The sequence below is a fragment of the Pseudonaja textilis genome, chromosome 1 (assembly GCF_049901715.1).
Source record: "Pseudonaja textilis isolate UNSWEBS1 chromosome 1, rPseTex1.2, whole genome shotgun sequence".
Classification (NCBI taxonomy): Eukaryota; Metazoa; Chordata; class Lepidosauria; order Squamata; family Elapidae; genus Pseudonaja; species Pseudonaja textilis.
The window spans coordinates 322,097,282-322,168,783 of NC_141990.1; the positions used below are offsets into that span (position 1 = coordinate 322,097,282).

General features: G+C 45.9%; 2 protein-coding genes across 5 annotated transcripts in view; one reads left to right on the forward strand and one right to left on the reverse strand.

The window, feature by feature from the left end:
* Window positions 1-5,485: 5,485 nt before the first annotated feature.
* GNA11 (G protein subunit alpha 11) lies at window positions 5,486-33,067 on the reverse strand. Its single transcript, XM_087922668.1, has 7 exons — window positions 32,510-33,067; window positions 23,842-24,026; window positions 22,163-22,317; window positions 20,404-20,532; window positions 16,448-16,577; window positions 11,816-11,969; window positions 5,486-9,821 (listed from the first exon to the last, which is right to left on the reverse strand). Exons 1-7 carry the CDS (start codon window positions 32,643-32,645, stop codon window positions 9,631-9,633), a joined length of 1,080 nt encoding a protein of 359 aa, XP_087778794.1. The 5' UTR covers window positions 32,646-33,067; the 3' UTR covers window positions 5,486-9,630.
* A 29,003-nt stretch (window positions 33,068-62,070) lies between these two features.
* TLE5 (TLE family member 5, transcriptional modulator) overlaps window positions 62,071-71,502 on the forward strand; it is an 18,005-nt gene continuing 8,573 nt past the window's right edge. For 2 of the 4 annotated variants that reach the window (XM_087922669.1, XM_087922670.1), the window contains exons 1-3: window positions 62,071-62,673; window positions 66,700-66,797; window positions 67,698-67,761. In XM_087922669.1, coding sequence (XP_087778795.1) covers window positions 62,647-62,673; window positions 66,700-66,797; window positions 67,698-67,761 — 189 coding nt within the window. In that variant the 5' untranslated portion in view covers window positions 62,071-62,646. The remainder of the gene's footprint in view (window positions 62,674-66,699; window positions 66,798-67,697; window positions 67,762-71,502) is intronic. The other 2 variants (XM_087922672.1, XM_087922671.1) reach the window with 2 other exon arrangements.

Sequence of the window (71,502 nt, forward strand, 5' to 3'; positions counted from 1 at the left end):
GGACAGAGATGGAGGAGAAAGGGAGAGGGGGAGAGGAAGAGGAGGGAGGAGAGAGGGAGGGAGAAGGCAGGAGAGAGAGGGAGAAGGGAGAGAGCGAGGGGAGGGGAGGGAGAGAGAAAAAGTGAGAGGGGCAGGAGGGAAAGAGAGAGGGAGGGGAGAGGGAGACAGAGGACAAAGGGAGAGGGGGACAGAGAAGGAGGAGAAAGGGAGAGGGGGAGAGGAAGAGGAGGGAGGAGAGAGGGAGGGAGAAGGCAGGAGAGAGAGGGAGAAGGGAGAGAGGGGAAGAGAAGGAGGGAGAGGGGGAGGGAGGGGGAGGGAGAGAGTGGGTGGGAGTGGGGGAAGGAAAGGGGGGGAGGGAGAGAGAGAGGGAGGGAGGGAGAAGTTAAAGGAAAAGGCAACGCCTACAAAGAGCCACTTGTGGACATGGTGGAAACACGGAAGGGAAGGAAAAGCGGACAATGTCAGTGGAGCCGAAGTCCAGTTCGTTTCCTTTTCCTCCTCGCTCCAGGTTTTCTTATGGCTCCTGCTTATCTCAAAGGAGAAGGGTGGGATGTGCGGGTAGGTAGGCGCGAATGCAGGCCCAGGCAGTCCTCCACTTACAACCGTTCATTTAGTGACCGAAGTTACAACGGCACTGAACGAAGGGACTTATGGCCACCTTTCACACTTAGGACCACTGCGGCATCATAGTCAGTCACGTAATTTGGACGCTTGGCAACTGACTCACATTTATGACCGTTGCAGTGTCCTGGGGGTCACGTAATCCCCTTTTGGGACCTTCTGACAAGAAAAGTCCAGGGGGGAGGGGGAGGAGCCAGGTTCACTTAACAACCGTGTGACTTACTTAATGACTGCTGTGATTCACTTAAGGACTGTACAAGGAAGGTCGTCAAATGGGGCAGAACTGACTCAAAAAATGTCTCGCTTAGCAACGAGAAACATTGGGCTCAATTGCGGTCGCTTAGTTGAGGACTACCTCCATAAAGACAAGTCCTCGACTTACGACCACAACGGAGCCCCAAAACTTGCATTGCTAAGTTGTTAATGGGAGTTGTTGTTAATGGGAGTTGCGCTCCATTTTACGACCTTTTCTGCCAGGGTGGGTAAGCGAATCACTACGGTCGTTATGGGATAGAAAAATATTTTTACTACCGGTTCAGTGGGTGTGGCTTGGTGGGAGTGGCAGGGGAAGGACACTGCAAAATCCCCATTCCTTCCCCACCCCACTAACCTGCTTTCCAGCTCCATTCTCCTGTGCAGGGCAACCAAAGGAGACCCAGCCAATCAGCTGGGACTCGGGAGGCGGAGAAGAGATGGGGGCGGGGCCAGTCAGAGGTGAGATTGGCCGGGTCTCCAGAACTACTCAAAATTTCCGCTACTGGTTCTCCAGAACTGGTCAGAACTGGCTGAATACCACCTCTGCAACCCTCCTGAGTACAAGCCAGTTGCCAAGCCTCTGAATTTGGACCATGTAACCACGACGCCGCAACCGTCGCTCAATGCAAAATATGATCTGAAGCCATTTTACGGTGCTGTTGGAATTTCGGTCACTCAACGGATGGTTGTAACTCGAGGACTGCCTGGACACCCTGACTCCCGTATTAGCAAAGCATTCGATGATGTGTTTGAGGCCATATATTTGGGGAGATTTGTTTTAATTGTGGGCTGGACAGGATTAGGGTAATTAAAAAGACACACACAGCCGAGCCCAGAATAAAAAAAAATTAAGATTATCGGTCTATAAATCCTTCCATTTCCCCACCAACCAGTCAGAGTTGAAGAAGCTTCTTGGATGAGAAGAGAAACATCTTCCAAAGGGGAAATAAAAACCCCAGAAGGTCCAGTTGCCTCCTGAAAAAAGGCACCTTTGGAGCAACTACGACCTGGATGACGGAGAATCTCTACGGACTTTGAGCTATACAATTTGGGATGAACACCCTTCGAATGGGGTGGGTGTAGGAATGGGTTTCCAGAGGAGAAAATGGAGGACTGCAGGAATCATTTGCATCACTCAGGTGACCCTGAGGACACAGAGAAACCTCCAAGTGGCCTCAACGACCCTCTAAAAAGGATGCAAAGGACCAGCTGTGTCATTATACAAGGAGTATAAATCCCTTCATTCCCCACCATCCAGTCAGAGCGGAAGAAGCTTCCTGGAGGAGAAGCGAAACGCCTTCAAAAGAAAACCAAAAAGTCCAGTTGTCTCCTGAAAAAAAAAAAAAAAAAGCCCACCTTTGGAGCAACCATGGCCTGGATGGCTGAGAATCTCTCTACAAATTGGAAAAAGGCACCAAATATCAGACTTTCGTTTTTTTTTAAAAAATAAAGAGTTTAAGTGCTGCAAGGAAAGTTTGCAAATTGTCAAAGGAAAAAAAGAAAAAAAAGGAGGGGTTGGGGAGGGAAAGTAGTTTATTATACTCAAAAGAGGCCAAATTAAAATCCAGAATTAACTGTGCTTTGGGCAAGGCTGCAAAAAGCGAAAGGCAATTTTGGCTATCACCGCAAAGTTTAATGGCTCCCTTTTGAGTCTGGCTTGCTCAGACCCCAATTAGAAGAGTGGGTCCATTTCTAAGGCATCGTCCTTGAAGGATTTGGAGAAACGGTGCGGTGGCCTAGAACGGGAGCTCTCGCCTCACAATCAGGCTGTGAGTTCGATCCTAGGTAAAGGCAGATATTTCTCTCTCTCTCCCTCCCTCCCTCCCTCTCTCTCTCTCTCTCTCTCTCTCTCTCTCTGTCTCTTTGTGCACACTGAGAATATATCTACTGAACAAAACTCCGCATTGGCAACAGGAGGGGCATCCGGCCATTAAAACACTCAGCTAGCTCCATTCAGTTGCTCAGGCTCCACTCCCCAAGGGATTATGGGGTCGCGTGGGATTATGGGGTTATGTTCTGACCCAACCTGGTTCCAAGAGAGCAAACACCAGACAAAGGCAGCAGCCCCCACTTTTTAAAGTTTAATCTACAAATACGGTTTCTTCACAGATAAAAGGCTGCTTCCAACTAATTTAGCTCCGACAAGAAAGAAACTTGCCAAAGGCTGCCAAAAACCCACAGATAAGAAATAGTTTACAAGAGTTTTCAAATACTAACTATAATGCCCACGAGGTTGAGTTTCAGAGCGTCTTTGCCTTCTGCAAGGAACGCTTCTTCAAACCTGGCTTTTATCCTCTTGAAGAAGGGGCCATTACCTTGCAGCCTTACTCCCGAGTCGCCCGTGCTGCTGTAACTGTTCTCTATGAGCAATCCCGCGCACACGTGCACCGGGCACAGGCTCCTCGGGAACCTCCTCATCGCTGCTGCCAGCCCCCACAATCTCCCTCATGGTCCTGGCCCTTCATCTGAGTCCTCAGTCTCCTCCACCATCCGCACCTGCTGCCGGCTAACCTCAGCAGGTTAAAAGATGATCCTTGAAGGATTCAGAGGCTGAGGTTGATCCGGGGACTATAAGCCAAGTTCTGTGATGACTGAAGTTGGAGGTTTAGGCCCGAGGAAAAAAATGACTGCACGGGACCTGTAGCTGTTCCAGAGGGGAGGACATAAAAGAACAGTTCAGGAAGGCGAGTTCCTAATAAGTTGTTTAAAAACAACACCACAAAAAATCCATTCAACAGCGGAATCAGTGACTCTGAGTAATTGTGGGCTCCCCAGTGGCTGGAGATCCCTCCACGTCAGGAGCGTTCAACCTCGGCACCTTTTGGAAGACTTGCGGACTTCAATTCCCAGAATTCCCCAACCAGCATGCTCCATTCAGATTTCTAAGAAGCTCCGGATAAGTTTGAAATTTCAGCTCTGTGGAAAAATAGACGTCTCCAGGTTGATGGTAGTAGGCGGGTGTGGATTCACGCGTGACAGAAGCTGACGAGCTGTTTTAACCAAGGTGGCACGGTTGGCTGAGGGATTCTGGGAGTTGAAGTCCACAAGTCTGCCAAAGGTCAGAAGCTCCCGGTCTAAATGCTCTAATTGGGGTCCTGGCACTGAATGGGGCTTCACTGGATGCTTCAACTCCATGGTGGCTTTTACAACATCCTTGAAGTTTCTTATCTAGCTTCATACAGAATAACAAGAGTTGGACGGGACCTTGGAGGTCTTCTAGTCCAACCCTCTGCTCAAGCCATTCCAGCTAGGTTCTTCAACTATGTTGCCTTCATCTCGCTCAGAATGGTGACTTATTAATGAGGAAATTTCCATTCCAATTTCCTGTCCAAATCAATGTTTCCCTTTGGCCTGGAGAGAATGGAGGGCCAATGTGAATTGAAGCCCCATGTTATCTATACCCCCGTCATGGAAATCTCCAGGCCACGACACGGTTTCACAAAAACCAAAACTTCGTTCCGGTTCTATGCTCATTTTTAACTCCACCATTGACCCACCACACATTATTCTTCAAAGCATCTGCCTACAGAATAGTAGGCCTCAACAAAACGACAACTGAGCCCCAATTTTTTGCGTGGCTAAGTGAAAGATTTGTTAGCCAAATTTTGTTCCATTTTAGGACCTCTTGTGCCACGGTTGTTAAGCGAATCCCCGCAGCAGTTGAGTTCCTAGCACGGCTGTTAAGTGGATCTAACTTCCCCCATTGGCTTTGCTTGTAAGGTGGTCGCAAAAGGGGATCACATCACCCTGGGACCCCGCAACCGTCATGAACAGGAATCAGTAGTTTCCAAGCATCCAAATTTTGATCACATTATGAGAGACAACCACAGTTGTCTGAAAAATGGTCACTAGACTTTTTTTTCCACAGTGCCGTTGTAAACTTTGAATGGTCACTAAATGAACTGTTGTAAGTCGAGGACGATCTGCAGTGGATTCATCTTGCTCTATAGTTTAATAAGCCTATCTTCCTCAAAATAATATGAGGAAAACCAAGCCCCCCAATGGTATCTGGCCTCCTGAGGTAAAAGCCAACCGGATATTCTGTGTTTGAATAGCCACGGAGCCGCTTCTCTCGCCTTCAGCCAATACCTCAACCTGTCTCTCAATCATACACATTTATTTATTAAATCTGCAACTCTAGATTGGGGTAAATAGGGAAGCTATTTTCCAATTTAATTTACATCCAGTCTTCCACTTGCGACCACAATGGAGTCCAACTTTTACGTTGCCAAGTGAGACGGTTGTTGTTGGGCCTCATTTCATGTTTTTTTGCCACGGCAGTTAAGTGAGACGTTGCAGCGGTTAAATTAGTCACACGGTTGTTAAGTGTGTCTGGCTTCCCCATTGATTTTGCTTGTCAGGCAGTCGCTAAAGGGGATCATGTGGCCCTGGGACACCGCAACCGTCGTAACTATGAGTCAGTTGCCAAGCCCTCGAATTTTGTCCGCATGACCCTGGGGATGCTGCAACCGCTGCAGGTGCGAAAAATGGTTCCAAGTCACTTTTACCAGAGTCACTAAGCGAAGTTTGTAAGTTAAGGACTCCTTTGTCATTCTTCAAATTTTTTTTTTTAAAAAAAAGCACATAAGAGAACAAGGACGACAGAGGATGGTTTTTGTAAGGAATGAATTTTATTCCAATTTCAAACAATTTATTCAGGAGAAAGCTATGAAAATCAATTTCCCATCAGGTACTTCTAAAATAAGGAGGGTCAGCACCCAGCAGATGAACGAATTCAAGTGTTCCGAGAAACCCAGCCTCTGCCTCCTCCTCCTCCTCCTCCTCCTCCTCGCCGTCGGGAGTGCGAGACAGGAACACAAAGGGGGGGGGGAATACCAACCCCGGGCCACGCAATTCCAAATCCCCTCCTTTGCCCACCCTGCCCCCACGTGTTAACACCACATGCAAGTTCAAAATGACAAAAAAAAAAAGGTTTTTAAAAACAGCATTTTTATATTCTTTTTAAATAGGACGTTTAAATGTTATTCTTTTTTTTAAATCAGGTTCTCTGTTTATAATATACTAGTATAACCAAATAATTTTTCACCACACTGGTACTTGTAAAAGTGTCTCTGGTACTAAAGAAAAGAATGGGCATTGGCACAAAACCATGTAATAATGCTTCTCTTTTTCTTCTTCTTCTTGAAAATTAAAAAGAAAAAGTATACAACGTACGCACACGCACACAGAGAGTACTGAATTACAGACTTGAAACGTCGGATGGTGAACTCGGCCTTCCGTTCCGGTCAAGCACGATCCTACACTTCCCCCCACCGCCCCCCAAAAGTAGCTATAAAATGTGTCTGGAGGGAGGGGCGCACGATAAAAAGGCAAAAAGCAGGTGGAGAATTCAATCCCAAGGGGAGGCTGTTGGAAGGGGGGGGGCAGCTGCCGGTTGGGTAGGCCAAACGCCGCAAAGTCCCCGTTTCTCCCCCCCCCACACCCGAAGGAAATGGAATGGTGCGTTTTTGGCGATCCTCTTTCCGCCTGCAGCCTGACAGAAGTGTGTGTGAGCAGGCTAGTGCTTTCTTCAGTAGGACTCTTCCTTTCTTTTCTCCTTCTTTAGTTTTCTTCATATAAAGTGCACCGTGAACAAGAACATGGTCAGACTGCTCCCGTCTTTAACTTTGGCTGCCTCCGCCACACACAGGCCCGATTCCAAGGGCCCCCGCCGGCCTTTTCTTTCGTGGGGGGGGGGGGTCATCTGGAACCTCGACCAGTTCCCATCGGCCCAGCCAGCGGAAGAGGAAGGGAGGAACGTAGCTGCGATGGGAGAGGAAGGTTGGCACAACTCCGGAGCAGAAACACCCCGCAAGGGGGTGGGAACTTCCATCCCGACGACGGCTGGTCCACGTAGTGCGGCTTTGCGAGAAAAGAAGAGCACCCCTCCACACACACACACACACGCACACATACCCCGCACACCATCTCCACGCGGCTCCCCAGCGGCTTACGGAGGAAGGGCCCGCTCGGGCAGGCACGGCGGTCCGGGATGGAGGCCCATTTCCTGGAAAGGCGATGCCGAGAGTGACGGGCCAGGCGCTCCCGATCCGAGTCTCCCGGGGTCCAAGGCCTGCAGTGAAAGCCCGCCGCAGAGGGCAGGGTCTCGTCACGCCATCCAAGAAAAAACACTTCCAGGGAGGGGGCTTCCCGAGAGTTTAAAGTCATGGCACCTTTGCGAGGACAGTGTTTCCCCTTACGGAAAGTCAAGTCTGGTGGGTCTTTGGGCGAGAAGACAAAATTCGACATTCCTCTGCCTATCGGGGGGAATCCATTCGTTTCCCCTGCCCCAAATCCCTAAAACACAGTCCCCCCCCCACAAGACATTTTAGATCAACACAATTAAGAAAAAGTCAGGAATGTTGGTGACATTGGAAAATAGCTCCGTTTCTTCCCGCCCGCCCCCCCCATCAACCCAACGAGCCCTTTTGTGTAGTTACTCTGTAGTAACTGAAGGTTACTTTCTCCCAATTTTAGTAACTTCTCATTCACCGTGTGTTGTTGATACAATGCAAGGGTAAGCGGGAGGGACTCACCCCACCTCCCCAAAAAATGCAGCTCTCCCTGCCCCGGCTTCTTTCTGTAGTGTTCCACAAAAAAAAGGGGGGGCGATCCCAGAAAGCCAAAGGCAGCACCCCCGCTCCCACCCACTCCCACACGCCCCCCCCCCCCGCTGGAATGCTGCAAACGTCCATGCGAAATTAGTGTTGTCGTTGTCGAAGCAAAACACGCCCCCTCAAACCCTTCATTAACATCTCATGCGCGGAAGTCCACTCGTGTTGCCCGTTGCAACGTGACAAAAAAACATTTAAAAAAAGGGGGGGGGAAGCACATCGGAGGCTCCCATCCTTTTCCGGGGATCGGCCCGTTTGTCCCATTGGTGAAAAAAAAAGGCTGTTTCTCGCGGCATCTGTAAATGTTGACGGTTGGCAGTTGCGAGATGCTTATATTGTGTTGCTGCTTAGCTACCCGGGGGATCTCCGGAAGAAGAGAGGGAGACCGGCTAATTTCTCTCGATTCCCCTAGTTGGGTCCTGCGGCCATCTGCTTTCCGAAAAGACTGGCAAAAGTTTGGCACTGGTTTGGCACTGGCTCGGAGCAGGGCACACATTTGGCACTCAGCCTCTCCAAAAAGGGGACCCCTCTGACCTGGTCCACTTCAAAGCTACACCTATAAAACCGCCTCTATTCCACAGGTCCCTTTGGCTGGGCTCCTTTTCACGCACGTTCCTGGCCACCCCCAGAGTGAGCCGGCTTCCAAGAGAGAGAGAAAGAGAGAGAGAGAGAGAGAGAGAGAGAGAGAGAACGGGGTCAAGAAGATGGGAGGAGGGATGGCAGCAGCTGCCAATCACACCAGCCTTGGCACTGTCATTCAAAGGCCTCCCCTGATGTGGCTGCAATCACGCCAAGAGCTGACAAGACCTTTCCAATACTTTTTAGGACCAACAAGGCGAAAAAATAAAAAATAAAAAATAAAAGGTTGCTTCAGTTTGACTCAGAATGCAGACACCATCTTAACCCTACCCCGACCAAACACTGGGTCAAGATTTTTCCCAATCCCAAAGGGTTAATTTGCAAAACACACACACATACATATATACACACACACACACGCGCGCACACAAACGATCCAAGAGAATGAGTCAAAACCTCAAATCTTCCTTCCGGCCCAAAACCTGGCGCAGATTTTCGGATTCCCACCGAAGGGATTTTTTCTCACGTTGGGTGAGAAGCAAATTTTTAACTTTCTTCTTCTTCTTTTCTTTTTCTTTTTTTTCCTTAAACACTAAATTAGAAAACAGGAAGAAAAAAAAAAGGATAACAAAACAAAACAAAAAAAAAAAAATGCAATCAGGCACTTCCCTCAGGCTTGATAGCTATTGCTTGGTTGGTAGTCAACAAACGAAAGTATAGCACATGTAGCAAACTACGTGTAGAACAATAATTTAAAAAAAAATAATAAATCACAGTCTCAAACAGAACTTTCAGAGGGAAGGAAACTAAGAGAATAAAAAAAAGCAACGAAAGAACGCGGGAACCAAAAGACGGCTTGTTTTTGCGCTGTCGCAAACTGGGTTTCCCTCTGACGATGTCATCTAGGGTAAACCCTTTCGGCACATATTCTTGCAGTCAAGATGTACGGGGAGGAAGGGGAGGCAGGACTCACCCCAGAGACATTATTATATGGCACAGAAGCTGAAGGTCCTAGCTACAATTTTATACTCCCGCAGCCGAATAAAGCTCATTATTTTGGCTCGATGGTCTGGGATACGTTTTATCGCCAGATCAGACAGGAAAAAAAAAAAGAAAAAAGAAGAACTTACTAATGCAACGTACAAAGTCTGAGAGGAAACCGCCTTGACTGCCGGCAACGAAGCAGGAAATTAACAAGGTGCCAGAGAGAGAAAAAAAAGTGAAGCATGTCCCCCACTGTTTTTAAACTGTGAAATAAAAGCAATTTCTTTCTTTAAAAAAAAAAAATCAGCTATTCTGTGGGGCAGACACGAGACCGAAGGTAACGGTGTGCTTAAAAAAAAAAAAAAAAAGAAAACAAAAAAAAAAACCTTTTTGCCACTCCACAGATCAGACAATTTGCAATCATTACATCATTAAAAAAAATCAAGATCGTTTTCCTGTTGGGTTTAAATTCATGGGATTCGTTTGTCTTACTTTTCTTCACGACAAAAGGTCTCCCAAAGAGATTTAGGGAGGGGCGGATCGGGAGGGCGGGAGAAGAGGGCAGATTCATTCAAGGTCAGACTAGGTTATATTCCTTCAAGTTGAGCTGCAGGATGGTGTCCTTGACGGCAGCAAAGACAAACCGGATATTTTCCGTATCTGTGGCACAGGTGAAGTGAGAGTAGATAATTTTATCGCTGTCGGGGTTGAGATCCACAAACATTTTGAGGATAAATTCCCGGGCTGCTTGAGCGTCTCTCTGCGGGCCTGGAGGAAAAAATGGGAGAGAACCAGGATTAGAATGAGGAGGGGATTCTCGGCAGCAGCTGGAAGGAGAAACCCCCCTGGTCAAGAGCAAGCTGCAGGTAGTCCTCAACTTACAACAGTTCATTTAGTGACCAAAGTTAACAATGGTACTGAAAAAAAGTCGCTTATGCCCGTTTTTTTGTAATTACGACGACTGCAGCATCCCCACGGTCACATGATTTTCATCACGTTTAGGACAGTTGCAACCTTCTGACCAGCAAAGTCAACGGGGTGGAATCCAATTTGCTTAACAACCGTGTCGCTAACTGAAGAGCTGCAGTGAGCCACTTAACAAATGTGGCAAGGGAGTCGTAAAAATGGAGCAAACAAAGTTAAGGGAAACAAATGTCTCACTTGAAGCATATAAATTTGGGGCTCAATGGTGGTCATAAGTTGAGGACCACCTGTATTCTTCCATGCGTGACCTCATAAGGGTGGAGCTCATTCTCGCTCTCCCGAAATATCATTGTCCCCTCTAGGAGACACCTGGGCATCTTACTGGCCTGTGTCAGGTCAATCGAAAATTAGAAATCAAAGGTAAGTAAGAGTAGGCCATGCAGGCAGTCCGGGTGGTCCTCAACTTACGACCACAATTGAGCCCAACATTTCTGTTCCTAAGAGAGACATTTGTTAAGTTTTGCCCCGTTTTGCAACCTTTCTTGCTACAGTGAAGTAAATCACTGCAGTTGTGAAGTGAGTAATAAGGTTGTTAAGTGAATCTGGCTTCCCTGTAGACTTTGCTTGTCAAAAAGTGGGGAAAGACAATCCCATGACTGGGACGCTGCAACCGTCATAAAGATGAGTCGGCAGCCAAGCGTCTGAATTTTGAACATGTGATCATGGAGATGCCCCAACCGGGGAAAAAAAAAATGCTCTTAACTCACTTTTTTCAATGCTGTTGTAACTTTGAATGGCCACTAAATGAACAGTTGTAAGTCAAGGACAACTGCATTGCTTTTATTTTGAAGGCAACTGTTTTTTTTTTTTAAAAAAAGTTACGTATGTGGTTGCCTGTGTGCCTACGCACCTTCACAGCTACACCGGTTCAGCCTTCCACAACAGTCCCAGTTTCTCATGGGGCCTTTTCAGGAAATTAATTGCCCAGTCCTGCTCCAGAGACACAAGCCAATCACCTCTCCCTCGCTAGAAATGGACGGGGGCACTCTCAAAAAGTCAGCTCTGACAAATAGGCTACTTTGAAATTTATTACAAAATTTTAGCCTCTCGATTAGAGGTCACGTTGCTTCCTGCCTGTCCATCCTCAATGCCACCTTCCAGAGTTGGGAGGAAAGCTTCAAAAATAGCCATAGCAACAGCACTTAGACCAGGGGGGGGGGGAAGGTCAACCTTAAGGCCCGCAGGCCTCTCAGTGTGGTCAGATCCGGTCCGCGGGGCCGGCCTGCATCGCGCTTCAACCCAGCTTACCCAATGCGAAGAGGAAACAGGCCAGCCGTTTAGGGAGTGGTGTCAAGTTGGCCACACCCTCCCAGTTGGCCACGACCCATCCCCGGGCCCGCTGAGGTCAACCCCAGCCCTGATGCGGCCCTCAGTGAAATTGAGTTTGACACCCCTGACGTAGACTTAGATACCGCTTCACGGTGCTTTACAGCCCTCTCTTAGTCGTTTACAGTGTCAGCTTATGGCCCTCAACAATCTGGATCCTCATTTTACCCACCATGGAAGGCTGAGTCAAAATATATATATATAGATAGATATCAACCATATTTCCTGGGACTCTGCCTCCTTCCTTGGGGGGGCTCTAGAAAGAGGGAGCACTCAGGAAAAGTAGCTTTCTACTGCATCCACCTCTAGGATCCACTTCTTCAAACTAGCAGGCCAAGTTTGAAGCAGAGGCGCCTCCCGCATTTTTCTGAAGCTGCCCTTAAACAGAAGGGGGGGGGGAGCTACTACTGGGCTGATCCCCTATTTTAATTACTGAAAACTTAACTTCTTACCATCAAACTCTGGGAAATAGTCCACAAGGTGAGAGTACATGATCTTGTCTTCCAAGAGATCTTTCTTGTTGAGAAAGAGGATGACAGAGGAATTCTGGAACCAGGGATAGGTGATGATGGTCCGGAAAAGGGCTTTGCTCTCCTCCATGCGGTTCTATAAGGAAAAGCAGGGGTTGTGTTTTGGTTTTTTTTTAGATCCAGGGATGAAACAACAAACAAACAGGTAAATAAGGATTACATCATTTTGGAGGAGCCTTGTTCAGGTCGTCCTCGACTTGCAATCACAACTGAGCCCAACGTTTCTGCTGCTAAGCAAAACAGTGGTTAAGTGAGTTTTGCCCCATTTTACGAGCTTCCTTGCCACAGTTGTTAGGTGAACCACTGAAGTTGTTAAGGTAGTGAGGGGAGAAGGCGGAGCCACGTCGCTGCGATACAGCTGCAATCTCGGGGCTCCGAGATCGCAGCTGATATCTTCGCCCCTGGTCGGTCCTAACGGACCTAAACCGTCCCGTAGAGACGGTGATAGTAAGGGGGTGCGTTCTGCTGATCCCAGGGACACCGCAAAGTCCCTGGTTGATCCAGAAGCAGCTCCTTTACCATCGGCGGAGAGGCAGCCATCAAGCTGCTGAAGCTGTGACAGCTCCGGAAGGAAGAGACAGAAAGGAAAAGTGTATCGGCTGGTGAGAATTTTCTTTTTTTTTACTCGGGACTTAAGGACACTCTAAAATGAGAAGTTGTTAAGGTAGTGAGCCCAGCTGTTAAGTGAATCTGGCTTCCCCTTTGACTTTGCTTGTTTGAAGGTCATAAAAGGTGATCACCTAACATACACACACACACACCCCGGGGATAGGCAACCATCATATACATGAGTCAGTTGCCAAGCATCTGAATTTTGATCACATGACTATGGGGATGCTGTGACCATCATAAGTACGAAAAACAGTCATTAGTCCCTTTTTGCAGTACTGCTGTTACTTCAGTCACTAAGTGAACTATTGTAAATCGAGGACCACCTGTACATCTGTTCCCCGTTGTCTCACAAAAATGTTTGCCGCAACCGTTTTCAACCATACCTTCATTCACTGTTTCTCAACCTGAGAAACCATCCCTGCAATCAAATGATCGTGATTTGGGTGCATGGAAACTAACGTGCATTTTTTACGATAGTTGCAGTCACATGATCATCATTTGCGACCTTCCCAGTTGGCTTCCGATAAGCGAATTCAATAAAGAAACTGGCAAGGAGCGTTATCAAGTCCCAGTCATGTGTTTCGCTTAACGACCACAGCAAAAAAAAAAAATCATAAAATTGGCCAGAGTCCCTTGACGCCTGAATTAAGGACTGCACTGCTCACTGATAAACTTTCCTTCCCTATTGGGAGTCGTAACTCGAGAACTGCTTGTACAGCTAGTCTTTGGCGGTTCATTTAATGGCCGTTCAAAGTGACAACCCCACTGAAAAAAGTTAACTTATGACCAGGTCTCACACTTACGACCGTTGCAGCATTCCCACATTCATTTGAACACTTTGACTGCTTTGCAACTGGCAGGTATTTAGCCTGATAAGCAAAGTCAAAGAGAGAAGGCCAGATTCACACAACTTGTATAATTCACTTCCCAAGGGTGAAGTGATTCGCTTAACAACCATGGCAAAAACAAGATTGCAAAATGGGGCATGACTCACTTCACCTTGCTCAGCAACCAAGATTTGGGGCTCAGTAGTGGTCGTGAGTTGAGGATTACTAGAGACTCTCTCTCCCCGATAAACAGCTTTTAGCTGTCTCTACGTGGTCATTCTGTTCGAGCAAAAAACCCAGAGATCTATTTCGTTCCCGAGGGCAAAAGAAGAAGAAGGGGACGACAGAGAGTGAGGTGGCTGGGAGGGAGTCACTGAAGCAGTCGGCGTGAGCTTAAATGGACTCGGGAGGATGGTGGAGGACCGGAAGGCCTGGAGGAACGTTGTCCATGGGGTCACGATGGGTCGGACACAACATGGTTCCATCTATAGCAGGAAGTTACCAAAAAAAAAAAAAAAACCTAGAAAGCAAATTGGATGCCCTAAAAATCTCCACAGGTTTTTTGGCACTAAGCTTTACTTGATTCTTAAATGTAGCCGCACACACGTAGTCTTCGACTTACAACAGTTCATTAAGTGACCGTTCGAAGCTACGACGGCAAAAAGTGACTTGTGACCATTTGTCACACTTATGAAGGTTGCAGCATCCCTCAGGTTGCCCAATTGACATTCAGATGCTTGACAACTGGTTCACATTTATGACGGCTGCAGTGTCCTGGGGGGTCTCGTGATCCCCTTTGGCGACCTTCCGACAAGTCAAGTCAACGGGGAAGCCAGATTCACGTAACAACCCGGTTACTAATTTAAGAACTGCAAGGATTCACTTAAAAAAACGTGTCAAGAACTTTGTTATTTGACATCATATCTAGAAAGTGTTTTCAGGATAGATTTGGTATGATTATATGATTTGTTATAGAATAAACTACTTAAATTATAGTTATCTCATATCATTAAGTATGAATGAATAAAATTATAGTCAAATGATTTTTTAATAGTGATACTAGGATATATAAGTTTGGATTGATGATATGAGTTATTATGTAATGTAACTGTAATTGAGACTACGAAATGAATGCACAAAACTGATGAACCAACCAACACACTGTTTGTATATATGTATGGAGGAGAGCTGATGCTTTTATGTTTTGTTTGTTTTTAAAAAATCAATAAAATTGTTTTTTTAAAAAAATGTGTCAAGAACTTTCTAGCTTAACAACGTAAGTGTTGGGCTTGATTGTGGTCGCAAGTTGAGGACTACCTGTATACCTTGCATTATCTTTTCCCCCCGAAGTTTTGTTTCCTCCGGATTTTACAGCACGCCTTTCAAAAAAGGAATCCTGAAAGGAGGTTAAAATCAGCAAACAAAGGAACAACTTCAAGTCTGCCTGCTCAAAAAGAATAAAATAACAGAGCTGGGAGGGGCCTTGGAGGTCTTCTAGTCCAACCCCCTGCTTAGGCAGGACTATATTATACGTGGGTATCCAAGCCCGTCTCCTGGTTGTTTTCATGTGAAGGGAGAATGGATTGCAAGGTTTGATAAGAAGTGGGGGGGTTGGAGTCAAATGCTTGTTGATTTTCTATATATTCGGGGGGGGGGTGGGGGTGTGTGAATAGAAATGGCCACAAATGATCACTTTGGAAGCCAAGTAGCAATCTTGGATCGCCACCCGTATTTTGTGGGTCATTCTCAGCAAAGGGAACTGAAGGGAACATCTAAGTCCTTCCTCTAAGGCGGCCCTTCTATGAGACCCCGCCTTAAAATAAAAATAAAAAAATAAAAAATCTTGAGCCAAGGCTTGGGAAGGACAGGGGCTTCCCTTTCTTACAGAATTTTGTTGCTGGCATGATAGGAGCACAAGGGACAGGGCTGTCCATAGAAAGCTCCTCTGCCCAAGTGTTATTCCGCCCTGCAGATGAATTTAGACAAACCTATATAGCAATAGCAAGAGCACTTAGACTTCTATACTGCTTCAAAGTGGTTTTTTACAGCCTTCCCTAAGCGGTTTATACAAAGTCAGCATCATGGCCCCCAACAATCTGGGCCCTCATCTTACCCACCTCGGAAGGATGGAAGGCTGAGTCAACCTTCAGCCTGGAGAGATTCGATCTGCCAAATTGCAGGCAGCCGGACGCAGTAGAAGTAGCTTGTAGTACTGCACTCTAACCACTGCGCCACCGAGGCTCTTATATGTATAAATAAATATACATAATAAATGTTCAGAGGAGAGTGGCTGCAGGCTCAGCAACTGACTGAGTAAACCAGAGTTCCCCAATATTTCCAACTCCGTGGACGAGGAAAATATTTCCATGCAATTCCATGTGTCACACCAAGGGAGCGTGTGTGCAGGCCCTCTCCGGCCGCTCGCACAAGTGGCGGGGGATGCACATGTACACGCTCGCCTGCCATTTCCGCAACCTAGTTGCATACATGGGCACCCTTGGAGTAAACTATAAACAGTCCTTGATTTATGACCACAACGGAGTCCAACATTTCTGTTGCTAAGCGAAGCAACTGTTAAGTGAGTTTCCCCCTCCATTTTACGACTTTTCCTTTTCCTGCCTAAAACTTAACCGCTGCATTTAAGTTATTGCAGTAGTTGAGTTAGTAACAGAGTTGCAAAATAAATCTGGCGCCCCTGCTGACTTTGCTTGCCAGAAGGCCGTTAACAGGAGACCACCTGACCCGAGTGGGATGCGGCAACCATCATAAATTCATGCCTGTTGCCAAGCGGCTGAATTTTGATCACGTGACCGTGGAGATGCTATAACAGTCCTAAGTGTCCAAAACCGTCGTAAGTCGCTTTTTGGGGGGTGGCGTTGCGACTTTTGAATGGTCCCTAAATGAATAGCTTGTAAGCCGAGGATTTCTAAAGTCACTTTGCTCACTCTCGCACTCCAGGGATGAAAGGTGACAAATGGCTGGAAAAGGCACCCTCGCTAGCGTGTCCCAAATCGTCTCTTTAAAAGTAGGTGACAAGGTAGCTTCCCAGCTGCTTGGCCATCAACAGCAGAGCAAACCCGCCACGCCAAGGCCGGCCGCTAGTCCTTTTGCTTACCTCGTTATCCGATTCCACCAGGACTTGGTCGTATTCACTAAGAGCTACTAAGAACATGATGGAAGTGACATTTTCAAAGCAGTGTATCCACTTCCTCCTTTCTGACCTTTGCCCGCCAACGTCCACCATTCTGAAGAGACAGACCAGGGGCGGGGGGGGGGGGAAACAACAGTGAATGCTCATTGATCTGTCGACGCTCCCCATCCCCAAGTCGCCTCCCCTCCCCAAACAAGGGTATCCTATACGTTGGCAACAGCAGAATTGTTAGGGACCAGCAAGGCTGGTGTCCAAAAGGTAGTCTGTGTAGCGATGCTTATTTCCTTTAGATTCCCTGCTATAATAATTTATCTTTTCCCCAAAGGCTTCTAGTCTTAATGCTAATATGCTATTACACTGCCACTGGGTGAACGAAGGGGCAACTGAGCCCTCTGTCCAGCTTTCCTGCAAAGGCTCTTCCCGATTATCATTGTACTGAAGAGCCAGGAAGCACCCCACTCTGCAGGAATGGGATCAGGCTTGAGGGGCTGCTGCGTATCGGGGATTTCCAACCTTTGCAACTTGTGCACTTCAACAGGGTTGGCTGAGGAATTCTGGGAGTTGATGTCCACAAGTCATAAGGTTGCCAAGGTTGGACACCTCCATTGTAGGTGACTCTAGTCTGAGGTCATTAAAATAGAGTAACAGAGTTGGAAGGGGCCTTGTAGGTCATCTAGTCCAACCCCCCTGCCAAAGCAGGAGACCCTACACCATTTCTGACAGATGGCAGTCCAGTCTCTTCTTTAAAGCCTCCAGGGATGAAGCTCCCACAACTTCCGAGGGCAACTTCTGTTCCATGGGTTGATTGTTCTCCCTGTCAGAAAGTTTCTCCTTATTTCCAGGTTGAATCTCTCCTTGATCAGTTTCCATCCATTAATTCCTTGTCTGGCCTTCGGATGCTATGGAAAATAGCTTGACCCCTTCCTCCTCTCTATGGCAGCCCCTCAAATATTGGAAGACTGCTATCATGGGATCCCTGGTCCTTCTCTTCTCTAGACTATCCAGGCCCAGAAGGCCGCTGACAGGTTGGAAGAGGTCCGTAGGAGAACAGCGAGGATGATACGGGGGCTTGAGAATCTGCCCTATGAAGACAGGCTGAAGGAACGTGAGTTTCTGCCTCTTCCACCCTTTTTTTCCTAATCTATACCTTGCTCGTGTAACATGTCTAAAGCATGTGAATTTTGGGTTTATTTATCTATTTACATATATCCCACCCGTATCATTTTCAAAAATAATTCAAGCGGGGAACATACACAATCTCTCTTCCTCCTCCTATTTTGTCCACAACAATCGCCCTGTGAACTGAGTTGGGTTCAGAGACCGCAACTAGCCCAAGGTTACTGAGCTGGCTTTATTGCCTAAGGTGGGACTAGAACTCACAGCTGCCTGGGGATTGTCCCAAGGTCACCCAACCGTTTTTACATGCCTAAAACGGGATTAGGCGTTACCATCTCCCAGTGATTGTCGGCTTTCGTGCCTAAGCTGCGACTAGAACTCACAGTCTCCTGGTGATTGGCCCAGCTGGCTTTCGTGCCTAAAGTCTGACCAGGCGTCCCTGTCTCCTGGTTTTTAGCCTGATGCCTTCACCGCCATTATTGCCATAATTAATGCCATTCATTCAGTCTGAGCACGCAACTGCAACTAGCCTCTCATCCTTGCAAGGATCACGGAACTTGGATAAGGCAACAATCCTCGTGTTGTTGAATACTTTATCCTTAGAGGCTCAAAGAACACAACAGTTTGGGTTAAAAACACTGAGCTAGAAATCAGGAATCTAGGAATTGTAATTTATCCCCTCCCTGCAATGCATAGAGTCAGCTGGATAACGTTGACCCAGATGATCTCTCTTCGCATCAGGAAGAAGGTATTGGCTGAACCTTGCCAAAACTGGGGATTCGTCCAAACAATCACCAGGAATTCACTGATTTGAAGGCATCTCCCAAAAAGAGGTTCAAAAGGCACCTTCGTTTCTCTTTAGGAAGATTATGAAAACTTGCTTTTTTTAATGAGGTTTTTTTTAGCCCTGGCATAAGACACTTCCCTCTATACCTGTATATATTTGTTTTTATCTTTAACTATTTTATGGGTTACAAAGATTTGGTCTGTTATTACTCTGTAATCCATTGCCCAGGGTTTTATGACTGAGTGGATTAACAAATATAAGAGACAGACAGACACAAGGCAGGCCCAGGACTGAATGACGAATCCTTGCTATTCAAAATAAGAGCCTTACTGAACCTGGTAACCATCTCAAAATCCGTAATTTAAAAGCGCCTTTTTGCTTCCTCTTGCTCTTTTTAAAGCTCCAGGTTTAATAGCCATATATTACCATTGGGAAAACTGCTGCTTTGTTGTTATGATTCTTGTTGTCATAGAAATCCTTCCTAATCTTATCTCTGTTTGTCATTGCTTTCCTTCCTAAGATTGATCTCCTCTTTATGTCTCCAGCAAGCACTACCATGTTTATCTATTCCTCAGCCCAAGAAAACAAATACAGCCCCCATCTTCCTTCATTTCTACAGCAGCGAATTCACGTCGGTTTTATCTCTTTAATATTTAACATGAACTCGGATTAGTCACTTCCCATTGTTAGTGTTTATAATTAGGTTTTCTAGCTCTTCTTTACTTTCTGCGAGTGTAACCTGCGTGTCTTAAGCAACGCTGCCACAATAATTGTTGATTCCCACTTTTCTAATCCTGCCATTCTTACATCACACTTGAATTTACAGAGATGGCAATAACATGAATCTTTCCTGTTCTGAACTACTCAAAATTCAGCAGCTTCTAGTTCCCCTAAAACAGGGGTGTCCAATCTTGGCAACTTCAAGATCGATGGACGTCAACTCCTGGAATTCCCAGCTAGTTGGGAATTCTGGAAGTTGAAATCCACAGGTCCTAAAGTTGCCAAGGTTTGATATCCTGTCCCAATGGTAAAACCACCACCAAGTGTTCTGATTCATAATTAGCCTTAATATCTTCTACATTCTGGCATAAACTAAGCAATCATATAATCAATAAACAAAAGCAAGCCTTCCTGTATTGTCTGTCTTTTGTTTGCAAGCTGGTCTTGGCTCATTTGACATTTCTCCCTCCTTCTGTTATTCTACTATCCTCTTGCAAGAGCTCAATACCATTTTTCTCATGTTAGTACTGATTCAAAAAAAAAATGCTTTCTCTCTCAACTCCCTTCTTCAATCATTCATATATATGTGTGTGTGTGTCTCAATCCTTTCCAAACCTATGGTCACACTATTTTGTTCCATATTCTTGGATAACATATTTGACAGCATATTTGCTTGTCCTTCCTCTAACTCTTTAACTGTTCTCCTAACATTTAAATTGGCATTACAGCTGCTCTTGTATTGACTTCCTGTACTGTCTGTCGTATCTCACTTTCCGGTGATGTCAAATTTAATTTCTCTATAAAAGTTTCTCTGGTTCTATCATTCTGTTTCCCACTAAAGGTTTCTGTATAGTTTCTCCATCTTCCTTCTAATAGGCCTGTATTAAGTCCCTTCCTTAATTATACTTGAGGAATTTTATCTTGGCTGCACTTTTTCTGAATTTTTTATCTTATTTTATATTGATTTTCTTGTCCTTTTCGCATTTAAGGTTTCCTGGTTTCTGGCCCAATGCCTTGACCACTAGACCAAGCTGGCTCCCACTGGAGGTAATGTTACGGAGGGTATGCCTGATGACATCGTGGTCAGGGTAAAAAAAGCTCGAGAGTTCTTGCACCACATTAAAGTGACAATCTCTTTGGAAAGCTTCATTTATCAACAAGACACATCAACAAGATACAGAACAACATGGTTAAGAAAAGGCATTTGCTTCCCCAAACTCCACAGACACATGTAATCGTAGTATGCTTTTTATATAAAGTACCATGTAAATATCAGGTGTCCATGAAAAAAAGTTACCTGAATATAATGTTCTCGAGATCAAAGGGGTATTCTATGATCCCAGTTGTTGGGACTCTGACCCGCAGGACGTCTTGTTGGGTTGGGAGGTACCCTTGGGTGGCAATACGATCCACATCAGTAAGGTAGCTACAAAAAGCATGTGTGAGGGAAAGATTGAAGAGGCTTAAGTTTGGCAGCCACACTAAATGCCTTTGAGAAGAGAAGATTATAACGGAGAATGATAAAAGAGCTCTGATACAGGAGGACTGCTCAGTTGCTCAAACTTTCAAGGCTGGTTTCCACCAATATCCTACATCCAAGAATATAGAATTTATATCCTCTGTTGTGGTAAGGCACAAGTACTCCCAAACCTTTTATCGAACTTCCCATCACCTATAAAGATAGGCGTTCTCCTGGATACAATTCACCCAAAGACAAAAATACAAGGCAAAGGATGTAGCTGTGAATTTTTCAGCCAGCCTGACTGGGAAATTTTGGAGTTGAAGTTCACAAGTCTTAAAGTTGCCAGGTTTGGAGACCTCTAAGTTACAGTATCAGCCGCTTCCTTCTGAAGAGAGGGAGGTGATCTAACACCCCTATTCCTAAGCTGGATCAATGTTCCCTAGATTGATGGATCTGGTTGAAAAGGAGCTGAGTGTTGCAATTCTACACGATAAGAAAGCTTTGCTCCCTCAACGGCTATTCTTTAGGTGTGCAGGGAAGAGAGGGTGGTACATTTCATATATATATTTTCACCAAACACCTCCAGTCCAGATATATTAGAAATTGCACACAACTGGGCATCCCATCTACACAACTTGATGCATGGAGCAAAAAATCTAACCTGGATGCTACTCAGAGGCACAGCATGAAAATACCAATGTAGAAATGAACATGAGATCCTGAAACTTGTCAGATTGCAAAAGAAACCTTGATCAATACAAACAACAAAACTATGGCCTTACTCATACCACAACGTAAGATCAAAAGGGAAGGACCATCAGCATAGAGAGGGGGTCACCAAACTTGGCAACTTTAAGGCTTGCGACTTCAACTCCCAGAATTCCTCAGCCAGCTATAGCTGGCTGAGGAATTCTGGGAGTTGAAGTCCACAACTCTTAAAGTTGCCAAGTTTGGAGACCTCTGCCATAGAAGCATATGTGTTCTGCGTAGCTCTTTCAATAGGACTATCAATAAATATCAAGCAAATTAAGACTGCAAAATCTTCAAAAGTTCAAATATTTTCTCCCACACCACCAACGTTGCCTCAACACCAATAGTTCCTTACCGCTTTACTCCAATGAAAGACCAAGGAGCTCCAAAGGCAAATATTATCCTGGGAGCGCACTCTATGCTCAGAACACAGGAAATAACCATCTACTCTATGTAGTCCCATTCCTCTAAGTCTGAGCACCACCATTCAAAAGGAGCAGGGACAAACTGGAGCAGATTCAGAGGAGAGCTAGCAAGATTCAAAGGAGACTGGAAACCAAGCCCTATACAGAACGATTAAGGGATTCAGGTACGCGTAGCCTGCAGAAATTACAACTGAGGGCAGATACAACATCATCAAATACACAATACTGGAATAATGTTAAGAGCTTGTTACATAGGAGGAATGGTTTCTATAGTTCCAAAGGAAAAAACCAGACCAATGGATTTAAAACTACACGGAAGAGAATTCAGGCTACTCAAGAAGAGGAACTTCCAAAAGTCCCTCTTCCTTTTAAATTTTCAGAAAGGGAAGATATAAAAAAGTGACAGTAAGTTGGCTTACTATTTAGCGGAGTCAGAGAGCTGGTATTCTCGCCGCCGGTCATAGCATTCTTGGATTCCTGGGTCATTCCACAATGTCTTAATTGCACTTACATAGGGTTGTTCGAAGGACGAAACCTTTTCTACATCCACTTCTCGGATCAGTAGTGCATTGGCCTTCATTCGGGATGAGAGGAGAGAGCAAATCTGGTGTTAATGGCTTACTTGGATTTTATCCCCGCCCTTTCAACAGGAATTGCCTTCTGTTTACTCTAGGGAGATTCTCAGTCATCCACACCATGGTTGTCCCGAAGGTGCTTTTTTCAAGAGGCAACTGGACTTTCTGGTTTTTCTTTTGAAGACGTTTTGCTTCTTATCCAAGAAGCTTCTTCAATTCTGTTCTCCGAAACTCAGAATTTCAGAACTGAAGAAGCTTCTTGGATGAGAAGTGATACATCTTCAAAAAAAAAACCAGGAAGTCCAGTTGCCTCTTGAAAAATCATCTTTGGGATTTTTACTCATTTCCTTTTTCTATCCCTATGCTGGAGTTGTACGTTAACAACAACAGAGCAGGAGGATCCAGTGCAAAATTCAGCTGGTGGTCAATTCACAGTTGTTTCCCAGAGCATTTCTGCCCATAAAAAAAAATCACCTTTTCCTCTAGACCAGGGTTGTCCAATCTGGACCACTTTTAAGACCCACGGACTTCAACTTCCAGAATTCCTCATCTAGCGTGTCTGGCTGAGAATTTGGGGTATCTAAGTCTACAGGTCTTGAAGATGCCAAGATTGAACAGCCCTGGTCTAGACCCATTGGGCATGCACCATCCAATAATATGGCATGGGATAAAAGAAATTAAAACAGGTTTATGCCTCACTACTCAGACACAGATATATAAGTAGTCCTCGACTTCCAACCATTCATTTAGTGACCGTTCAAAGTTACAACGGGTACTGAAGCCACTTAAGACTGTTTTTTCACACATACAACCATTGCAGCATCCTCATGGTCACGTGATCAAAATTCAGATGCTTGGCAACTGGTTCCTATTTATGATGGCTGCAGTGTCCCGGGGTCATACGATCAACTTTTGTGACCTTCTGACAAGCAAAGTCAATGGGGAAAGCCAGATTCGCTTAACAACCACGTTGTTAACTTAACGCAGTGATTCGCTTAACAACTGTGGCAAGAAAAGTCACAGAATGGGGCTAAACTCTCTTAAGAAATGTTTCACATAGCAATATACATTTTGGGTCCAACTGTGGTCGTAACTCGAGGACTACCCATACTTAGATTCTTACAAAAGCCAACTTCTGAATATAGTTTGCGCTGCTCTTTGAGGTCTCTGAATTATGGATTCTGCACAGCCCACCTCTGCAAAGTGGACAGGACAAAGAAATGCAGGCTTTTGTGTTTGTAAACTAGACAGGCTTATCGGTATAGAAATGGCTTGTACATACTGTTGTGTAAAAGCAAAAAGTTGTGGTTGTAATGTTGTTACCTTCTACTGTGCTAAAGAGAGTCGGGAGTCGGTTCCCTTTTCTTTTCTCCCATTATACTATATCCCTTCTTTTTCCTTCCATCTCTTACTTTGTGATACTCTTTCTTTCTATTTTATACTTTGAAAAACTAATAAAAAGTTTAAATTGGGAGAAAAAAAGGACAAAGAAATGCAGACTGCTCTGCAGCAATAAGCCTCACCTTATTTTGCTCATATTTGTATAGGATCTTTAAGGTCTCCATAGCCCTGATCATTGACTGCATGGCAGTGAAGATATTCTGGTACACCAGTTTGGTGAAACCCTTTTTATCCTCTTCAGAGTAGCCCGAGCCATGGATTATCCGCATCTGTTTAATGAAGGTGCTTTTCCCACTTTCTCCTGTGCCTGAAAAAAAGAAATGTGGGACAGGATAGTTAGGTTAAAATAGGTTTTAAAACACAGCAACTTTAAATGGAAGTTTTATTTTGTCTTGCTTTATTTTCTGGCATGAATTTTTATGATCCAATTTGTTTTTTAAGAGCCAGCCGGGCAACGCGGGGATAAAGCAGCCTACAAAAAAATCCTTGTAAAATAGAATGATATGCTTATAATAGAAACTGGCACTTCTTTTCAAAACAGAAGGAAGGTTAATTCTATGTTACAATCCTAGCGGTAAAAGATCCTCACATCAACCTTTCAGCGGAAGGCCTAAAAAAACTTTTGTTACCCTTCAAGTCACCCCACCCTGTAGTGAAAAGCTGCTTAGTTATGCACTGTCTTCACTGAAAGAAGAAAGGGAGAATGAAGAAGATAAACAACATACCTAAGCTTAGCATGGAGACAAGGACAGATTTTATATTACTTCTGTGATAGGAGAAAAGCATACTGTGTAGATGCACTGAGGCACGGTGGGATCAAGCATTGCCACTAAAACTAGTTCTGGAGTCTAGAAATGACATTTATCTTGCTTGGTTCCTTGTCGCATTTATAAAGTTGGGTAAATTACAAGCTCTCATAAATAATGTGATAACTATTCAAATTATGGGATCATTTTCCTCAGTTGCTCAGTTCAAACAACTTTCTTTCAAACCGTCTGACTGATTACTTGTCAAAAATCCACTCTTCCTGGCTGATTTTTTGACATAGATGGAAACCAGATTTTAATTTTAATGGAGTGGAACAATTAAAACCTGCCATGTTGGAAGCTTTTAAGAGGCATGCTTATTACAACATGCTTATTACAACTTCTGGCATGATCCAATGCTGTTACAGCTGTTATTGTTACAGTATTGTTACTGTTACAATACTTATTTTTATCCAATATTGTTATCTATCAAAAAGAAAAGCCAGCATGCAGAAGTTGATCAGATATATTGGGTAACAGTGCAACCCCCAATTTTAATTTCATCTCAAAGTTTTGTCCAAAAAGGCTGTTGTACACCTCAGAAATTAGCCATTTAGAAAAACAAAGAGGCTCTTCTAAGCCTTTTGCCTAAAATCATCTCCTTTGGAATATTTTATTTTTCTCTAACTATTCGCAAAAGACCCAACTTCACCTGGTACTTTCTTGTCATTCTGGCATAGTTTGGGGTCCCTTAGCTTCCCTTGGCCAGTCTTCTAATTGTGTTTGTTGTGAGAAAGGAGGGGTTGCAACTTTATATTGATTTGTAGGTCTAATTCTTTATTCAATCAAGTAAAGGCGTTTTTGAAAAGTTTGGATAACCATTTGTTGAAATGGTTTCCTGCTTGAGCAGGGGGTTGGACTAGAAGACCTCAAAGATCCCTTCCAGCTCTATTCTGGTTGATTGAAAAGCTGCTGGGTTAGCTAATAAATATGTTCACAAACCTTACTGGAATGGCAAGACTTTGAATGGGCCAATAAATCCATATGTATTTATTATGTACACGTGCATACATATGTATGTGGCTCTGGAAAACACTTTCAAAGCCTACAATTCCATATTAAAATTTTAGGAGGCAATATCTTCTTCCTTGTATCTCTCTCCTCAAAATTATGCATTCTTGTGTAAGATAGAATAATTTTGAATAACCACTAGATGCCAGCACCAAACTTTACAAAGGCTTTTCTCTCCCTGGTAGTTTTAAATTGGCAACAAACCGAGAATTCTTGTCACTAATTTTAATGGCAAACATTACGACAAATAGGGCCAAAGCAAGTGGTAACAAACAAGGCCTGTGTGGACTCAGAGTCTGTAAAGTTTTCCTCAGGTACATAGAGGAGTCACGGTGGCCAGCACTGGCCTCTGAATGGCAGAAAATGTGAGGTTTGTGGACTATCTAGATCTGGTATAAATACTAGGAACCTAGCTCTTAATCCCGGTGTGATTAATAGAGGCAATTCTTCCTGCCTCACCCAACTAAAACACCAGCCAGCAACTGATTGCAGTGATCCTGCAACTGGACAAGATCCATACCAGGTTGTCTCTGCCAATCTGCTTCCTCTCTAGAAACTAAAGCTAACAACTTTGGGATATGTTTACATGACTTCACTAATTTTCTCCCTATGCAAATAGAAGATAACGTTTCTAAAGGAAACACACCAGCAGTACTTTATGTGAGCGCTCACACTTTTTTTTTGGCAGGGTAAAAGTGAGTGGTAAAAATTACCAGCTTATGCTGCATTAAAAAAAAAAAATGCTCACAGAATAATGAGCTGATTTTTGCTTTGGCAAACAAAGGACAGCTCAGTTTAAAAGGCCTATTCTTTTCCTTCTCACGCACACACATCAACATTGACAAATCAGGACAACTTGGGGGAAAACTTTTTTAAAAATGATGACATTTTAAGGATTCTCCAGTGGACTGGGAGGGAATCCATGAACCTCGTAACTTCCTCCTAATGATGCTACTGCTCAGACAGTGAAGATGGGCACTGCTGAGAGTTTTGCTTATAAGCATAAAATCTGGGCACATTTAATAAGAGTGACCGACAATGGGACTTCTAAATATTCTTCGTAACTATAATGAGACTACTATATTCAGTAAACAGAAACAAAATAGCGTAATAGGTCTTAACAATTCTCAATAGTTAAAACTAATTTTGCTTTAAATAATCGGAAATAGTAATAAGTGTTATATACAAAAGTTATTTTTTAAAAATGGAAATTATTTCTATTGGAATACCTACAATCAATTAATTTGTAGGTGTCCAAAAATTTAACAATTGCCCCAAACTTGCCAAGACTGTAGCAATTTTGTTCCCAAGATTCCACGACATTACAGAGTTCTTGCTTGAAATGTTGTAAAATTTCATACAAGAAAATGAAAACTGTGCAACTCTTCAGCCATTTGTAAAGTAACTTGTAGCCACCCTCTGGAAGTGTTACAAGTGCTACATTGCCTAACCATCTTTTATTTGATGTAAAACATGGCAAATTATTGAAAAGAGATTTTGCATTATCTTCAAAACGGTGCGTGATAGTACATTTCTGAAGGTCACCTAAATAAAAAACCTTTTTTAAAAAAATAAACTTGACAAAGATCATTGACAAAAAATGCTTCACTCAGTTAACCTTAGAAATTCCATACAGAGATGAGCAGCATAACAAACCACAGTGCTCTATTTCATCAGGAATCTCCAAACTTGGAAAATTTAAGACTTGTTGGCTTCAACTCTCAGAATTCCTCAGTTAACCATGCTGGCTAGAGAATTCTAGGAGTTGAAGTCTACAAATCTTAAAGTTGCCAAGTTGGAGATCTGGCCTGGATAGGTGGAAGCCGCCTCTTAGCTCACTTGCTAAGAATCTAATAGCCATGTCACTTATCTCAGACTAGTCATGTAAACAATTCTTAAGGCTGGTAATTGCTGTGAACTTATGTATGATGATGTAATCATATATCCATTCCAGTTGTCCAATCAGAATATTTCTAGTACATTATTAGCTAAAAAATAATGTGTTTTTTTAAAAAATGGCCACTATTTCCTGACAAAACCTCACCATGTTTTCTATCCCAGCTGAGTAAAGGTACATATACCTTGTCACTTAAGGGTTACTAGCAAATGCAATCATAAAGATAAGGGGCAAAACAACAATGCCAAAGAACACAAAATAATCTAACACAATATGGGTGCAAGAAATTGTATACACTCATGAGACAAGGCCTGAGGGGATTTCCATGATCATCCAGGCTAGCAATAGTTACAAAGTAACGTAGGATTTCTTTCTTTTAGAGAAACACCTAACAGTAACAATTCATCAATTCATCAATGCATGTATGTAATTTTAAGAAATAGAAAAAAAAATATCATAGAAGAGTTATTCACTGCCTGCTATTTCATATTCCATTTTTTATGCTCTTTGCCATAAAACCCAGAGCTGAAGTCAGCACACCAATAACTATGCCTGTAACTTAAACTGTCGTACAAACTCAGAGTCAGATATTTATCAAAGTTAAGTATATTTCAAAAGTAATGTCATTATTGGTACTTTTAAAAAAGATTTAAATGTTTCCTCTGAATCCATCCATTTAAAATACACAGTAATACTAATGCCATATCACGCTACACAGTAATAACTAGTTGCAAAAGATTTGCTTTAATAGCTATTACCAGAGGTAAAAGAAACACCACAATTGTTTGAATGAGGGCTAAAGTCTGCCGGTGTGGAACCAAAACACGAGAAGGCAAAGTTTAGTGGCGGGGAAGACTGACGTTAATGATATAAAACAGCCTTTCTCAATCTTGGCCAGGTGATGCTGGAAGTGAAGTCCGTGCATCTTCCACTTACCAAGGTTCAGAAACACTAATATAGAGAAAAGATGTAGTATTTTATCTGGAAATTTCCTCTTCCACAACTATAATAAGCACCCATAATGAAACAGAGATACACATTTCAAAATTTCTCTTTTCATAAGGAAAAATTACCATGGAAAAATATTCATTAGACTTTGCAACAGTGTAAAATATTGAAGTGTGAATCCACTGATAGGTTTTTGCCCTTTAGCTTTGAGCTGTATAAACAGAACACCAATGTAGTTGAAAATTATTTCTGGGACTGATGGACTGCATCCCTAATTCAAAACAAGTCTGAGTTAAATCTGAATCCAATACTCTTAGGAGCAACAGAGATTTACAAATCAGTTCTGCACTTAAAAAAAATGTTCTACTAACACCAACATCTTGGTCCTATAAGATCTGAAGTGACAGAGATTTATTTCCCCCCCAAAAGGTTATTTCAACTGAGAAACTGATTAATAGTGCAACTGAAAGAAAATTCACTATTCTGTGAACCCAGAATGCAATTGATGTTTACAATTAAGCAAGTCACCTTCTACCCAACGCAGGCCTTAAAAGACTTAAAAACCAAATCTCCAAGGCAGAAGCCCCCGAAACAAGAACACAACCCTCATCGGACCTATTTTCAGTGTTATTCAGGATTGAAAGCTGAAGTTTAAAACCACAACTTTAAAAATGTAGCTAAGGCTTAAAGTTCATAAATATTTTTCCTCGCCTGAGTATGTTTCATTTGGGACACAGGGCAGGCAGGCAGGCAGAAGAGAAGCAAAAGAAAGACTGCATAAATCTATGGGAGGACTCACATCACTGTGATGGAGGCTATCAAAAATGACATACAGGAGAAGGAAAAGCTCAATAGAAAAAGAAAGGAGAGCAAATTCCTTTGAAAGCATGGAAGACTGAAAATAAGGCTGCTAGGTATGAGGAAGTAATGCATCTAAACAGCACTGGCAGAGACACCCCACCAAAGGAAGAGAAAAGTCACCAGAGAGGGTGGAGAGGAGAAGGGGATAGAGGTTTTACACTTCATGCTTTTGAGAGTAAGGCAAACATTCCACACACAGATGGAGACAATTAGGAAGGGGGTGACTTTGGAACAGGGGGAGGGGGAAGCAAAGAAAGGCACTGTGAGATCCGCGTAGCTAGGAAGCAGGATATAAATTATAGAAAAACAACACGGAAGGAATCCAAAGAGTTGCAAAGAAAACTGTAAAGGAAGATGGGCAGGACAGATATCTTATGTTCTATGTCTGCTCTAGGAGGGGTATGGTTTTTTTTACCAGAATGCAACACTTATATAAAAGGTGGCCAGTAGTCAGGAAAAGTCCCTAACTAGAGGGTTATTGGCTAGGGAATAGAGTTCCTAGCACATCTACATCATACAAGATAGTTCAGTGAAATTATAGCCTTCTCTGTCAGGATTCTGATTGTACCTGCTCTTCTTGATACCCGCTTCCTCTCCCACCAGGATTAGCCAATTCCCATTACTACTTAGACCCTGCATCTAATAATTATTACAGCAGCTACTTCAAAAGTTCTGTCCTGTTTCTTAATCAGTTTGGTTCTGTTTGAGAAATGCCATCCTCAACCTGCATATAAGCCTATCAACTGGTTCTCTGTGCCTTATCAAAGTATGCATGTTGCACTTTTTACCATCCCTTCTCTGGAAAGAGGAGACAGAATGAACCACAAGGCCAGAAAGTGTACGCTCAAACATGGAGTGTTTCTAAGAGGTGCGAGGACAGCAGAATATTAATCTCAATGGGTAATAACAAACTCCAGCAAAAAAAACCTTTTTTTTTTTTACAAAACTGACTACAGTTCCTTACATTCTAAAACTCTCCTGCTCAGAGTGCAAAGGAACAAGCAGAGTTTCCTGTAAGAGTTTGATGTAATCAACGTAACCTCCCCTCTCCTCTCAATCTTTTTTCTAAACAAACTCCAATATTTTGGCATTTGAGATATTACTAAGTATGTATATCCAATACCAGCTAGGCAAAGCAAAGTGCAAAACAAACCGACAATTATGTACGTTTTTTTAAAAAAGCTGAACATCACAGAATTGGAGTAGAGAAAACACTTGAGAAAGTGACAGAAATAAGGGTGATTGGAGTAGTATGCAAAGCCCCACAAGTAATATAAGAAAAAATTGGATGACAGGGAGTGAAATTTAGAGTCAAGGCAGAAAAAAAGGTGCAAATGAAGATATAAAAATCAACAAGATTTTAATGAGCACAAATCCTAGAAAACCATTCCTGCTGCCAATTAAAGTAGCTCCAGTAAAACATTACACAATCAATAATCAAACAGGGCCAGCTGATATATGCTTAGAATATGTTGAGCTGATCTGTCAGGAAATGAAGGCGAGGTGGAAATAGAAGCCAAATAAATCCCACCCTAACATCACATGGGATTCAGAGGATGGAGGAATGACAAATGCAGGAAGAGAAAAAGGTCCCTGCACAGATTTCCATTTCAAGACATTTCTGGGGAACTTTTGGGGAGGAAATGAAACTCCCTTTCTTTTTTGACCCTACCTCAGAGGGCTGCTGTAAATATTAAAGACCCACAAAGACAATGGAGATTGCCCAAAAGAAATCACCCCCTCCCAATATAATAGGGGCGCGAAAGATCCCCTTAGAAAAGGAGCGCCTGAACTGTCTACCTGGAGAGCAGAGAAGCCTTGAACCCCTTTCTGAGGTCTGTCCTAACTTTCTTCCTTGTGAGGAAGAAAAAGCAGAGAGAAAGAGAGAATGGGAAATGACCCCTGGAGACACTCAGCCTGAGCAAGGAGGTGGGTAGCGTGGGTCAGATAGAAGCAAAGAGAAAGGCAAGCGGGGCTAGAGAAAAAGCATCCTCTATCTCACAAATACCATTAAGAAAAGCAGAAAAGCCGCCCGAAACCAGCAGGACGCACAGAAAAGTGAGGAAGACAAACACTTGCCAGAAAGGAAAGAGTAATGAAGGCGGCACACAGAGATACAGGAAAACAATTGCAGGTGCATGTTTGCATATACACAATACTGCATATATGATATCCCACAAATCTATAATGTGTGTATATATAAATTGCATATTTAATATACATAATTGCATATATATATATATAATTGCATATACATCTCATACTTATTTGCACACATATATACAAATAATTGTGTGCACCTATCAGACATGTACATATCACATGCACATACACACATAGAATTGTATATCTCTCACACACCTGTATATACATATACATGTACTTGTTTCTGTAGCATACGCACATTTAATTGTGTGTATATAGCATACACCTATCATAGTTACATGTATACATATAATTGTGTGCATATATCATACACATGTATACAAATAATTATGTGCAGATGTCAGGCATAGAAATATCACACACACATATAATCACATGCACACATGTATACACACACACACACATATATATATATACACATATTATATACATATATTGTATATATATGATTGCATATATACTTGTGTTGGTATATATCACACAGGTATACTTACAATTGTGTGAATATATCACAGACACATTTACATCATGCACACACATAATTGTGTATATAAACTATATACACGTTTGCAGAAAATTGTGTGCACATCACACAGGCATGCACTATCCCATGTATACACATAATTGTATCTATCACACCCACCCCTGCCCTTACCCACGATTGCAAATATACATCCACATATCACCCTTAAGAGATGCATTTAAGCCACCCAGCCGTGTATACAGACAACACGTGTCCATGCACAGGGGTGTTCAGATGTGCCCCTCGAGAGACCCGCCCCGAGGAAAGCAAAAAGCTGCCCGATGCCACGGAGGAGCAGTGGGCAACGCAGGCTCCCGGGAGGGAAGCGGGAGAAGGAGGACCCTCCGGCCGGGCGTCGCTCGAGGCGGGGAAATGCGCAGCAGAAATAAGCGCGGCCGAAGAGCCGAGGGGGGAGCCGGCCTTTCCGGGCGCCGTCGGAGAAGAGGAGGGGAGGGCGGGAGGCAGAGGATGGGGCCTTCCCGCTCCGGCCGAGGCAGCGTCGCCTCCGCCTTTCCTCCCCAGGAGAGGAGACCGGTCCGCCCGCTTGCCCGGCCTCTCCCTTCCCCGCCCGCACTGACCGAGCAGGAGCAGCTTGAGCTCCCGGCGGGCGTCGCGCTTGTCCCTCCGCAGCTGCTTCTCGATCTCGGCGTTGATGCGCTTCGACTCTTTCACCTCGTCGCTGAGGCAACAGGCCATCATGGACTCCAGCGTCATGGCTGCTGCTTCTGCCGCCGCCGCTGCTGCTGTTGCCACCGGCACGGGCGGAGCCGCCGCAGCCGCCGCCACAAGAGGCGGCGGCGGACGAGGAGGAGGAAGAGAAGGCGACGGATGAGGAAGGGAACGGAGGCTCGGCCTGCTCAGGCGGAGGCAGCGGCGGCGGCGGCGGCGGCTTCGCGGTTCCGGCCGCCCGGCCGCGACGGTGGCGGCTCCGGCTGCTGCTGTTTGCTCCGCCGCCCCCTCAGCGACGGCGACCCAGCCCCGCGACGCCAACCCAACTTCCCAGCTCGCCTCACAACACGCGGTCAACCGAACCTTCCTGCGAGCACCAGCGGGACGGACGGCGGCCGCGCCCAATAGGAAGGCGGGCGCGCGCGCGGGCGGGTGCGTAACGGCTCCCCCCGACAACCACCCCGCCTCTCCCTTCCCAACCACCACACAGTGACTGACAGAAAACACCGGGCGGGCCTGATTGGCCGCGCGGGAGAGAAAGACGCGACGTGGCTCGGCCAATGGGCGAGCGAGCCCCCTCAGACGGGAGGCGGGGATGGCGGGGCGCCGCCTCTGAGCGAAGAAAGGATTGGTCCCGCCGGCCGCACGACGACCAATCGGGGAGCGGAGGAGGGATGGGAAGAAGTCCGAGAGGTTTTGCTGGCGTGTGAGGAGGCAGAGAGGGTTTTTTAATTATTATCTGGGACCCGCCCTTTTTTCCTTAGTTTTTTTTTTTTTTAAGCAAGGTTGGTTGTTAGATAAGAGATGGCGGGGGAATATACGGCCTGAACGCTTGGCTCGAGTAAGGGGTGCGCATGCGCGGGGCGAGTGTGCGGCGCGCAGCATTATGGGCCGGTGGAGGACTTGGGGTCATCGAGTAAAAAGGACTAGAGGAGCCCAAACTTTTTTTTTTTAAAGAGTGCCACTGTGCGCGTGCAGAGTGACGTTCCCTCTCTTCCTTGACTTTTCCCGGTCCCATTTGCCAGGATGTACTATATGTATGCAGCGGCAAACGGGGAAATAATTCTAGATTTAAATACAACCCCCAACAAAAGGCTTTGATAGACATCTTTGCACAAGGCCTAACTTGTGCCTGAGGGTGTAGCGTGAATCCAGTTTACTTGATTCGAGGGCACATCCTTTACTGGGTCCTTGATTTAAGCCAATTTCTGGGTTTTCATAAAACATTGCAGGCAACAGGCTAAAAATATGGACAGATACTCCTTGACATACAACCATTCGTTTAGTGACCGTTCAAAGTTACACCGCCACTGAAAAAAGTTGACTTATGAGTGTTTTTCACACAACCACTGCAGCATCTTCATGGCCACGTGATAAAAATTCACGCACTTGGCAACTGGCATGTATTTATGACGGTTGCAGTGTCCCATGTGATCCCCTTTGGCGACCTTCCAACAAGCAAAACCAATGGGGAATCCAGATTCACTTAACCGTGTTTTATTAATTGTAGTGGTTCACTTAACAACGGTAGCAAGAAAGGTGATAAAATGGGAAAAAACGCATGTAACTGTCTTGCTTAGCAATGGAAATTTGGGACTCAATTGTGGTCGTAAGTTGAGGATTACGAGTCAAAAAGAGGGCTGTGAAAATATTTACAGACCTCTCACATCCCAGACATAAACTGTTTCAAGTCCTTCCCTCAAAACGATGTTATAGAGCCCTGCACACCAGAACAACTAGACACAAGGACAGTTTTTTCTCAAAGCCATCACTCTGCTAAACAAATAATTTCCTCATCCCTGTTCAACTATTACAAAGTCTGCACTAGTATTACTGTTAATCTCATCATTCCTTATCGCCCATTGTGACTGTATGACAGTAACTTTGTCGCTTGTATACTTACGATTTATATTCTGTTTCCTAGTATGATTGATTGCTTATTGTACCCTATGACTATCATTACGTGTCGTACCTTATGATTCTCGACTCCTGACGAATATATCTTTTATGTATCCAGAGAGTAATTACACCAAGACAAATTCCTTGTGTGTCCAATCACACTTGGCCAATAAAGTATTCAATCTATCTATCTATTACCTGTATCCCAGCCAGGTAGCATCGGAGGGACCTTATGTTTCATATGAATGCAACTTCAAGACTTGCAAGAGGATGTTATCCAAATGTTTCCATCACCATTTCCAGAGGCAAAGATACCCAAAGCTGAATTCATGCACAGAGATGCTGAGCCTGGTTACTCAGCTAACAGAATAACAGAGTTGGAAGGGATCTTGGAGATCTTCTAGTCCAACCCCCTGCTCAAGCAATGGCTGTCCAATCTCTTCTTTAAAAAGTCATGTGTTGGAGCACCCACAGCTTCTGGTGGCAAGTCGTTCCACTGGTTAATTGTTCTAACTGACAGGAAATTCCTCCTTAGTTCTAGGTTGCTTCTCTCCTGGATTAGTTTCCACCCATTGCTTCTTGCCCTGCCTTCAGGTGCTTTGGAGAATAGCTTGACCTCCTCTTCTTTGGGGCAGCCCCTTAAATATTGGAACACTGCTAACATAGCAGCTCAGGGTCTACCCCACATACTGAAGGATAATGGATAAATTAATCTTCACAGGCTGGAATGGTGTAACACAAGGGATGATATTTGAAATGAAAATCTGATGTTGTAGTGGACAGTGAAGAAAAGAAACTGATCAGCCCAAAGTTTTCATTTGAGGCACCAATGTCCAGCCTCAAATGAGCCTACTTTTGACTTTTAAGAAACAGGAGGTTATTGATATCTCTGAACGTAGACTCCTGAGAAGACAACGGACAGCCAAGAAAACAGACAAATGGATCATCAAACAAGTCAACCCAAAGTTCTTGTTCAAGGCTTAGGTGACCAAGCTCAAATTACCCTACTTTTAATACGTGACATAAATACTCAGACCTCTTGAGAGGGCTTTGGTGCTGGGAATGGTGGAAGGAAGGAGAAGAAGAGGGAAGACCAACAACAAGGAGGATGGACTCTGTTACTGTTCTGACCTAGGCTTCCCCAACAACACGAGGCCAACTCCTCATCCCGATAAAACCCCTTTTATTTAGTTTACAGCGAATTCCTCTCCAGCAGGGTCCCAGGCAACAGTTTTTCAGGATATTTCACAATTACAGACCTTTATCAGGCTTGGAGAGTGGCCAGGCCAATATCTTTCAAACGCCACACTATAGCAGACAATGCTTGGCAAGAAAGCAGGAACAGATCTTCACCCAAATGAACTAATTCCCTCCTGCAAAACCCCATTCTCCTTTCGCTCCTCTTTTATTCCCTATGCGAAGGGCCATTAACCATCCACCTGTGGCTTTACTTCTAAGTTGACCCTTGTTCCTTAGCTTTCCATTCTTCTGGCAGCTCTGTGCATGCGTACACTGGGAACAGGCTCCAGCTGTTCTTCTGCCTCACTGATGTCTGACTCCGAAGGCAGCTGATAACTTTCAGATGGCCTTGGCCCCATCTTTGCCTCCGACACAGAGCCCTCGTCAGAGCCTTCCCCAGACTCCAGGACTGGCCCATGTTCCTCCCCAACCTCCTCACTGTCCGAATCTGCCGCCAGCTCCACTGGCCGCTGGAGGGCCACAACAGTTACCACTGTAATGAAGGACCAGGTTGGAGATAAATTGCCATAGAGAAAAATCTATCTATGTGGTCTCTAAGGGTTGACAGTGACCGTTGGCATGTAATCAATCAGTGCAAAAACCCAGCTCTCCCGAGTAATCCATAATGCTGAGGAAGGAAGAGAGAAAGAGGACCACCCGGATCAAGATGGATTGAGTCACTTAGAGCAAGACCGGAAGGCATGTTGGAACAGATCATCCTGAAGAAGTTCTATCTACGTGGCCCCTAGAGGCATTGTCAACTGAATAGCACATTATCAATCAATAATATCTCACACTGTTGAGAAGTTTGTAATGCTGGGAAACGTGGAAAGAAAGACAGGAGGACGACCAATAGCAAGGGAGATGGATTCCATTACAGCAGTGATGGGTGCCAGATCAGTTTGGGAACTGGTCACCTCTGTCGCTAAGATTCACCACCAACGTGATGCTACAGAATCAGTTAATCAATACCATGTTTAAGCACCATGCTAAACTATCATTATGACTCATGGTGGCACAGTGGTTAGAATGCAGTACTGCAGGCTACTTCTGCCGACAGCCAGCTGACTGCAGTTTGGCGCTTCAAATCCCACCAGGCTGAAGGTTAACTCAGACTTCTGTCCTTCCGAGGTGGGTAAAATGAGGACCCAGATTGCTGGGGACAATATGCTGACGCTGTAAACCGCTTAGAGAGGGCTGTAACGCGCTGTAAAGTGGTATATAAGACTAAGGGCTATTGCTGTTTGCGAGCTACCCTTTATAGCTGGGGGCTGACTTTGCACATCAGATTTGCTATGGCATTCTTGAAGCTCCAGTTTGTTGGGTTCACCCAAAGCTAACCGTGGCTTAGTGCAGCAGCCCCCAACTTTTTGGGCACCAGGGACCGGTTCCGTGGAGAAAGGTTTTTCCATGGACCGGAGGCAGAGGTGGGTATTCAGCAGGTTCTGACCGGTTCTGGAGAACCGGTAGCGGAAATTCTGAGTAGTTCAGAGAACCGGCAAATAACACCTCTAACTGGAGATTTTACAGTCTCCTTCCCCTGCCACGCCCACCAAGCCATGCCCACAGAACCGGTAGTAAAAAAAATCGAATCCCACCACTGAGGGGGTTTTACATGTTGCCTGCATGCCATGGATGGGGCTTGGCTGGTTTGCACGGCCCGGTTTCTGGCATGCAACCCAGGTACCAGTCCACAGCCTGAGAGTTGGGGACCTCGGTTTAATGAGAAACCTAATACTTTGCTCAATGTATTTCTAGACCATCTCCCTTCAACTAAGCTATGTAGCAGAAGAACCCTCCAATGCAATCCTTATTTTTATTTTTTGTTTTTACCTTGCCTTTATTGTTTTTATAAATAACTGAAGGCGACAAACGTACTCAATACTCCTTCCTCCTTTTATTTTCCATACAGCAACAGCCCTGTCAGGTGGGTTGGCTAAGAGAGAGTAACTACTCAAAAGTCACTCAGCTGGATTTCATGTCTAAGACAGGACTAAAATGTAAGGTGGGACTAGTACTCACAATTTCCTGATGAATGGCTCAAAGTCACCCAGCTGGTTTTCGTGCCTAAAATGAGACTAGAACTCAACATCTCCTGGTGATTAGTCCAAGATCACCCAGTCGGAGTTCCTGCCTAGGGTAAGGCTAGAAGGCTGAAATTAACTTGGAGCAGTTTCTCATCCTCGGATATATTTGGCTCAGACTCGTGCAAATCACCCTGAAATGTAATAAATGCACCCAAATTGGGATTTTGAGACTCTAGAAAAAGTACAGAGAAGAGCAACCAGGATGATTAGGGGATAGATGAAGAATGGTTACAGGAACTGGGCTTGGCTAGTCTAGGGAAGACAAGGACCAGGGGAGACAAGAGAACAGCCTTCCAATATTTGAGGGGCTGCCCCAGAGAGGAGGAGAGGGGTCAAGCTATTCTCCAAAGCACCTGAAGGCCAGACTAGGAATAATGGATGGAAACTGAACAAGGGGAGATTCAACCTGGAAATAAGGAGAAACTTTCTGACAGAACAAAAGTTGCCCTGAGACTTTCAAGAAGAGATTGGACTGCCATTTATCAGAAATGGTGAAGGGTCTCCCGCTTGGGTGGGGGGTTGGACTAGATGACCTATAAGGTCCCTTCCAACTCTGATTATCTGTTATCTGTTATTTATAATTGGCTGTTTGTTTAAATAAATTAAAAAGCCTGTTTCTTTATACTTTGAACGAACTCCAAATTCTCAGACTGAAAGACCGATTGACTGAAGACACTGAAAGTTGCTAAACTCCTTTTCTGCACCCTAGACAACCGGATGGAACCACGAACCTAATGGATACGCAGGAAGTGAGAAAAATAATCTTGCAAGCCAAGTTCAGCAGAAGAGTCTTGGTGAGCTCTGTGCGCCCACAACATGGACTTAAATGTCCTGAGGGTTGCCTACCACAACATAACAGCATCCAAGCCATCAGTGAGCTAGAAGTTAATGCATTGGTAAAGCAATTGTACAGAAGGCTATTCTGCCATTCGAGGGCTTGGTTCAACTTGTGTCTAAAATGCAGGCACTACAAAGGGGGAAATTATTAATCGAAATTTAAAAAGATTAAATTCCAGGAACTATTCTGGGAACAGGTAATTCTGGACTTAACGACCACAATTGAGCCCCAAACTTCTGTTTCTAAGCAAGACAGTTAAAAGACTTTGGCCCCATTTGACAACCTTTTTCTCACAGTTGCTAAGCGAATCACTGTGTTCATTAAGTGAGTCGCGGGGTCATTAAACGAATCTATCTTTCCCTGTTGAATTTGCTTGTTGAAAGCCAGCTGGGAAGTTTCTTAATGGGGATCACACGATCCCAGGACACTGCAGCCACGGTAAATACATGCCAGCTGCCCAACCAACATCTGAATTTTTGATATGTCGTCGCAACCGTTCCAAGCGTGAAAGCTGGTCAGAAGCCACCCTTTTCAGGGCTGTTCTAACATCGAACAGTCACTGAACAAGCGATTGCGCATCAAAGACTATTTGTATTTCAGGCATCGATGCCTGAACAGGAATGGATCAATATGATTTGGCTACAAAATATATATATATATATATTTTTTTCCCTTAAAACCGTATCTCTTCCCCACTCTCCTTCCCTGTTCCTATCACATTCTCATAACGTTGCAAGCAGAAACCCGTATTTTGCAGAACCAGAGTAGGGGGCAAAGCAAAGGGACTGTCTTTCCAAAAAGTTGCTCCCCCTCCCTTTCCAAAGACCCCCCCCCATTTTTCCAGCAATCCCACCCACCATTCTCAACCCCCGTCTCCTGGCTTTTTCCAGGTTTGCCTTTTCTTCTCAGCAGGGGGCACTGTGGCTCTTTATAAACCAGGGTTTGTTTCAAGGAATGCACCCCTTAGAGCAATTCCTTATACGCTGCTCTGGGGCAGAGAGGTTTTTGAAGAATCCAGGCTGTGGTTAAATAAATATACCAGAAGAAGAAGGGAACCCCTCTTGAGTCACTGGTCCTTTGGTCCTCCTCAGCGTTTCTCCAATGTGGCCTTTTCCAGAATCAGAATAGTGCTGGAAGGGACCTTGGAGGTCTTCTAGTCCAGCCCCCTGCTCAAGCACGAGACCAGTGGTGGTATACTACCAGTTCGGCCCGGTTCAAGAGAACCGGTGATGGTAAAAAAAAAATGTTACCGTTCCGTCGAACTGGTAGTAAAAAAAAAAACAGCTATTATTTATGATTTCTTTTTTTTCCTCCCAACGATCAGCTGTTCCGATGATCAGCTGTGCCGGGATCCCACTCATTGTCTTACTACTTCGACCAGAAGAAGCCACGCCCACCCAGTCACATGGCCAAGCCCACCTAGCCACGCCCACCTAGCCATGCACACAGAACCGGCAGTAAAAATACTTGCATCCCACCCTTGCAGGAGACCCCATACCATTCCAGACAAACGACTCAGAGGTGGCATTCAGCCGGTTCTGACCAGTTCTGGAGCACCAGTAGCGGACATTTTGAGTAGTTCAGAGAACCGGCCAATCCCACCTCTGACTGGCCCCGCCCACATTTTCTTCTCCGCCTCCCATTGAGTCCCAGCTGATCAGCTGGGTCTCCTTTGGATGCCCTGCACAGGAGAACGGAGCTGGAAAGCGGGTTAGTGGGGTGGGGAGGGAAAGGGGGATTTTGCAGTATCCTTCCCCTGCCATGCCCACCAGGCCACGCCACGCCACACCCACAAAACCACACCCACAGAACAGGTAATAAAAAAAAATTGAATTCCACCACTGAAACGACTGTTCAGTCTTAAAAACCTCCAGCGATGGAGCACCCAAGTCTGAAGGCGATTATTATTATTATTATTTCTATCCCACTTTTTATTGTCTTTAATGAATAACTCAAGGTAGTGAACATATCCACCATACCCTCCTCCTCCTATTCCCCCCGCCACCCCCCACAACAACAACAAAAGCAATCCTGTGAGGTGGGGTGGGCTGAGAAAGAGTCACGGGCTCAAAGTAACCCGGTTGGCTTTCATGCCTAAGAATAACAAAATATCAGAGTTGGAAGAGACCTTGGAGGTCTTCTAGACCAACCCCCTGCTCAGGCAGACAAATGGTTGTTCAGTGTTGAAGCATCCACAACTTCTGGAGGCAAGTTGTTCTACTGATTAATCGCTCTTAACTGTCAGGAAATTCCTCCTTAGTTCTAGGTTGCTTCTCTCCTTGGTTAGTTTCCACCCGTTGCTTCTTGTCCTGCCTTCAGGGGCTTTGGAGAAGAGCTTGACTCCCTCTTCTTTGGGGCAGCCCCTGAGATACTAGAAGACTGCTATCATGTCTCCCCTGGTTCTTCTTTTCATCAAACTAGACATACCCAGTTCCTGTAACCGTTCTTCATATGTTTTAACCTCCAGTCCCCTAATCCTCTTTGGTGCTGTTTTCCGCAGCCTTTCTAGAGTCTCAACTGCTTTTTTATATCGTGGCAACCAAAACTGGATGCCGTATTCCAAGGGCCGTTGTAACTTCAGACGTTCAGCATATGAATGGTTGTAAGTCAAGGTAAGTACCTGTAACAGATGTCTGTATTTTTACCCTATTTTTGTTATGCTGTGCGTTGCCTCGTCAGGCATTGCTTTTTAGGCACAGTAAATAAGAGTGGTGGGATTATTATTATTTTGAGATGACTCAGCGGCTGTAGGTGGCAAAAGTCTCCTTGGTTCCCCCGCTCCCCAATTTCAAAGTCAGAAAATGCTCTCCACCAAAGGTTTCCTGAGCTCCAAGGCCCCTTCCAATTTTTCTATTCTATTCTATTCTATTCTATTCTATTCTATTCTATTCTATTCTATTCTATTCTATTCTTTCCTCATTCCTCATACCTTATTCTGTTCTGTTCTCTCCTTTCCTTATTCTCTCCTTTCCTTATTCATTCCTCATTCCTTATTCTGTTCCATTCTATTCTATTCTGTTCTGTTCTGTTCTTTATTCTATTCTATTCTATTCTATTCTATTCTATTCTATTCTATTCTATTCTATTCTTTCTTCATTCCTCATTCCTTATTCTGTTCTGTTCTCTCCTTTCCTTATTCCTTATTCTCTCCTTTCCTTATTCATTCCTCATTCCTTATCCTGTTCTATTCTATTCTGTTCTGTTCTTCCTTTTTTCTGTTCTATCCTATTCTATTCTTTCCTTGTTCCTTGTTCTATTCCATCCTATTCGTGTTCCATGTTCCAGTTACATGTTCTATGTTCTCTTCTATTCTGTAATTCTATCCCATTCTATTAATTCACGAGAGGAATAAGAGAGACATGCTGGTAACCATCCTTGTCCCATCAAAAGCGGAGCCAGTTCACCTTCTGGGGGGGTGAACAAGCTTCGAAAAGCGCTTATCGAAATCCCTCCGGGAAGCACCCTTCTCGGTCCCGAACGTTGACGCTGAGAAGCAAAGGAAAGGTTTTATTTTATTTTTTCCCCTTGATAAGATACAATTCTCATACTCCTGTCGATGGATCTCCATCTTAAAAAACCAAAGAGGAAGCTGAGAATCTGTCTGGAGCATCACTCTGGGATTTGGTCTCTTTCCTGCCGGGAGGGAAGCAAATCACTCAAAGAATATTTCAATTTTTCCTCCTCCAACTCCGCTTCTGGTCCATGAGCCTTACAAGCGGTCCAGAGGAAAGGAGAAGCTGCTTGCAAGGATCTGGATTCTTCCACCGATCTGCATCCCGAAGAGACTGCATTGCAGTAGAGGTAGTCCTTGACTTATGACCATTTGCTTAGTGACCAAACAGCACTGGGGAAAAGAAAAAAGACTTATATACCCTTTTTTTCATACAAACGGTTGTTGCTGCATTACCCCGTGATCACCGGTTCAAAATTCAGACGCTCGGCAATTGACTCATATTTATGACAGTTGCAGGGTCTCGGGGGGGAGGGGGTGTCACGGTTCTAACAAGCAAAGTCGGTGGGGGAATCCAGATCCACTTAACGACCATGTTACTGACTTCACAACTGTGATGATTCACGTAACAGCTGTGGCAAGGGAGGTGATAAAATGGGGCAAAACTCACTTAACAACAGTCTTGCTTGGCAACATGTTGTAATGACGAGGCAGTCGAGTTGTTTGATCATGATCAACTGAATCATGATGATCCTTATTGGAGTCTAGTCTTGCATTTATACACATTTTTAATTATCCTCCATCATTGGTTAACTTTGGTTACTGCTTAACTTTCATTACTGTTTAGCATAGTAATCCATACAATTAATTATCTCTCGTTAAAGTCTAACATGTTTACTTCCTCTCTCTAATCCTCCTTTAGATTAGTGACTTTGTTTACCTGAGTCGTATTTGCTTGGAAACATTCTTCATCTGAGGTTTGCCATCCGAGATAGGAACATTCCTGCAATTACAACTCTACAGCAACAGAAATTTGGGGCTCAGGTGTGGTCGTAAGTTGAGAAGTACCTATATATGTGGTGAGAGCAATCAACCCATGGAACAGAAGTTGCCATCGGAAGTTGTGGGAGTTTCATCAATGGAAGATTTCAAGAAGAGACTGGGCTGCCCTCTGTCAGAAATGGTGTGTAGGGTCTCCAGCTTGGTCAGGGGGGTTGGACTAGATGACCTACAAGGTCCCTTCCAACTCTGATTATCTGTTATTTGTTAAATTCCCACTTCTCCGGTCCTAGGAAGTGGCACGGAGCCAACCCGTTGTTTATTTTTCGCAACCCACAGAGAGGCCGCGTGGAAAGCAGAAAAACCACAGCGCTAGCCAGCTCCGTAACCCATTTTGTGCCATTTTTTTCCCCCCTTCTCCTTCCTTGGATCACACAGGGAGGGAAATAAAGTTCCTCCCGCTTACTTTTGGCGGGCTGACAAGCCGCCGTTTATTGGATTTTATTCTATTACGGCGATGGATAGGGCCACCCATCCCTGACGGCAGGCGGCCTGCCCTCTGGACCTGTCTACAAAGATTTCAACACGCTAGCGGGCAGGAAAGAGGAGATGGCGGGAACCAGACGTACGATCAGAGGGCCACTGAGGGTTTCCGTCTGGGAGCTGAGCCAGAAACTCCGTCTGGGAATTCATTCCAGGCCTCTGACGGGTTTGATCACCTTCTCCTTAGATAGAAGATAGATAGATGGATGATAGTTGATAGATAAATGATAGATAGATAGATGATAGATAGATAGATAGATGATAGATTAGGTAGATGATAGATAGATGGATGATAGATAGATGATAGATGATAGATAAATGATAGATAGATAGATAGATAGATAGATAGATAGATAGATAGATAGATGGATGATAGATGATAGATGATAGATGGATAGATGGATGATTAGATAGATAGATAGATAGATAGATAGATAGATAGATAGATAGATAGATAGATAGATAGAAGATAGATAGATAGATAGATAGATAGATAGATAGATGATAGATGATAGATAGATAGATAGATGATAGATAGATAGATAGATAGATAGATAGATAGATAGATGGATGATAGATAGATGATAGATGGATGATAGATAGATAGATAGATAGTAGATAGATAGATAGATAGATAGATAGATAGATAGATAGATAGATAGATAGATGATAGATAGATAGATAGATAGATAGAAATAGATGATAGATAAATGATAGATGATAGATAGATAGATAGATAGATAGATAGATAGATAGATAGATAGATGATAGATAGATGGATGATAGATAGATAGATAGATAGATGATAGATAGATGGATGATAGATAGATAGATAGATAGATAGATAGATAGATAGATAGATAGATAGATAGATAGATATGCAGCAGTGGTGGGATTCAAAAATGTTTACTACTGGTTCTGTAGGTATGGCTTGGTGGGTGTGGCTTGATGGGCATGGCTTGATGGGCGTGACTTGGTAGGCGTGGCAGGGGAAGGATACTGCAAAATCCCCACCCCGCTAACCTGCTTTCCAGCTCCATTCTCCTGTGCAGGACAACCAAAGGAGACCCAGCTGATCAGCTGGGATTTGGGAGGCAGAGAAGAGATGGAGGCTGGGCCAGTCAGTGGTGGGATGTGCTGGTTCTCTGAACTACTCAAAATTCCCTCTACCGGTTCTCTAGAACCGGTCAGAACCTGCTGAATACTCACCTCTGATACACAGGGAGTCCTCGCCTTAGTGCCACGATTCAGTCCTGACTTTCTGTTGCTAACCGAGACAGGCGTTAAGTGAGTGGGGTTGGGATTTTTTTGGACCCATTTTGACCACCTTTTTTTTTTCCCCTTCCTTCCCACAAGCGCGTTGGCTGAACGCACGACTTTTCTTGCCTCAGTTCTTTTAAGTGAAACATCGCGGTTGTAAAGTCAGTCATGAGGTTGTTGAGTGAATCTGGCTTCCCCCTGTTGACTTCGTGGTCAGAAGGTTGCAAAAGGGGATCACGTGACTTCCCCCCCGGGACCCTGCGACCGTCATAAATATGAATTGATGAATTTGTGATCAGGTAATCCTGGGGGATGCTGCAACGGTCGTAAGTGTGAACAACAGCCATACGCCATTTTTGTCTTTGCTAACTTCAGTCCCTAAACGAAAGGTTGTAAGTTGAGGGCTACCTGTATATCCCTTCTCCCTCGTCTTAGAACTATTCACTTTTAGAGACTGCTCCAAGTTACAACGGCACTGGAAAAGGTGACTTATGACCGTTCTTCACATTTACGACTGTTGCAGCATTCCCATGATCACCTGATCAGAATTCAGATACTTGTCAACCAGCATGTATTTATGTATTTAGGCCGCTGTAACTTCAAATGGTCACTAATTGAAGCGTGGTAAGATGCTGAGACTCTGGAAGGAGTATGGAGAAGAGCAATAAAGATGGTTAGGGGACTGGAGGCTGAATTATACCAAGAATGGTTGCAGGAATTGGGTAGGTCTAATTTAATGGGAGGAAAAAAAGAACTAGGAGTGATGTAATAGCACTCTTCCAATGTTTGAGGGGCTGCCCCAAAGAAGAGGGAGTCAAGCTATTCTTCAAAGCACCTGAAGGCAGGATAAGAAGCAATGGAGGGAAACTAATCAAGGAGAGAAGCAACCTGGAACTAAGGATTATATTTACCTGTCTGAAATGATATTATAGGGCCGTGAGGGCGAACCTATGGCATGTGTGCCACAGGTGGCATTCAGAGCCTTTTGTGTGGGCATGCGAGCACCAGGCAAACTTACCTCACTGCACATGCACATGCCTCCCAGCTGATTTTCAGCCTCCCAGAGGCTTGAGGGAAGCCTCTGCAGTCTTTGCAGGCCGAAAAATAGGCCCGTTTTGCCACTTCTGGTATTTCCAGAAATAGAGGAAGTGAGGAAACGGACCTATTTTTCAGCCTGCAAAGACCGCAGAGGCTTCCCTCAAGCCTCTGGAAGGCCAAAAAAAGGCCTCAAAAGGGCCTAAAATCAGCTGGGAGGCACAGTGCAGGTAAGGAGAGGCGGGCATGGGGGATCTCGTGAGCATGTCCAGGGGGCGTGGAGGGGGCGCACACATTGCCTTCTGGGTGCTGGCACACGAGTACACGAGTGCAAGCACACATACACTTTTTGACGCAGGAACCCAAAAAGGTTAACCACCCCTGTTATAGGGTCTCCTGCTTGAGCAGGCAGGGTTGGACTAGATGACCTTCCAGCTCTGTTCTGATTGACCTACACGAGAGGTAGAACAATTAACCAGTGGAACAACTTGCCTCCAGAAATTGTGAATGCTTCAACCCTGGAAGTTTTAAAGACAAGATTGGACAACCATTTCTCTGAAATGGTACACAGCAGGGCTGTCAAATGCAATTTCATTGAGGACCACATCAGGGTTGTGTTTGAGGTGGCCATCTTGATATCACTCGGGGGCGCCTGTGGTGGCCCGAGCTCCGTTTTCGGCTGCTATGACGGCCTGCTGCAACCCTCTGCCAGCAAAAATGTTTTCCGCTGGCAGAGGCACCGCGGGCCGGTCTTTCACTGTTTCTAAGGCGGCCCCACAGGCTATCACTTGAGACTTTCAAGAAGAGATTGGACTGCCATTTGTCAGAAATGGTGTAGGGTCTCCTGCTTGGGCGGGGGGTTAGACTAGATGACCTACAAGGTCCCTTCCAACTCTGATTATCTGTATCAGAGCTAGAATGGAATAGAATAGAATAACACAGTTGGAAGGAAACTTGGAGGTCTTCTAGTCAGGGGTGGGATTCAAATTTTTTAACAACCGGTTCTGTGGGCGTGGCTTAGTTGGCGGGCATGGCTTGGTGGTCATGTGACTGGCTGGGCGTGGCCAACTCAACATCACTCACATAGAGGCATGCATCTCCTCGCCTGGCCTCTCGTGACTGTGGGGATGCTGCAACAGTCACAGGTATAAAAAATGGTCATAAGTCACTTTTTTCAACGGTCACTCCACCCAAACAAAGGACCAGCAAAGGAGGGGGAAAAAAAACTCCAGAGAAGTTCCAGAGACAGGAAGTCTAGTCCTGCCAAGAATGTAATAAGGGTCAACGGAGAGGCAGTTTCTGTAAGCAACACCAGAATGTTTCCTTCCTGCCTTCCTTACAGGATTAGGCCAGTAATTTCTTCTAACAACCAGTTCTCCAAACTGCTTAGAATGTTAACAGCCTGTTCTAGCGAATAGGTGCGAACCTGTACAATCCCACCCCTGTTTCTAGTCCAACTCCTGCCTAGGCAGGAAACCCTACCTACACTACTTCCGACAAATCGTTGTCCAAACTCTTCTTAAAAACTTCCAGTGTTGGAATTTTCAGAGACACAGATAACCAAAGCTGAGTTCATGCCCAGAGACGCAGAGCCTGCTTTAGTTTCCTTTAGTGTCATTGCACCTCATACAACAAAATCAAACGCCACCTTCAGTGCACATTCAGTTACTCAGCTAACAGAATAACAGAGTTGGAAGGGACCTTGGAGATCTTCTAGTCCACCCCGCCACCCCACACCCCCGCTCAAGCAATGGCTGTCCAATCTCTTCTTTAAAAAGTCAGGTGTTGAAGCATTTACAACTTCTGGAGGCAAGTTGTTCCAGTGGTTAATTGTTCTGTCAGTCAGGAAATTTCTCCTTAGTTCTAGGTTGCTTCTCTCCTTGATTAGTTTCCATCCTTATTGCTTCTTGTCCTGCCTTCAGGGGCTTTGGAGAATAGCTTGACTCCCTCTTCTTTGGGGCAGCCCCTGAGATATTGGAAGACTGCTATCATGCCTCTCCTAGTCCTTCTTTTCATCAAACTAGACATACCCAGTTCCTGTAACCGTTGTTCATATGTTTTAACCTCCAGTCCCCTAATCCTCTTTGTTGCTCTTCTCTGCACTCTTTTCTAGAGTCTCAACATCTTTTTTACATCATGGCGACCAAAACTGGATGCAGGATTCCAAGTGTGGCCTTACCCAGGCCTTATAAAGTGGTATTAACACTTCACGTGATTCTATCCCTCTGTTTATGCAGCCTAGAACTGTGTTGGCTTTTTTGGCAGCTGCTGCACACGGCTGGCTCATATTTAAATGGTTGTCCACTAGGACTCCAAGATACCTCTTAACAGAATCCGGCCTGCGGGCCTTGAGTTTGACACCCCTGGCATAGAGTTTCCTGGCTTGAAAAGGGGGTTGGACTAGAAGACCTCCAAGGTGCCCTCCAACTCTGTTATTCTGTTTTCGGTGTCCCCCTTCTCCTGCTCTCTCGTCGTAAGTTCTTTTTTGCCGGCTGCTTTCAAGCTGACGTTAGCCATCCCAGGTTGCCCTTAGCTGCACGCAGGCCTCTCAGGAATTGGGAACCGCCACCTAAGAGATGAGTTATTGGATTTTTATCCAGCTTTTCACCACGGTGGCGGAAAAAAAAAAACGAATCCCGGGCGGGTTAGGACCCAGCTCAACCCCGGTCCCTAGGAGAGAAGATAGCGGGGAGCCGCCAAGGGGAGGCCTCTCAGCTCTTTGGTGACAGGCAGGGCGGTGAGAGATGATTCTTGCATCCATCCGAGAGGCGTTAAACGGTGATAATTACAGCTTAATCAGCTTGTAATGCTAATACTTTGGAGGAGGTGAAAGGAATGGAGAAAAATGGAAGAGGGGAAGGAGCGGGAGGAGGGGAAAACCCCCGCCAGCCGCGCAAGACTTATGGGGTTTAATTAGTTGGAGTCAGAGATAAAGCCGGAAATGTAGAAAGAGGGTGGGGGGGGGGGTAGCAGGGAAGGATGTGTGTGTGTGTGTGTTGGCAGAAATGATTTATGAAGTTGTCTCCTCAGAGCTCTCACTCCGCTCTTCTCTCGGCTTCTCTTCACCAGAACTCTTGATTTTTAGCCTTCTCTCTGTGTCTCTTTACCTTTGGGCCAGGTTCGGGTTTTCCGTTGAAATGGATCCACAGATCCATTTCAATCAGAATTGAGTTGGAAGGTAGCCTGGGAGATCTTCTCATCCAATTCCCCCGCTCAAGCAGGGCACCCTATACCTATACTCCATACCTGTCCGGTCTCTTTTTTAAAAGCCTCCACAACTTCTGGGGGCAGGTTGTTCCACTGGTTAATTGTCCTCCCTGTCAAGAAGTTTCTTCTTAGTTTCGGGTTGGCTCTAAATTTTGAATGGTCCCTCCACACAAGCAAAGTACCAGCAAAGGAGGGAGAAAAAAAACTCAATTCCAGAGACAGGAAGTCTAGTCCTGCCAAGAATGTAAAAAGAGTTAACGGAGAGGCAGTTTCTGTAAGCAACACCAGAATGTTTCCTTCCTGCCTTCCTTACAGGATTAGCCCAATAATTCCTTCTAACAACCGGTTCTCCGAACTGCTTAGAGTGTTAACAACCGGTTCTAGCAAATAGGTGCGAACTGGGAGAATCCCACCCCTGCCCCCCTCCCATTTTCCCAGGGTCAAGAATGTGGCAGTGTGGAAGCGTCTGGAGCTAATATGGCTTCCAAAGCTGATACCCACCACTGCTATGCACTTGTACACCTGCCTCCTGGGCGCATGCGGGCACACCAGGATAGCGTGAGCCTGTCTGAAGCGAGGCGGGCCGGCCCCTTGCAATTTCTAGGATGCCTGCACCCCAGCCTACAGGCCTTGAGTTTGACACCCCTGGCCCCCAGGTCAACACAGGGATAGTGTCAAGATCACATGAGGTGCCAGTCGCTGCTCTGGTGAGACCGCACTTGATCTGGGAACTTTCTTGCCATGGTCATTAAGCGAATCCAATTTCTCCCACTGACTCTTGATTGTCGGAAGCCACCTGGGAATGGTGGTCACAGGAAACCAGGATTCTGCAGCTGTCATAAATGCATGTTGGTTGCCAGACTCCTACATTTTGATTCCATGACTTTGGGGGGGGCGGGGGGGGCAGGCACTGCAATGGTCATAAATGCGAGGAGTGGTCATAAGTGACTTTTGTCAGTGCGGTTTGTAATTTCGAACAATCATTACATGAACAGCTGTAAGCCAAGGACTAATCTTTCTCAGAATAAAGGAATATTTTTCCCAGGAATTATTAACTATTGAGAGAAGTGATTAAAAATATTTCTGACCTTTAATTCCATTGCTCTCTTTTAAAAAAGGGGAAACTTTTAGTCGTATTATGGTTACTGAAAAGTAGTGTTGTTCAAAACTAAGGGAATCTCTATTTTGGATTTTTTCTCTCCCCAAATCAGTATTTTGGGAAAATATTGGGGTTTGGGGCTTTATTATTATTATTTTGGCTGTTATTGTTTATTGATTGTTGTTATACTGTATTGGCTATGCCTAGGATTTATATTGTCATTATCCACCAGGGGGCAGCAGACATTTAAACCAATATATTTCTTGTGCACATGAAATAAATAGTTAGTCCTTGACTTACAGCAGTTCGTTTAGTGACCGTTCCAATTTACAGCACTGAAAAAAGGATTTATGACCATTTTCCAGACTTAAGACTGTTGCAGCATCCCCAGGGTCATGGGATCAAAATTCAGATGCTTGGCATTTGACTCGTACTTATGACGGTTTCAGCGTCCCCAGGGTCCCATGATCCCCTTTTGCGTCCTTCCAATCAGCAACGTCAATGAAGAGCCCAGGTTCACTTAACAATTGGTTTACTAATTTACCCACTGTAGTGATTCACTTAATAACTGTGGCAAGAAAGGTTGTAAAGTGGGACAAAATTCAATTTAACAAATGTCTCACTTAGCAACATAAATTTTGGGCTTGGTTGTGGTCGTAAGTCAAGGACTACCTGTGCAATCTTTTTTTTAACTGCAAGGTCATTAAGCTCCACAGCCACGTTTTTCCAAAAACTGCCGAAAGTATAGGCAATCCTCGACTTACGACCATGATTAAGAGCAAAATTTCCATTGTCAAGTGAGACATTTGTTAAGTGAGTTTTGCCCCACAGTTGTTAAGTTAGTAACAAGGTTGTTAAGTGAATCTGGCTTCCCTGTTGACTTGTCTCCCCAGAAGGTTGCAAAAGGGGATCACAATGATTCCGGGACACTGCAACCGTCGTAAATGTGAGTCAGTTGCTGAGCGTCTGAATGTTGATCATGTGACCATGAGGATGCTGCAACGGTCTAAAAGTGTGAAAAATGATGTTCTGCCCCAAACCTTGTTCCAAGGAAACAAACACCAAACAGAGATAAAAGCAAAGCCTTTTAATGCCTCTCTGCTAATTCCGTTCATTCACGGTTAAAAGGCTGTTTCAAACTAATCATCTCTGATAAGAACGAGCCTTGCCAAGGTTGTGCAAGGCTGCCAAGAATACCAGATAAAGTTACTAAGAAATATTTCAAACGCAAAGAATCTCCAAACACCAACCAAGATATTCCAAACGTCCACAAGGCTTGAGTGCAAAAACTTCTTTGCTTCCTGCAAAGAACTCCGGTGTCTCAGCTGGCTTTTATCTTCTCAGGGAGGGGCCGTTACCTTGCAGCCTTACTCCCGAGTCACCTGTGCTGCTGCAGATGCTCTTTCCTTCGAGCAGTGCTGTGCGCATAAACGCTGGGCACAGGCTCCTCGGGGGCCTCTTCCTCACTGCTGCCAGCCTCCACAATCTCCGAAGGCCGCATTCCACTCCCTGATGGTCCTGGCCCCATTCCTGCATCGCACGCAGGCCCCTCATCTGAGTCCTCGCTCTCCAACACCTCAGCTGTCTGCATCTGCTGCCGGCGAACCACAACCAATGGACATAAGTCATTTTTTTCAGTGCCGTTGTAATTTCCATGGTCACTAAGTGAAGGGTTAGTAAGTCGAGGACTACCTGTAAATGTGTTTTTTCAACAAAATCATCATAATCCAGTCACATGACCATAGGACACTACAGCCAAAAATCTGCCTCGTGGCCAAGCAACCAAAGTACCATCACATGACAGTGGGGGAGGGGGCCAACCATTGAAACTTCAAATCCGAGGCTTTAGGTATCCCCAGGGAGGTCCGTCATAACTTTGAATGGCCACTAAGTCGAGGACTACGTCTATATACCATTTACTACGTCTATATACCATCTATAGCCCTATACCATTTCGGACAAATGGTTGTCCAATCTCTTCTTAAACCTTCCAGTGTTGGAGCATCCACAACTTCTGGAAGCAAGTTGTTCCACTGATTAATTGTTCTAACTGTCAGGAAATTCCTCCTTAGTTCTAAGTTGCTTCTCTCCTTGATGAGTTTCTACCCGTTGCTTCTTGTCCTGCCTTCTGGTGCTTTGGAGAATAGGTTGGCCCCCTCTTCTTTTAGATCAAGGGTGTTCAAACTTGGCAAGTTTAAGACCTGTAGACTTCAACTCCCAGAATTCCTGAGCTAACATGACTGGAGGAATTCTGGGAGTTGAAGTCCACAAGTCTTCAAGCTGTCAAGTTTGAAAACCCCTGGTCTAGCATAGGGTCTTCAATGTCGGCCATTTTAAGACATGTGGACTTCGACTCCCAGAATTCCTGAGCTAACATGACTGGAGGAAGGATTCTGGGAGTTGAAGTCCACAGGTCTTAAAGCTGTCCCGCCTTACATATTGGAAGACTGCTATCATGTCTCCCCTAGTCCTTCTTTTCATCAAACGAGACATACCCAGTTCCAGCAACCAGTTCTTCATACGTTTTAGCCTCCAGTCCCCTAATCCTCTTTGTTGTTCTTCTCTGCACTCTTTTCTAGAGTCTCAACAACTTTTTTACATCGTGGAGACCAAAATTGGACGCAAATATTCCAAGTGTGGCCTTACCCAGGCCTTATAAAGTGGTATTAACACTTCATGTGATTCTATCCCTCTGTTTATGCAGCCTAGAACTGTGTTGGCTTTTTTGGCAGCTGCCTCACACGGCTGGCTCATATTTAAATGGTTGTCCACTAGGACTCCGAGATCCCTCTCCCAGTTACTACTATTGAGCCAGGTACCACATCTACTGTACCTGTGCATTTCCTGTTTCTTGCCTCAATGTAGAACCTTACTTTTTCGTTGCTATTGCAGTGGAAGCTTTGGTTGTGGTGCGCAAATGGTGCGCGGTGTCTCAGTTGTGCTTAACGCAGCTTGAAAAGGGAAGGAGGAGTGGATATTTGAAGGAAAGGGGAAAATTCAGGTGGAAATCTTCTCGTACAAAATCTTCTCATTGAGAACGCCACCAGGCCTTGTTCTCTTTTGAACCTGGCCGTGTGGATGGGGCTGGTTGCAATCCTAAAAGAGGGTTTCCTTTTGGGATTTGCCCCACCCCCCCACCCGTCTTTTTAATTCCCAGTCTGGACGGTTCCCTGGAATTTGCCAGCGGCAAAAGTTTCCCTGCTGAGCCATTCAATTTGTAGGCCATTTTTCTTCCCAGAAATCTCCATGGGGGGAGATAAGAGCCCGCGGAGGCTTCCCCAACCAGCTTTATTATCTTCCCCTGTGGGCGAGAAAGAATGATTTCCTACTTTTATGCAAAGCAAAGCTCTTTTTTTTTTTCTTTCTTTCTTTTTCCCCAACCTGCCTCCGTCGTGACTAGCAGTCGGGATTAAAGGAGAGAGACAGAGAGAGAGAGAGAGAGAGAGAGAAAAAAAACCTGAATAATTTACCAAGGCTCTTCATTAAATTGGCTGTATTTTTGGCAGCTTCCTCAGGTTTCTTTCTTTCTTTTTTTTTCCCCTTTAGCAAAGAAGAAGCCAGACCTCTGAAGGGGCTTCGTTAGAAGTCGCTTAAAGCATCAAACCCTTTTTCCAGGCTGGGCTTCAGTCTCTGAAATTTGAGGGGGAAAAAGGAAGGGGATTCCGTGTTCGAGTTCAACACCCCCCACACCGCCCTTGTCCTCATTACCCCAGAAAAGTCATTCTGGCTGCTGGAGAAGGAACCAGGCAGGCTGGGGGCGGGAGCGTCAGGGTTTTCCCAGAATGGATGAGGCAGGATAAATTGGTTGCGTTTGCAGGTATCCAATCTCGGCTGCACCTATCCATCCTCGTGATCACAACCTGGCACACAGGGACCTAAAGTACACAAAATTTGTTGTCGTTGGATGTGCTCAGATTTTTTTTTTTTGTAACCCAGATGCTTTGAAGCAAATGCACTGGATCTTTTGGGTGGGTGCATGCCTTCATGATCAGATACATGGATGCATTGGAGGGAGGGACGGAAGGAAGGAAGGAAGGAAGAATGGATACATGGATGCATTGGAGGGAGGGAGGGAGGGAGGGAGGGAGGGTGAATGGATAGATGGAAGGAAAGGAAGGAAGGAGAAGTAGGGGAGGAAGGAAGGAAATAGAGAAGGGGGAGGGGGAGGGGAGGGTAGATACATGGATGCATTGGAGGAAGGAGGGAGGGAGGGTGAATGGATAAATTGATGCAAGGAAGGGAGGGAGGGAGGGAGGGAGGGAGGAAGAAAGGAAGGAAGGAAGGAAGGAAGGAAGGAAGGAAGGAAGGAAGGAAGGAAGGAAGGAAGGAAGGAGAAGTAGGGGAGGAAGGAAGGAAATAGAGAAGGGGAGGGGAAGGGTAGATACATGGATGCATTAGAGGAAGGAGGGAGGAAGGAGGAAGGAAGGGTGAACGGATAAATGGATGCATTGGAGGAAGGAAAGAAGGGTGAATGGATAAATGGAAGGAAAGGAGGAAGGAAGGAAATAGAGAAGGGGAGGGGGAGGGGAGGGTAGATACATGGATGCATTGGAGGAAGGAGGGAGGGAGGGTGAATGGATAAATTGATGCATGGAAGGAAGGGAGGGAGGAAGGAAGGAAGGAGAAGTAGGGGAGGAAGAAAGGAAGGAAGGAGGAAGGAAGGAAGGAAGGGTAGATAGATGAATGCATGGATCCCTGGGTACATGCATGCATGCACGGATGCAAAGAAGGAAAGAAGGGTTGGTGGGTGGGTGGGTGGATGGTTGGATGAGTGGGTGGTGGGTGAATTGAGTGGGCCAATTATTTATTAATAGCAATAGCACTTAAGACTTATATTTAGAATGCTTTCCAGCCCTCTCTAAGCGGTTTATACAGAGTCAGCAAATTGCCCCCAACAATCTGGGTCCTCATTTTACCCACCTCGGAAGGATGGAAGGCTGAGTCAACCTTGAGCCGGTCAGGATCCAACTGCTGGCAGTCGGCAGAGTTTGCCTGCAATACTGCATTCTCACCACTGCGCCAGCACGGCTCTGCTGTTATTAATATTAATTAGTTATTAATATTGATTAGTGCACCAATTACAGCGGCACCAGCATTGTATGCTGGATAAAAAAAAAAATAGAACGACAGATTAGATGGGAGTTTCTCTCATTTGAGCAACCCTAAAGACGTGTGGACTTCCGACGCACGCTGGCCTGGGAATTCTGGGAGCTGAAGTCCACACATCTTTAAAGAGTTGCCAAGGTTGAAAAACACGGGAGCGGAAGGAAGGACTCGCTGCCCAGTTGCTGGGTGGGTGTGGCCATGGTGGGCGTGGCCTACCGGTATTTCCGGTTTGGCTGTTTTTCGCCTTCCCCGGGGTCCAGAGGCTTCCCTCGGGCCTCTGGGAAGGCAAAAACAGCCTCCTCCAGCCCGTTCTTGAAAGTCTCAAGTGATGAAGCTCTCACAACTTCCGAGGGCAACTCCTGTTCCATGGGTTGTTTGTTCTCACTGTCAGAAAACTTCTCCTTATTTCCAGGTTGAATCTCTCCTTCTTCAGTTTCCATCCATTGTTCCTTGTCTGGTCTTCGGGTGCCTTGGAAAATAGCTTGACCCACTTCCTCCTCTCTGTGGCAGCCCCTCAAATATTGGAAGACCGCTATCCTGTCTCCCTTGGTCCTTCTCTTCACTAAACTAGCCAAGCCCAGTTCCTGCAACCGTTTGTTGGATGTTTTAGCCTCCAGTCCCCTCATCATCCAGGTTGCTCTTCTCTGTAGTTTTTCTAGAGTCTCAACATCATTTTTATAGTGTGATGACCAAAACCGGATGCAGTATTCCAAGTGTGGTCTTACTAAGGCTTTATAGAGTGGTATTAGTACCTCACTAGATCTTGATTGTATCCCTCTGTTAATGCAACTTTAGGATTGCATTGGCTTTTTTGGAGGCCTTCTGGAAGCCAGAAACAGGCCTGTTTCCAGACCTCCCAAAGGCCCATTTTTCACACACCCCCAGAGCCTCAGCGCAGACCCTGCATTGAAAATGGGCCACGCAGAGATTTGGGGAGGGGAGGGGCAGGGTGGGAGGGGCCAGCTGGTCGGTTCAAATACCAGTTGGGCGAACCAGATGCTAATTTAACATCCGGTTCACCCGAACCAGTCTGAACCGGTAGAATCCCACCCCTGGTTGAGGGCAATAGAAGAAGAAGGGGACGACAGAGAATGAGGTGGCTGGAGGGAGTCACTGAAGCAGTCGGCGTGAGCTTAAATGGACTCCGGAGGATGGTAGCGGACAGGAAGGCCCGGAGGAACGTTGGGCACGACCTCCCAATGAACAACCACCACCACCATCCTGGGTCTAATCAGCCAAAACAAATAGCATGCCAAAGGAAACCTCCATGTCCCGAAGCAGTATACCAGAGACCCAACTGTTCTGCTTCCCCTCCTGGCAATTTGCAAAGCGTCAAAAGGAAGCCAGACCGATCAAAGATTTGAACTCTGTCAGAGGCCCAAACCGGTTTAACAAGATTAGCCAGATAGATATCTCTTGTCTTTTGGCCAATTACCTCATTCCTAAAAGTCTAGCCCCCTTTCCCCAATCTCTTGAGCTGGGGGAATGTGATTCTTGGCTGCAACGTAAAAGAATTAGACAACAAAGTTGTTTATTTTATTTTATTTTATTTTATTTTTTGTGCTGAGCTGTTAAAACGATGCATTCACTTTAGGCCTTTGTTATAAACCTGGTTTGTAACCAGCAGCCTGCTTTAAGCCAGCATTGGGCACCTTCCAAAGACAACCCCCTGCCCCCTTTTTTTTTGTCTCACAGGGGAGTAGCCGGCCTGTCGCACGTCATAGACACCCATGCACACCGTTTGTGTGTTTGTGCAAGTAGGACGATTAAGCAAACTAAATCAGCCAGGCTGAATTCATCCAATACGTGGAATCTGGGTTAATGTTAGGTAATATAGCTGAGCAAACTTGCGATGTCGGGACAGGAAGCCACAAAGCCACACCTCTGTCAGCCAGCCGGACGCGCAGACCACAACCAGATCTACACAACACGGAGCAGACTGCAACCTCATTTCTACCAAGTTCTAGATTTCTATCTCGCTTCGCTTTCCTGCAAGGGGTGTGAGGGAAAAAAATAATCTTTTTTTCAGACGGTTCCAGTGGTGGCTCGGCCAATTTCCTGCCAAGAGGTTTTCGTCCCCTATTCTCAGCACTTCCTGTTGTTAGGTGAATCCCCTCCCCACATCCCACCCACCCCCCTTACACTTCTCTGCTGCACTCTCTTCCTGCCCCACAGAAGGATGTCCACACACACACACCCCCCAAACAGCCATCTTCCCTTGGGAAAGTGGGACAGGAAGCTGCTGGAATAGATGGCCGCGGTGTCTCTCAACTTTGGAAATTTCAAAGGTGCTTATTTTTTTTTCTTCTTCTTCCGGGAGGCAACTGGACTTTTTCCTTTTGAAGATGTTTTGCTTCTCCTCCAAGGAGCTTCTTCAGCTCTCACTGGATGGTGGGGAAGGAAAGGATTGATACCGCTGGTCGTTTGCAGCCTATTAGAGAGTCGTTGAGGCCACTCGGAGGTTTATCTGTGTCCTCAGGGTCACCTGTGTGGTGCTCTTCCTTCCTGTAATCTGCATTTTTCCCCCCGCTCTGGAAATCCGTTCCTACTTCCATCCCATTCAAAGGGGGTCCATCTCAGTTGGATTCTGGTTCTGGATTCCTTTGCAGGCCTTGCTGGTCATTTGCATCCTTTTAGAGGCAGGGGTGGGCAAACTACGGCCCGCGGGCCACATCCGGCCCGTTAGTCATTTTAATACGGCCCGCCTCTGGAAAAAAAAAATCCTCTCTGAAAAAAAAATTGGGGCCGGCCAAAGAGACCCAGCCCGCGCGCCATAAAATTGCACACACAACACGGAGCTGGGCAGCCGCTTCCCTGGTGGCGGGGCCGAGGTCGCCGCCCAGGAACGCCCACTGCTTTCCCTCCGCCCGGGCTCCGCTCAGGTGTCCGGCTGGGGCTGTCAGGAGTTGCTACCGCGGGCGCAGCTCCACGCGGCTCCAGTCCCGCGTTGCCTCGGGAAGGAAAGGCAAAACCAGGAGCCGCTGAGCCTGAGCCCCCGGTGCCGCTGCTGCCATTGCAAAGCGCCACCGCGGCTCTTCCTTTTTGCCTTTCCCTTCCCAAGGCAACACGGGACTGGAGCCGCGCAGAGCTGCGCCGGCGATAGCAACTCCTGACTCAGGGGGCCTCCGAGGGGAGGGGAAGGGGAGAAGAAGGGGGGGAGGGGGGGCAATTCCCAAAATATCTTGTGCTGACCCGGCCCGTCTGTCAAATTTTAAAAGTCAATGCGGCCCCCGAGCCAAAAAGTTTGCCCACCCGTTTTAGAGGCAGGGGCGTCAAACTCAAGGCCCGGGGGCCGGATCCAGCCCTTGGGGGTGCTTAGATCCAACCCACTGGGCAGTTCTGGAAACAGCAGAGGGGGGGAACTGGTGGCACTTCTGCCAGTGCCCCCCCCTTCCACCCTGACCGTGCCCAGCCCCGAAATCAAACACAACCCTGATGTGGCCCCCGATGAAATCGAGTTTGACACCAGTTTTTAGAGCAAGGATCTTCGAACTTGGCAAGTTTTAAGACTTTTGGACTTCAACTCCCAGAATTCCTGAGCTAACATGACTGGAGGAGGAGGAATTCTGGGAGTTGAAGTCCACACATCCTAAGAGTTCCAAAGATTGAAAAACATTGCCTTTTACAAGGCCCTCTCAGCTCCTTTTGTCAACTAAAAAAAATACTCCTTTGGTCTTTTTAGTTGCCAGCAGAAAAGGGAGTGGGGAAGGCAGTGCATTCCTTAAATGCTTCAGATAATTGCTAGACAGCTGAAGCTGTTGGCACGCAAGATTATTACTGGAGAGCATGATGGATGACTCTTGGCTATGGATGTGTCCCATTGGAGAATATACATCCGGGGGGGACCAGGTCAAGGGGGAAATGAATGGTGTGTCTTAGAGTCGGCTGCACCCAGGTAATGCCGACATGGTCACTCCTAATAAATCATTTTTTTTTACTCTGAGAGATGTGGCTAGAGACTCATGATTTAAATGGGGGTGGATTTGTCGGAGCCCCCACACCTTTTATTAGGAGTAATCTTAAGAGGGTCTCCCTATCTTATTTTAAGTGTGTCCTGGTGTGTAGAGGTGAACTGGGAAATACCGAATGAGCCTTTGCACAGGTAGTCCTCATCTTACAACAGTTCATTTACTGACCGTTCAGTTATAATGGCACTGAAAAAAGCGACTTATGGCCATTTTTCACACTGGCAACCGTTGCAGCCATCCCCTCAGTCAGGTGTTCCATAGACGCTTGACAACTGACTCATACTTATGACGGTTGCAGCATCAGAGGGAGGGTTCACGCGATTTCCCCCCCCCCTTTTTGCGACCTTCTAACAACCGCAGTGATTCGCTTAACAACCATGGCAAGAAAGGTCGTAAAACGGGGCAAACAAGTGCCTCACTTAGCAACAGAACTGTTGGCCTCAACTGTGGCTGTCAGTCGAGGATTGTACTTTTGACGGTTGGATCTTTCCTAGGGATTAAGGATAGGATGGAAGAGGGATAGGGATAAGGATAGGATATCAGAGTTGGAAGGAGAAGGGAGGGGAAAGGAAAGGTTAACAGAATTGGAAGGATAGGATGGGGAGGGGAAAGAGGGGAAGGGAAGGGAGGGGAAGGATAGGATAGGAAATAGAACAGGGAACCAAAAAGAACAGAACAGAACAGCTTTATTGACCAAGTGTGATTGGGCACCCAAGGAATTTGTCTTCAGTGCATAAGCTTTCAGCATACATATAAGCAACAAGTGATAAATCGTGATAATAATAATAATCCTAAATCATAAGATACCACACTTAGCGATAGTCGTAGGATACTAAAGAAAACAATATTAAACCGTAAAGTACAAGCAACTATGCTACAGTCATAAGAAAATAAGGAGATAGATACCAGATGAGGATGGTAGTAATACAGCCCTACAGCGTTGTGGGAATTACGTAAGTTGGGTGGCAAAGCGATGGCAGATAGTTAAAAGATACACAGTTCCATTCGGGTCGTAAGCCGAGGACTACCTGCCTGTATTTCTAGCTTTCAACTTTGCTCTCAGCAACGCTGGGCAGCTCCCAACTATCATAAAACTCACAATAAAATCAGCAAAACGATTAAAAGCAGGTGGCAAACGTTTCCCTCTCTTTTGGCCGCAGGCAGGGATGAAGAGTGTGTATCACAGGTAGTCCTCGACCTACGGCCTCGATTGACACCCAACGTTGGTTGCCAAGGGAGACTGTTGTTAAGTGAATTGCTACAGCCGTTCATTGGTGAAGTGAATCCGGCTTCCCCGTTGCTTGCGTCAGGCTTTCGGAAAAGTCGATCGGCACTTCCCCGCCCTTCCAAAACCCGAATTGCCCCACCTGATCACCTCTCCCCCAATACACAAACCAAGGGCTGAAAGCTGCTCTCGCCAGCCGCACCCAGGAGTTGGATTGGAAAAAAAGGGGCGTCGGGGGGGTGTCGTGGAAAGTCACCCCCCAAAAAACCATCGCTTTGCCTTCCCCCCTCCCACTGAGCGGTATCTCTCCAGAGTGGGGGAGGGCAGAGTGGGGTGGGGGGGCTATCCCGAGCCCACCACGCATGGGTGCAAGGAATGGAGGGGGGAACTATCTGAAACCGACCCCCCGTTCACACGTCGATCCAAATTGGAAGGGGAGGGGTATCCAGGACTGACCCCGTCTACGTATCGGTGCAAAAAAGTGATGGAGGGGATCCGTGTTCGACTCCGTCCACGCATCGGTGCAAGGAGTGGGGGAGGGGATATCCAGGACTGACCCGTCCACACATCAGTGCAAAAAGTGAGGGAGGGGATCTGTGTTCGGCCCTGTCCACACATTGGGGCAAGGAGTGGGGGAGGGGATATCCAGAACCGACCCCATCCACGCATCGGTGCAAGGAGTGGGGGAGGGGATCCGTGTTCAACCCCGTCCATGCATTGGTGTAAGGGTGGGGGAGGGGATATCCAGGACTGACCCTCTCCACGCATCGGTGCAAGGAGTGGGGGAGGATATCAGGATGACCCCATCCACGCATCAGTGCAAAAAGTGAGGAGGGGATCCGTGTTCGGCCCCGTCCACATTTTGGTGCAAGGAGTGGGGAGGGGATCTGTGTTCATCCACGCATCAGTGCAAGGAGTGGGGGGAGGGGACATCCAGGATGACCCCGTACATGTATTGGTGCAAAAAGTGAGGGAGGGGATCCGTGTTCGACCCCAGCCACACATCGGTGCAAGGGGTGGGGGAGGATACCTAGGACCGACCCACCCTCCACGTACTGATGCAAAGACTGGGGTGGGTGGGTTGTAGAAGTGGGGGGGAATCTATCTGGGACCGACCCCGTGCACGCATGGGTGCTCGAGTGGGGGAGTGGAATATGAGGGAAGCGACCCCCCACCCGTCCAGGCACCGTTGCAAAAGAGGGGGGCTTTCCTCCCGCGGGCGGGCGGGGAGGGGGCGAGGCCCGGCCACGCGGCTTCTCCTTCCCTCTCTCTCTCTCCCCCGCCCCCATCCCCTTTTGCATCCGCCTGCCGGAACGCGCACAGCCCCCCCGCCCCCCCGGGGATGGAGGGCAAAGGGAGGAGGAGGAGGAGGAGGAGGCGGGGCCTATGGGGGGCGCGCCCCGGGGGCGGGGGAAGGAGCGGCGTGCCAAGCGCGGGCGGGGCGGGGCGAGTGGCGTGTTTGTGGGGGTGGGCGGGCGGGGAGGGCGAGGAGGCCGGCTCGGAAATGCAGCGGCGGAGCAGCAGGTGGTGCTGCCGCTCAGCCGCAGGAGCGAGCGCGGGGGTCCGCTGCAGCCGCCATTAGACAATAGGAGCGGCACAAGCAGCAGCAGAAGCAGCGGCGGCGGGAGCAGGAGCAGCAGCTGCCGAGGAGGCGGAGGAAGAAGGCGCGGGCGAGGCCCGGGAGAACTGCGCCGCTTGGCCCTTCCCCGTCCTTCCGGCCTCGGCCAGGCCCGCACAGCCGCCTCTCGGGTGCTCACCGAGACGCCTCCGGGGCCTCCCCCGCTTTTGCAGCCGGCCCGTCGGGGTTGTGAGAGGGGGGAGAGAGAGAGAGAGAAAGAGCTGCAACCGCTTCCCTGCCGGCGGCAGCAGCAGCAGCAGCAGCAGCTCCGTCTCGCGGAGGGCGGGGTGGGGGTGCATCCCGGCCCGGTTAAGAACCCACAAAAGGCCGCCTCGGACGACCGGCTCCCGCCGCCGCCGCCGCCGCCGCCTGGTGCTCTTCCTTCTCGGCCGCCTTCGCCCCGCTCGGTGGCGGCTTGCAGCGGGGTGCAGCAGCAGGCTGGCTGCCTCCGGCTCGGCTGCCCCGGATTGGCATGATGTTTCCGCAAAGCCGGCACTCGGTAAGAGGAGGAGGAGGAAGAGGAGGATGGAGGGGGTGGGGGGAGGGGGATGGGGGGCTGGTTTACTCGGGGCCCGGGGAGGAGGAGCGTCGTGGGAATGCGGGACGGGGGGCGTTTGGGTGCAGGGAGAAAGAGGGGGAGGGGGAGTCAAAGGCCGCGGGGGCGTTGAGGATCGGGGGACCCTCGGGAGGGGAGGGCAGAGATCTCGCCCGGACCGGCGTGGGGGCCGTGGGGAGGAAGGAGGGGGAAAAACACGCGAGTCAGGGAGGGAGGGAGGGGAGAGAAAAGGGGAAGGGGCAGGAAAGCATGGGCATTGAGGTGCCCGGAAGCAAGGGCGACCGGGTGCCAAGAAACGTGGGCCAAGAAACATGGGCATCGGGGTGCCCAGGAGCATGGGTATCGGGGTGCCCAGAAACGGGGTCATTGGGGTGCTCAGGAGCAGGGACACTGAGGTGCCCAGAAACATGGGCATCGGGGTTCCCAGGAACATGGGCATTGGGGTGCCAAGAAACATGGGCATCAGGGTGCCCAGGAGCATGGGTATCAGGGTGCCCAGAAACGGGGTCATTGGGGTCCTCAGGAGCAGGGACACTGGGGTGCCCAGAAACACGGGCATCGGGGTTCCCAGAAACGGGGTCATTGGGATGCTCAGGAGCAGGGACACTGGGGTGCCCAGAAACATGGCCATCGGGGTGCCCAGAAGCATGGGCAGCTGGGTGCCCAGGAGCATGGGTATTGGGGTGCCCAGAAACACGGGCATCGGGGTTCCCAGAAACATGAGCATCGGGGTACCCAGAGGTCAGGAGAGGTTGGGGATCCCCCTCCAATATTAAGAGGGGAGTATTGGAGATTGCAAGGCGTGATTTCATCACCACCAAATGAGTTTTTGGTATAAAGGAGAGAGAAGGGGGAGAAGGGGAAAGGAGGATTGGGGGAACCAGGCGTGGGTGGTGCAGCCAGGAGGGAGGTGGTTTTGAGGGGAAGGGGCTCCTCTTGCAGGAGGTATTCCCACCCCCCCAAACAAAAATAATTCTTAAAGGGGAAGCCACAGAATTGGGGCATAGAAGGAAGGGCACGGACCTGGGGCTGGTGGGAGAGAGAAGAACCTTTGGGCTGAGGGGGGGGTGATGTGGACCCCAGTGATGCCCCCCCCAAAAAACACCCGCAGGGCACAGGCCTGGCATCAACTGGATGGAAGGGGGGGGGGGGCAAGAAAAGTTCATGGACCCCAATGGTGGCCGGGTGACTGGAGAAGATGAGTGTGGGTTAAGTAACTAGTCCTCATCGAGGAGGGGAGTTAAGCCTTTCCTGCTGGGGTGGATGGGTGAGAGAGGCTTGGGAAGGCCCACAGAAAGTCTCCTTAAGGGCCATGGATGGGTCAGAGGGGTTTGAGAGTAGGAAAAGCAGGATTGGGTTGGAAGAGATGGTGGAATTGGCAAAATATGGGGACCGGAAGGGGTTGTTTAAATAAATAAACTCAGGCACACACACACACACCTTTGCACTCTGATATCTGTGGGGTGGAAACGGATGAAAGGAAACAGGATCTTACGATGAAAACCGCTACTAGAAACAGGCCGCCTGTCCTCTGCTTAGTGGGAAAAATGAGGTTGGGCGCACACACACACACACACACACGCACAAAGCTGATTTTTATAGGATGTCAAAGAATAGAATGAAATGAAAACAAAAGGAAGGTCACTGGATTTCCGATGACAGGAAAGCGGGTTTAATGTTGCTTTTCAAAAGGAGAAGGCCCAGGCTGAAAACAAGGGGAAGGGCGAAAAATTAAGCAAACTCTACTTCGTCCCACCCACTCCAAAAAAAAAAAAAAAATCGCTTTCAAGAGCCCAGGTCAAAGGACTTGGAGGGGAAAAAAGATTGTGTGTCCTCAGGTTGTGGTTGTTGTGGTAAAAGCTGTTCGTATAGCAAACGTCACCGGATCCTAAGAAAATAAAATCCGGCTGGTTTTCTAGAGAAAAATCAAGGAAGGAAAGAAGATCTGGCTTTGATGTTGAAGAGATTTCCAAAGGGCTGGATTTGTTAAACGTTATTGAAGAAGGCCCCCAAGATAAAAGTTTTCTGGCACCAAAGAAAAAATCCATGCATTATAGAAAATTAAATTAATATACGCATAGCATTCTTAGATGTTGTTTGGATTGGCGATGCCCACATCCAATTAAGCCAGGATGGGCTTTTCCCTAGCAATAACCTGAACATAACCTTTACGACTTGCACTCTTTGTGTTACAACTTATGGTACGTAATGTTTAGACTCCACGAGGGTGACTAATTTAACACACTTATGTTAAAACAAGCCAGGGATTAGCAGGAGGCCTGCAACAGTGCATGGGGATGCACTGAAAAAAAATGCAGGGAGTCCTTGACTTACAACAGTTCATTTAGTGATCTAAGTTACAACAGCACTGGAAAAAGGGGACTTATGACCCTTTTTCACGCTTAATGACTGTTGCAGCATCCCCATAGTCACGTTGGCCAAAATTCAGGTGCTTGGCAACTGACTCCTATTTATGATAGTCGCAGTGTGTCCCAGGGGGTTAAATGATCCCTTTTTGCAACCTTCTGACAAAATGCGGGCAATGAAAGTCGTAAAAGGGGGCAAAACTCAATCAACAAAAGTCTCAACAACATAAGCGTTGGGTTCAATTATGGTCATAAGTCGAGGACTACCTATAATCCTGGTGTTCACCATCCAAAATGGGAGATGCCTTCTCGAAAAAAAAAACCAACCTACTAATTGTTGCAACTGCTAAAGGCAGGCAGAATGGCTGGATTGCTGAAATCGGATGTTTCCCGTAAAACATCTGTTTGCAGCTGTCCAGATATGAAACTGATGTATCCAGCTGGATTATATCAAAACAAGTCAAATTACACTGTCGTCCTCAATTTATGACCACACTTGAGCCTAAAACGACTGTCGGTAAGCGTGGCCATTGTTCAGTGAGTTTTTCCCCATTTTATGACCACTTTTGACACCGTTGTTAAGTGAATCACCGCAGAATCATGTCCTTAAATGAAGCCGGCTTTCCCCCTTTGACTTTTGCTTGTTGGAAGCCGGCTGGGAAGTCCACCAATGGTGATCGCGTGACCAACGGACACTGCGACCGTCATCAATACGAATCAGTTGCCAAGCTCCCCAAATGGTCACCAGTGTGAAAAGTCGTCTTAACTTTGAGTGGTCACTAAACGAAGGATTACAAGTTGACTTCTGACAAGCAGGGTCTTTGTTGTTTTCCAGCCTGAGCCTTTGGCATAGGTGAGACGTCTCTCCCACTAATTCCCCCTCCAGTGTAGGTTGGACTGAGAAAGGAATTGGCCTAAAGCCCGCCAGCTCCTAACCTCTTGGTTTTCTAGTTCAAAATCTTCACTACTGGTCCAAACCGATTCTCAAAATGTGGCGGTGTAAAATGTGTTGAGGATTGACTGAGGGCAGGACAAGAAGCAACGGGTAGAAACTGATCCAGGAGAGAAGCAACCTAGAACTAACTAAAGAAATTTCCTGACAGGGAGAACAATTAACCGGTGGAACAACTTGCCTCCAGAAGTTGTGAATGCACCAACACTGGAAAGTTTTTAAAAAGATGTTGGATAACCATTTGTCTGAAGTGGTGTAAGGTTTCCTGCCTAGGCACAGGGGGTTGGACTAGAAGACCTCCAAGGTCCTTTCCAACTCTGTTATTCTATTCTGTTCATTGATTATGTTTTGGATTATGTCGAATTATATCTTTAGTAGTCTCGTTAAGATGAAATCAGGCAAAGCACATCGTAACTTAAGATGGGGTGTAAACATGGCCACAGTACCTCCTAAACCACCATATATGCCATTTGCTTGACAGTGCAGTGGATGGTTTCTTTGGTGAGTCTTGAGGACTAGTATTTTGAGCAGGCAGTTAATAATTATACCAAACCAAGCACTATTAAAGCAGGCTCCTAGAGTCATTTTTAATTGGCTAAAAGGATAGTTCTCCCACCCCCTCATCCCCCCCAAAAAACAATTCTGTTTCAGGCCTCTTCTCATCTGCCTCAGCAGTTGAAGTTCACCACTTCCGATTCCTGCGACCGGATCAAAGATGAGTTCCAGTTGCTGCAGGCACAGTATCACAGGTAAATGTGCCCAGTTTTCTCCAGCTTTCAGCCCACGGTTGTGTGAACGGTGATTTCTAGGCCAGGATGTGGGAGTTGGTGAAATCGAAAAGAAGGTTGGATCCCATGGGACCAACACTCGGTGTGATTGATCACTGAGGCCTGTATTCGCACCGTTTTTGCTTATGAGGATCTCGGCAGTGTACAGTTTTGGTGCAGTGGTGTTAAAATGTCCCCGGGACATCCTATAGAATAGTGTTTCTCGCCCTCAGCAACTTCAGGACTTCAATTCCCAGAATTCCCCAGCCTGCAAGCTTATGGGTCGATGCCTTAATTCAGGAGTGGGAATTCTGGGAGTTGAAGTCCACAAGCTGCCAAATGTGGCCGACTCCATTTGAAGTCAAACATGCTTGCCAGTCTGTTGCAGATCATCTATAGATTTTCTCAAGAGATCCCAGTCTGATCTCCGGATCTGCCTCCCCCTCTCTTTTGAGACCCCCTTTTCTGCGTGTTTTGCAAAGGACTGCAGAACCCACCATTATTTTGCGATAATCTGAAACACAACCTTCATTCTTTGATCCTTAAAAATTTTAAAAATCTGGATACAGTTGGAAATGGAGGCATATTTTATAAACTGCATTTTGCTTTTTTTTTAAATAATAACTTTTTTTTTTAAAAAAAGCTAGACGATGGTGTGAGATCTCAAGCTCAAAAACAGACTCACGTTTTGATGACCTGACTGGGAGATACTACCATGGTCGTAAGGGTGAGGACCGGTGGTCAGTCGCTTTTTTTTTTTTTCCAGTGCTCTTTTAACTCTGAATGGAAGTCAGGCAACGTTTCCAAATGGCAGAGAAGGGCCCCCCGCCTCCCACTTCATTCCCCCATGCCCACCTCCCCAATTTCCCTCTTTCTTAACAGCCTGAAGTTGGAATGCGACAAGCTGGCCAGCGAAAAGTCGGAGATGCAGCGCCATTACGTGATGGTAAGTTTCGCACTCGCAGTCAGCGGGGCCCTGCCCAAGGAGAGCAGCGAGTCCTGTGAGGCTAAGCTGCAAATGGTCGTCGTCCTGTGTGTGTGTGTCCCCCCCGCGCACCCCCAATACATAAAAGGAGCAATGCTTTGCAAACCAAAACAGAGCGCAGGATTGTCTGTTCAAATGCAAGTGATAGGAAGCTAAAGGCCTCTGCAAGCTAAATTCCACCCAGGAATCAAATCCTGTGAACTAAACACACACACACACCAAAAAATTACTGCCTTAAAAGTAGTTCTCAGTTGGATGTTGAAGAGATTCTCAGTCATCCAGTTGTCCCAAAGGTGCTTTTTGTGTTTTTTTCAGGAGGCAAATGGACTTTCTTGTTTTGTCTTTTTAAGACGTTTCACTTCTCATCCAAGGAGCTTCTTCAGCTCTGACTGGATGGTGGGGAACAGAAGGATTGATACTGTTGGTCATTTGCATCCTAAGGTTTATCTGGGTCCTCAGGGTCACCTGGGTTAGTGCTCCTGGATCCTGTAGTCTGCATTTTTCCCCCCTCTGGAAATCCATTCCTACTGTCACACCATTCAAAGGGTGTCCATCTCAGTCGGATTCTGGTTCTGGATTCTTCCCCTCTGTCCATTTTAATTTTATTTCTTTATTAAATTTATATGCTACCCATCTCATCATTGAGCAATTCTGGGGGTTTCTTCTTTCTTTCTTTCTTTCTTTCTTTCTTTCTTTCTTTCTTTCTTTCTTTCTTTCTTTCTTTCTTTCTTTCTTTCTGTCTTTCTTTCTGTCTTTCTGTCTTTCTCTCCTTTCTTTCTTTCTGTCTTTCTCTTTCTTTCCTTTCCTTTCCTTTCTGTCTTTCTTTTCTTTCTTTCTTTCTTTCTTTCTTTCTTTCTTTCTTTCTTTCTTTCTTTCTTTCTTTCTTTCTTTCTTTCTTTCTTTCTTCCTTCCTTCCTTCCTTCCTTCCTTCCTTCCTTCCTTCCTTCCTTCCTTCTTTTGCCATTTTGTCTTTCTTTTCCCCCCTTTCTTTCTCTTGAGGACTAGAAGTTTAAGGAGGCCCTGGCAAGATCCCCCCCAAAACAGGAACAAGGATTCTGTAGCCTTCTGGAAGGAATTTCTTTTATGTCCTTTATTCAGGCTCTTGTCGTGTATATGGGTTTTTTTGTTTTGGTTTGGTTTGGTTTTTTGCAAAACCAAGGCGTGACTGTTTTGCATAAGTCACCCAGGCAGCTGCGTTAGGCCCTGGCTTATTATTTTATTTATTTAGCTTTTTTATCAGGACATAGCTAGCTAGCTCTCCTTGACGTGCCGGTTGGAGGTGGCCAGCTGTGCCTGTTGCTGCTGCCAAGATTCAAGGTGATGGATGTTGTTAGCCTTGAGTGAAACCAGTTCCCAGGCCCTCCAGAAAGAGGCTGCCACACCTTCTCTGGAGCAGAGAGATAAGACATAAAAAATGCTTTGTATTTCCTAGGAAATTCAATTAAAAAGAAAAGGGCAAAAAAGAAAAAAGAAAAGAAAAAGCACATACTAACCTTTCATGAGAGTCAAGAAAAGCCACAAGCCGCCTCCTGTGCCCACTTCTTCCATTTAGAAGCCGGAACCCCCAGTGAGCCAAACCCTCTGCCTTGTCAAGTTTCTAGTCCTTAATGAGGAGCGTTTAGATCCCCCCCCCTGCAAAAAGCAGTTAAGGTGAGCCAGAAGGATTGAATTTGGTTAATTCCAGAGTGCCCCCCCCCCATGGCATGGTGGCTACTTTAAAGAAATGTGTCTGGTTGCAAAGGGAGGGGGCAACACTTCGGCTCTCTCTGATGTTAAGTGGATTAAAATGTGCAGGATTGGGGTTTAATTTTAATCTAAGTCAGCGTTTCGGCCTCCTTTCCCAATTTTGAAAGTCATGGAGGACGCCCCAAACAGAGCTTTTGTTGGCATAGGTTATATATTTTACAGTATTAAAAATTAAAATGGACCCATTCGTAGAAAACTTATTTATTGAATCCGCTAAAAAAGACAATACGAAATTCATTTGACTTAAGGATCAATAAAATATTTTTCACAGGGAAAAAAAACCGGTTGTTGTTTTTTTTTTAAAGAAGGAGAAGACTGATGACATTTTATATTTTGGCAATATTTTCAATATCCATCAAATCATGTTGATTTTGTGTGAGTTTTGGGAAGTGTTCCTTGAACCATCTACAGAGTTCAGAGATGGCATTTAGGGGAAAACAATGCGCTGTTGATCCTCTACCTAGGACCACAAGTGAGCCCAAAATTTCCCATTGCTAAGCAAGACAGTCATTAAGTGAGTTTTGACCCATTTTATGACCTTTCTTATCACGGTTGTTAAGTGAATCATTTACAGTTAAGTTAGTAACACGGTTGTTAAATGAATCTGGCTTCCCCATTGGCTGATCCCAGGACTCTGGAACTGTCATAAATACAGGCCAGGTTCCAGGCGTCCAAATTTTGATCACACGATCAAGGGGTTGCTAGCTTTAAGTGTGACAAATCTCACAAATTACCTTTTTTCAGTGATGCCATAATTTTAAATGGTCACTAAGCAAATAGTTGTAAGTTGAGAACTTACGTGTACCAGGGATACATTGAGGTTTTCTGACTACAAAACCTGAACTTTCTGGCCATAAAATTTTGGAATTAGCAATATTTCTCCATGTGATCTACAACCATGAAAGTAATCCTTGAGTGATGACCGTGATTGAGGCTGCCCACTGCAGTTCTAACTTGTGGCATTAAAACAAAATTGATCGTGTTATTTTATGATTCCACAACCTTTTCCTGTGGTGTTATTAAGCGAAGCAACGCAATCATTAAATGAACGTCACAGGCATAAAATGAACTAATGATTCACTCTGGTTTTGGTTTTGCCAAAAACCGAAAGAAAATGCCAAACATTTGGCAAAAATGTCACAAAACTTAGTTATGTGAGCCTAAGAGGATGCAAATGGGCATAAAATTGAGCCTGGTTGCCGGGCGTCTGAATAGTCACTAGGTGAGTGAACATAAGTCAAGGACTACTGGTATATATTTTGATCATCTGTTGCTGGTGATTTTTTCCCCACTGTTTAAGTGTGTAGGTTGCGCAAGGAACAATGAAAAGCAAAGAAAAAGTAAATAAATGAATGCAAGAGCAGTTTTGTGTGGGGAAATTTTTTTTAATGCCTTAAATTCCTTTTTGGTTTGCTTTGGAAGGCAGAGGCGGCTCATGATCAAACCAAATTTATCCTGGTTGTGTCCAAAATCATGGCTTGGTCTTAACTTGGTTAGCAGCCTTCTGGCACGATCTGCAGAATTAAATCTTAATTCCGTTTCCCTAAAATTGCCTTGGCTTAAGCAAAAGCTGGCTTGTGGGCGGGGCCAAAGTTAAAGGGGGTGGGGCCAGAACCAGGGGCAAGTTGTGACCAAAATCAATATGCACATATTCTATACGGGTAATCCTTGACTTACGACCACAATTGAGTCCAACATTTCTGTTGGTAAATGAGACAGTTGTTAAGTGAATTTTGCCTCATTTGAATGACCATTCTTGCCACAGTTATTAAGTGAACCAATGCAGTTGTTCACCAATGCAACGGTCATAGATACATGCCAGTTGCTAAGTCTACCAATTTTTTATCGCAGGAAAACAGGGATGCTAGCCGTAAGTGTGAAAAACAACCATAAGTCTCTTTTTTTCAGTGCCATTGTAACTTTAAATAGTCACTAACTGAACTGTTTTAAATCGAG

Excerpts from the sequence above, each read along its gene's own strand:
- GNA11 (XM_087922668.1), bottom strand. The coding sequence starts at position 32,645 with ATGACGCTGGAGTCCATGATGGCCTGTTGCCTCAGCGACGAGGTGAAA. Across the intron at positions 24,027-32,509 it reads GCTCAAGCTGCTCCTGCTCG|GCACAGGAGAAAGTGGGAAA; the intron begins GTCAGTGCGGGC and ends TCTTTTTTTCAG. Across the intron at positions 20,533-22,162 it reads CTCTCTGACTCCGCTAAATA|CTACCTTACTGATGTGGATC; the intron begins GTAAGCCAACTT and ends TGCTTTTTGTAG.